Source organism: Silene latifolia, chromosome X (genome assembly GCF_048544455.1).
Source record: "Silene latifolia isolate original U9 population chromosome X, ASM4854445v1, whole genome shotgun sequence".
Lineage (NCBI taxonomy): Eukaryota > Viridiplantae > Streptophyta > Magnoliopsida > Caryophyllales > Caryophyllaceae > Silene > Silene latifolia.
In genome coordinates this window covers 64,812,298-64,884,386 of record NC_133537.1, presented here as the reverse complement: position 1 = coordinate 64,884,386, position 72,089 = coordinate 64,812,298, and the positions used below count along the sequence as shown (strand labels likewise).

Genomic DNA, 72,089 nt, shown 5'->3' with positions numbered 1-72,089 from the left:
CGTCTCGGTAAGGGTCTCGAAACGATTAGAGATGTTCGGAGTCGCCACCAAGCATTTGTGGGATGCCTGGAACCCGTTCGAATTCCACTTTATATCCCTGTCAAATCGAAGCACAAAGCAGCGTTTTAACATAGGTACTAAAGATAAGGAAATCGTCCCTCTTTAGCATCCTATCTCTAGAATGACTCTCGTACGCCCTGGATAAGGTCGTCCACTATCCAAAGTTTCTGAGTAAGAGGTGAAGGTACGTATTGGGAAGCCCTTTAATCAGACACCCAATCCCGCCCGCGTTTAGCGGCCTCTACTAATCGATCTTGGTTGGTTGAATGCAAAAGTTGATAAAACGGTTTAAATGCATGAATGCGCATCCAATAATTTAAACCTAACATGTGAGAGCTTTCTAAGTCGGTTGATTTAATCCACGTATCAAGTATAATATGTTGAGTTGGATTAATGATTGATTTGCATGCAAGACAGAAATTAAACATCCATTTACTGTATTAGGTTTAGGGTGCATAACATGATCCATTTGTCTTAGTAAGGCATTTTGCAAATGTGGTTTGAATAGTCATCTGATCCTTCCTATATCCGGCTTAACCGGAGTCGAGATCGTCCTAGACTAATGCTGGAAGGGAACAGGCCCTGTACCAGACGGCTATAAGAGGCGCGAGCCAGCCGGCGATGTAAGGAGCCTCCCTCTGTTTTGAAAATGAGAAAGAAAAGGGCTGCTTGAGGCGCGGGTTAGCCAACGGTTGTATGTCGTGTTCTGACTGTTTAGAAAACGTTATAAAACGTGTTAAAAATGGGTTTTTGAACCCGGTTTGATTTTGAGAGGGTCGTTTAGACCGCATCTGTTGATTTGAAGAACTAGACTCGAATAATCATCATTATTTGATAATATTCGGTGTCGGGTTCGATTTGACAAGCTTGACATGAGTAGTTTTGAAAATGATTATGGACTAATTGTTTTAAGTCCATTTTGAATGTAATTAGTCGGTACTCATCATCGTACCCGGGTTAAAATCCGGCATGGTATGTATAACCAAGGATGACTTTGTGTAGGTGACTAATATGTTTGTTTGAAAAATGTAAAGAAAATGAAATAAAAGGCTTTAAAATACCTCTTAAATGTCATTAACCAAATATTATCACCGAAACACGGATTTAACCGTCATGGTATGAAGAACCAAGGGTGAAAAATGCTTTATGGTTAGAACATGTGAAATGAAACAAAAAGGTTTCGAAAATAATTGAAATGGTAAAAACCGATTACAAATATGAAAAATGGGTTGAGGGAAATGACGAGAACAAACAAGGTTGATCTCTGGTCTGAGCACCCCATTTAGGCGCGAGCCTGTTGGCGACCTAAGGGGCTTCTGCCTCAGACCAAAAATCGGTTTCGACTCGTTTATTCCATGTTTTGGTTCATGTTATGCATGTTTTAGCATGTTAAAGTCATGAAACAAATGAAAACATAATAAAAGAGGATTTTTACACCCTCATACTTACATGTTTGGTTGTGGCGAGTGACCGACGTAAGTGTAACAACTCGTTTGATCGGAAAAAACTCGGTTTAAAACCGTTTTGGTAAGTAAAAGAGTGTTTTAAAAGTTTAGTGATGGTGTAATGGTCAAAGTGGTCGGACAAGTGATTTAATGCACGATGACGGTACCAAACAATGTGTAAGGCTCGTATTTACGATCGGTAGGTCGTAAATACGCGTCGGGTAAATCTCAAATGGGTGGCATTTGAGGGGTATTTATAGGAGAATGAGTGGTTGTGTGAGTTTTGAGCGATGTGGCCACCTAGGCTGCTCAAAGAGGCGCGAGCCACGTCGCGGCACTTCGAGTTGTGTTGTCACTATCACAACAAACGCAATCATGATTTGTTCTATCCTAGGTTTTGTAGTCACATGTTTGGTACTTGACCAACATGAATCCGGGAAAACTTAGCATAGAAGGCTTGAAGATATTTTGTTTTTGTGGTTGACTCAGTTTGACTCGTTGTTGGAGTCGGGATTTGAATTTTCGAGTCGGTTTTTGGTCCGGTGTCGGTTTTGACTCTAGTTAGTGTCATTGCGACCCCGTCGTCGTGCATTAAACACTCCAGGTATTTTTGAAATGTTTTGTTTTCGAAATCGTTTTAAGTTTTCCGACGTAAAGTTGTACACAAACTGTCGACCAAACGCTGCGATCCCAAAACATGTTGCAGTCCGATAATCATCGGGTGTTTGTTGGAGTCTCCGCAGATACTGGGTATCTACAGAGCCCCCACTTTGACTGAGGCTTGGACAGGGCGAAAGTCAAAGTAGAGTCCTCAGGTCAATCGAAGATTACAACCTGAAGACCTAAGCGACGTCGAGGCGGCTCGAAAGGATTCGGGCCAAGGACCTGCCGTCGGGAAGGCGACACCAAGGCGACTCGAGGGTACGAGTCCAGCACCTGTCGTCGGGAACAGTTTAGAGTCTGTCAACTATCCGTGCGGGTCGTTTTAAAGTCCATTAGACTACGTATGAAGGCTCGCCAGCCATAAGAAGGAGTCATACCTGAGGCATTTTCGGATATGTCCTTGCATGGTTGCGGATGAATGCTCGCCAGCTGCGGTGCGTACGTGAGGAGGGCTTGCCAGCCGCGATGCGTATGTGAGGAGGGCTCGCCAGCCGCGATGCGTTGTAAGGCTCGCCAGCCGAGACAAGGAAATGTACCCGAGGCATCTTCGGGATCTGTCCTTGAAAGGGTGCGGACAAAGGCTCGCTAGCTACGGTGCGTATGGGAGGAGGGCTCGCTAGCCGCGGTGCGTTGTAAGGCCCGCCAGCCGTGGTGCATTATAAGGCTCACTAGCCATGGTGCGTTGTAAGGCTCGCCAGCCATGGTGCGTTGTAAGGCTCGCCAGCCATGGTGCGTTGTAAGGCTCGCCAGCCATAATGCGTTGTAAGGCTCGCCAGCCATGGTGCGTTGTAAGGCTCGCCAGCCATGGTGCTAAGGAAATGTACTCGAGGCATCTTCGGGATGTGTCCTTGAAAAGGTAAGGAAATGTACCCGAGGCATCTTCGGAATGTGTCCTTGAAAAGGTAAGGAAATGTACCCGAGGCATCTTCGGGATGTATCCTTGAAAAGGTAAGGAAATGTACCCGAGGCATCTTCGGGATGTATCCTTGAAAAGGTTGCGGCAATGTACCCGAGGCATCTTCGGGATGTATCCTTGAAAAGGTTGCGAACAAAGGCTCGCCAGCTAATGGGGTGGTCGATTAATGGACCATGGGAGTAGCCGCGCCGATTGGGTTTGTTTCGAGAATAGCAAACTCATGATGTCGCTGTGGAAATAGTGAGTATGGGTTCTCACTATCACTGTCTTTGGAATGAGTGGGTTCCGCGAGGAAGCCCCCTGCTGGTATTTGAGGGAATAGTGAATTTGGAACTTTCACCATTCGGTTTGAATTTGCAGTGGCGGTTTTGATCGTCGTTTGTTTTAATTTTGAAGGAAAATAGCAAATTTGAGTTTGCTATAGCGTTTGAAGTGACAGTTTATGTGCCGCCGTTGACGTTTTGAACAGAAATAGTGAATTTGGAATCTTCACTATTGATTGAAGTGACGGTTTATGTGCCGCCGTTGACGTTTTGACAGAAATAGTGAATTTGGAATCTTCACTATTGATCGAAGTGACGGTTTATGTGCCGCCGTTGACATTTTGATGGAAATAGTGAATTTGGAATCGTCACTATTGATCGAAGTGACGGTTTATGTGCCGCCGTTGACATGTGTGGTGAAAATAGTGAAATTCAATTTCCAACTATTATTTTGAAATTGACGGTTTTGACCGCCGTTGCTTGAAATAGCGGTTTTTGAATTTTCGCCATTATTTTGGAAAATTTGAAGGAAAATGGTGAATTTTGATTTCGCCATTACTTTTGAAGTTGGCGGTTTTGATCGCCGTTTGCTTGAAAATAGCGAGTTTTAAATTTTCACTATTTGGGTTTGTTTGTTTTTCGAGGAAATGACGACATTCAATATCGTCAATGAAAATTCGAATTTGTCATGGGAAATTGGGCCAAAGCCCAAATTTCGCTGAAAAAGAAAGGGGGAGGCCTGGTTTAGGCGCGAGCCACCTGGCGATGCAAGTCGGCTTCCCTATTTTCTGTTAAAAAGACGCGAGGTTGAGCTGCGGATGATTATTCATCTTCAACCTCGAAAACTTGCCAAAATCGCCATTAAAGGACCTTCAAGCTTGCTTTCACTTGCGCCATTATCAACAAATGTCATCTCAAGGTAAGTATTTCCTCTTGAATCCTTTCAAATTTGTTGATTGTTAGCTTAGTTGAATTAGGGCGGAATTTTGCCCTAAAAAAAATCGAATTGGGCGTTTTTGATTGAGCCAATTTCGAGTGAAATTGATGCTTGCATTAGGTTAGAAACCTGTTTAGCAGTATGGGGGTGCTTTTAGTTTGCATTTTGGTCCCCGTTCCCGCTCCCTATGCTCGAAAAACGTGAGTGAGGCGAGAAACCGTCTCATTTCACAATGCCAAGTTTATTTTCTTGGGTAGTGGGTCCCACTAGGTTGCATTGTAGTTGGGAAAACCCGTGTTCGCCATTATGGACCTTTGTTGGGTGTTTGTGGGCAAAATTGGATTTTTACCTTTTGCGACGGTCTTACGTCTGACAAAATAAGCGCTTTTTTGGGCTTGAATTGAGTCAGTTTGCCTTGAAATGGACCTTATTGGTATTTTAGGTCGTGTTGAAGCGTGATAAAATCACGTTTGCCTTTTTGCGGTCGTTTTTGAATTTTGACCGGTTTGGGCTCAAATTAGCGTATGAATTGCCCTTTTGAACCGTAGAAAAATCCCCATTGTGTCGGGAATGTATTTTGGGTTATTGGCAGGCCTTGTATGGGTCTTGAAATGCCGTTTTTGTTATTTTGACTCGTCTTTTGTTTGAAAAGAGGGGCGAGTCGTTTTTGTGTTTTTTTTGTGAATGGTTTGGGGCGGGATTGCCCCTTGTTTTTGTGTTGCAGGTTGTGCTTTTTTGTTTTTGGATTTATCCGTTTCATGCCGTCGTAATGCCGAAATTCCGGCTGACGTTTTTTGTTTGTTGTTGCTTTTTGGTCGCAGGGTACCGTCTCGGATCGATGGGGTCCGTTGTTGAGTCTTTGGAGGAGGAAGGTGATCCTGGAGGGGATGTAGCGGCCGAGGAGGCTGCCGTATCCGAGGCGGTGGTGGAGGATGCTTCCGTAGAGGAGGATAGGCGGCTGATATGGCCGGTTTGTCCTTTTCGTTGTGGCTCATAGACAGGGTGGCCAATGAGTGGGGTTCAGTATCGGAATGGTGCATCGCATCATGGTTCTGGGTCGCCCCATCGTCCAAAATCTGCTAGACACTGTCTTCCTTTTTGTCGAGGAGCAGAAACGGGGTATTACCGTCATGGTAATCACCTCTGCTTCCGTTGTTGCTCCTTTGTTTCCCATGTTGCTCTCTTTCTTTTCCGTTTGAGAGGATAGAGAGTGCTTAGTTCGGTAGGTGGCGGATAGCCCCCAATTCGTTGCCTTAGGCCAGTGTCTGTATGATAGACGTTTGTTTTAGGCCAATGTCTGTATGATAGACGTTTGTTTTAGGCCAGTGTCTGTATGATAGACGTTTGTTGATGTATTTTGCGTAAGGCGGTTTGTATATATGTGTTTTTGGATTGTGGTTTGTTTTGTGATTTTTGGCTTTTTTTTTTGTGTTGTGTTTCGGAGGAGCGCTGTCGGCTGTTGATTCTCCTTTTGATGTTTGCACCAGTTCCTGCATCGTTAGCGTAGAAAACAGGCAACAAATTGACCCACCTGCGAGTCCGGTTCGATCTGCAGACACACAGCGGTCTTTTTGAAAGCCACGCTCGGCGACGTAAAAATGCCTTCGACCGGATCGTTTTAGATCGGTCGGTTTCGTCTCGGTAAGGGTCTCGAAACGATTAGAGATGTTCAGAGTCGCCACCAAGCATTTGTGGGATGCCTGGAACCCGTTCGAATTCCACTTTATACCTCGGTCAAATCGAAGCACAAAGCAGCGTTTGACATAGGTACTAAAGATAAGGAAATCGTCCCTCTTTAGCATCCTAGCTCTAGAATGACTCTCGTGCCCGGATAAGATCGTCCACTATCCAAAGTTTTTGAGTAAGAGGTGAAGGTACGTATTGGGAAGCCCTTTAATCGGACACCCAATCCCGCCCGTTTAGCGGCTCTCTCGATCGATCTTGGTTGGTTGAATGCAAAAGTTGATAAAACGGTTTAAATGCATGAATGCGCATCCAATAATTTAAACCTAACATGTGAGAGCTTTCTAAGTTGGTTGATTTAATCCACGTATCAAGTATAAGATGTCGAGTTGGATTAATGATTGATTTGCATGCAAGACGGAAATTTAAACATCCATTTACCGTATTAGGTTTAGGGTGCATAACATGAACCATTTGTCTTAGTAAGGCATTTTGCAAATGTGGTTTGAATAGTCATCTGATCCTTCCTATATCCGGGTTAACCGGAGTCAGAATCGTCCTAGACTAATGCTGGAAGGGAACAGGCCCTGTACCAGACGGCTATAATAGGCGCGAGCCAGCCGGCGGTGTAAGGAGCCTCCCTCTGGTTTTGAAAATGAGAAAGAAAAGGCCTGCTTGAGGCGCGGGTTAGCCAACGGTTGTATGCCGTGTTCTGACTGTTTAGAAAACGTTATAAAACGTGTTAAAAACGGGTTTTTGAACCCGATTTGATTTTGAAAGGGTCGTTTAGACCGCATTTGTTGGTTTCAACCGCAGGTGGGCCATGTCCACAGATTGACCAACTCAAGAAATACTACCCTTGAGCCCTATCAACCAACAGCCTAGCCTATTTTTGCAACTAGCATCGACCTCAATCCCTTTCAAGTCAAGTTCCTCAATATGTTCTGATTTGAAATTGCATGTTTTATCGAGTCTAAGCTGCGGCACCTTGCCCGTTTCGAATGTCCTTTGATCCGTGAAAGGCAACGTCCATTTGCACTACAAAAACAGACCCCCTGAACTACGAGCGTGGTTTGATTTCACCTCTTCAGGTGAATACGTAGGCAGTCCCTCTTATGCCTGAGGGATACAACCACAAAACCCAATTCAAATTCACAAAACATTTTGAACTACGATCATGGTTTTATTTCACCTCTTCAGGTGGATACGTAGGCAGTCCTTTCTTACACAAGAAGGATACAACCATTCCCACAATCAAAAAACAAATCCCTACATACAAACAAAACATCCCCATCAAAAAAAGAAAGGGAAAATCATTCCCTTTCCCACAAAAATACAAATATGAGCCTTTCTCCCTTTCCACAAAATACCACTTTCCCAAGTGCAATTGTTTAGGACGATTCAAATCGAATTGTCTTTACCAAATGGATGGAAGAAACAAGAGTTCACAATTTTCGACACAGACAATCCTCTTATTTAATTAATAATGGGAGGGATTACAATTTCAACAAATAAAGCTCGGCGAGTCTACAACTTGTCAAAGCTAAGGTGTCAACTAACACACCTCACATAGTAAAACTAGTACAAAACACACAACAACTAGCTAGTACAACATAATACAAACTCACAACAATAATACAACATAATAATAAAGCGGGTAATGGAGGTTTCACTCTTCCATTCTACCCTTGCCTTTTCCTTCGGGGTACATCTTCCCCTTGTTCTTCTTGTTGGCCCGCCTAGCATGGACTTCCTCCTCGGAACGGATCCTCAACGGATCTAAGACGGCGACGGCCTCCGGTCTAGCGTAAGACCCCATAGTCGACCCAAGACGAGCTAATGCACGGCCCACCATATTCTTGGGGCCGGAACTCCTCCTCTTCGGTGGTCTCATCACATCAGGAGTAGCTCCATCAACATACTCCTCAAAGAAGGCACGATTGGCCTTGCCAACCTCTCGATACTTCAAGTCGACAACCTCGTCCTTACGAAATTTGGATCTCTCTTCTAAGGACGGAGCACATGACCACTTGACATAAGCGGGAGTCACCCATGTCGTGGCAGCGGGGTTTGGCACCTCCCAAAGCGGCCGAGCGGCCCACCACCTTTCGAAGAATTCCAAAAGCTCGGAGTTCCGGAAAACATTCTCTTGGACAAGAGTATCTTGAGCAGGCACCTTTTGTTGATGCCCCATTTGCCTCACGAGCCTTTCGAGATAAATGAAGGAAATAACCTTCAAGCCCACCACCATCAAAGAACGAGGACTAGCACTCGAAGCGGGCAACCTCGGGAAGGACCTCAAGTGCCACCACGGCACCACCCAACGGATATGAGGACCACCCACCTCCACCAATCTTGCGGCCCAATAGGCCTCGGTGGAAGCAAAACTATCCGGGTACAATTTCTTCCTCATGGTAAGGTGACGGAAGGAATAAGAAGAAGGATTGACCGGAGGCTCTACATACCTTAGCCTCTCCAATAGCCACACTTGGAGGATCTCTGGCGATCCAAAAGAGGGAGCTTCTCCACAAGAGCCTTCCTTGTCCAAAGCTTGGTTAATCTCTCCAAGCACCAACCACGATGGATCTCTACCATGCTCCATTTGCTCGATCACATGGATAAGGGTCATGCTACCATGACATCTTGGCCCCTCCTTCTTCAAGACATCAACAAAGAGGTACACATGGACAAGGAAAAATGCAAGAGCCCTTCTCCTAGCCACCTCCGAGACATTAGCATCTAACCGATTCGAGAAGATGTTGATAAGAGCCAACATATCCACACCATGTGGAGCAAGAAGAAAGTTAACTTGGCTTGTTGACAAGCCCTACATGGAACGGAATTTCTCCTTGTAGCACAACCGAGTCGGAGGAAGCACCGGAGCACAACCCGGCCACCCACCAATGGCTCCAACTTCTTCGGCAAGAGGACAAATTTCACCTTTCGGGAAAACGAAAACATGATGTTTCGAATCCCAAAACCGAGTACATGCTTCAAGAAACGAAGGTTGCACCTTGACTTGACGAAGCACCAACAATTGACCAACTCCCATGCAATCGAGTTGATACTTCTCGGGAGGCGACAAATCCCGGCACCATTGTCGCAAGGCGTTCTCAAAAGCATCCATGAAATATTTTTATGGAAGAAGAAGAGGTTTTGTAGAGATGTTTTTGTGTTTCGGATGATGAAACAATGAAGCGCAAACGTCTCTATTTATACAAAATGATCAGCGCATTTTTCAGAAAAAGAGGAGTGCCGGCTTCCATCGCCAAGACGCTCGCGCCTCTTTGAGGCTCCTCCAGGATTCCCGCTGTTGACTTGTCTCTTTCAACATGTGTTTTCTCCTGACACCTCAAACCTCCCGCCAGGAACCTCGCGCCTCTTCGGGATGATCCGGGAAATTTTGTGTTTCTTCACACTCACATTTCCTTGTTTTTCGCGTTTCTGAAATCCGACACGGTTTCCATGACGCAGCTTTAAACATACGGGTTTTTCTTTCTTTTTTTAAGGGGGAAGGGCTAGTCGCCCCGATCCGCGATGGATCGTTTCCATGTCAGTCGAAATTCCGAAATTTTTTCGCTTTTTCGCAAAACAAAAATCAAAATCGGAAATTGATAACACGACATCAATTTTCCTCAAAAATTCAAGCACTCACAAATTCGAGTCTTGACCTCAAAAGCCAAATATACTCGCAAAAATCCTTTTCTAAAATTCTTTCCTGACGGTTTGAGTTTTATATTTGTTCGAGTCAATTTTCAAAATTTCGATGCAATTTAATTCACGACACGAGTTAATTGCTCAAATTTTCAACAATTCCTTTTGAATTCCAAACGTGGCAATTTTGTCACGGAATTTTCAAAATTCGTTTCAAAATTTCAATTTTAACTTCAAGTCATCTTGGTTAATTTTGATTTTCAAGCAAATGTTTTACGTGATTTTTAATCAAATGCTTTTACGTGTTTACGTTTATGCGTACGTGCTATCTATTGCCTGTTTTCTACACTAACGATGCAGGAACTGGTGCAAAGGAAAAGGAGAATCAACCGCCGACAGCGCTCCTCCGAAACACAACACAAAAAAAAAGCCAAAAATCACAAAACAAACCACGATCCAAAAACACATATATACAAACCGCCTTACGCAAAATACATCAACAAACGTCTATCATACAGACACTGGCCTAAAACAAACGTCTATCATACAGACATTGGCCTAAAACAAACGTCTATCATACAGACACTGGCCTAAAACAAACGTCTATCATACAGACATTGGCCTAAAACAAACGTCTATCATACAGACACTGGCCTAAGGCAACGAACTGCGGGCTATCCGCCACCTACCGAACTAAGCACTCTCTATCCTCTCAAACGGAAAAGAAAGAGAGCAACAGGGGAAACAAAGGAGCAACAGCGGAAGTAGAGGTGATTACCATGACGGTAATACCCCGTTCCTGCTCCATGACAAAAAAGGAAGACAGTGTCTCGCAGATCTTGGACGATGGGGCGACCCAGAACCATGATGCGATGCACCATTCCGATACTGAACCCCACTCATCAGCCACCTTGTCTATGAGCCACAACGAAAAGGACAAACTAGCCATATCAGCCGCCTATCCGGATCTCTGCAGACAACGACCAACGATCGATACCCGATCATTGGCCGGACAAAGGCCGCCAGGGAGAAACACAATCAAGCCTGTAACAAAAAACAGTCGACTCTCCCCCTCCGGGATCGACTTCCTCCTCCAAAGCCTCGACAACGGATCCCATAGGACCCAAATGATATCCTGCAATAAAAAAACAAGCAAAAACGTCAGCCGAAATTTCGGCATTACGACGGCATGAAATGTATAAATCCAAAAACAAAACACAACCTGCAACACAAAAACAAGGGGCAATCCCGCCCCAAACCATTCAAAAAAAAAACACAAAAACGACTCGCCCCTCTTTTCAAACAAAAGACGAGTCAAAACCCCAAAATGGCATTTCAAGACCCATACAAGGTCTGCCAATAACCCAAAATACATTCCCGACACAGTGGGGATTTTTCTACGGTTCAAAAGGGCAATTCATACGCTAATTTGATCCCAAACCAGTCAAAATTCAAAAACGACCGCAAAAAGGCAAACGTGATTTTATCACGCTTCAACGCGACCTAAAATACCAATAAGGTCCATTTCAAGGCAAACTGACTCAATTCAAGCCCAAACAAGCGCTTATTTTGTCAGACGTAAGACCGTCGCAAAAGGCAAAAATCCAATTTTGCCCACAAACATCCAACGAAGGTCCTTAGATGGCAAATACGGGTTTTCCCAACTACAATGCAACCTAGTGGGACCCACTACCCAAGAAAATAAACTTGGCATTGTGAAATGAGACGGTTTCTCGCCTCACTCACGTTTTTCGAGCATAGGGAGCGGGAACGGGGACCAAAATGCAAACTAAAAGCACCCCCATACTGCTAAACAGGTTTCTAACCTAATGCAAGCATCAATTTCACTCGAAATTGGCTCAATCAAAAACGCCCAATTCGATTTTTTTTAGGGCAAAATTCCGCCCTAATTCAACTAAGCTAACAATCAACAAATTTGAAAGGATTCAAGAGGAAATACTTACCTTGAGATGACATTTGTTGATAATGGCACAAGTGAAAGCAAGCTTGAAGGTCCTTTAATGGCGATTTTGGCAAGTTATCGAGGTTGAAGATGAATAATCATCCGCAGCTCAACCTCGCGTCTTTTTAAAAGAAAATAGGGAAGCCGGCTTGCATCGCCAGGTGGCTCGCGCCTAAACCAGGCCTCCCCTTTTCTTTTTCAGCGAAATTTGGGCTTTGGCCCAATTTCCCATGACAAATTCGAATTTTCATTGACGATATTGAATGTCGTCATTTCCTCGAAAAACAAACAAAGCCAAATAGTAAAAATTTAAAACTCGCTATTTTCAAGCAAACGGCGATCAAAACCGCCAACTTAAAAAGTAATGGCGAAATCAAAATTCACCATTTTCCTTCAAATTTTCCAAAATAATGGCGAAAATTCAAAAACCGCTATTTCAAGCAACGGCGGTCAAAACCGTCAATTTCAAAATAATAGTTGGAAATTGAATTCCACTATTTTCACCACACATGTCAACGGCGGCACATAAACCGTCACTTCGATCAATAGTGAAGATTCCAAATTCACTATTTCCATCAAAATGTCAACGGCGGCACATAAACCGTCACTTCGATCAATAGTGAAGATTCCAAATTCACTATTTCAGTCAAAACGTCAACGGCGGCACATAAACCGTCACTTCAATCAATAGTGAAGATTCCAAATTCACTATTTCTGTTCAAAACGTCAACGGCGGCACATAAACCGTCACTTCAAACGCTATACCAACTCAAATTTGCTATTTTCCTTCGAAATTAAAACAAACGGCGATCAAAACCGCCACTGCAAATTCAAACCGAATGGTGAAAGTTCCAAATTCACTATTCCCTCAAATACCAGCAGGGGGCTTCCTCGCGGAACCCACTCATTCCAAAGACAATGATAGTGAGAACCCATACTCACTATTTCCCCAGCGACATCATGAGTTCGCTATTCTCGAAACAAGCCCAATCGGCGCGGCTACTCCCATGGTTCATTAATCGACCACCCCATTGGCTGGCGAGCCTTTGTCCGCAACCTTTTCAAGGATATATCCCGAAGATGCCTCGGGTACATTTCCGCAACCTTTTCAAGGATACATCCCGAAGATGCCTCGGGTACATTTCCTTACCTTTTCAAGGATACGTCTCGAAGATGCCTCGGGTACATTTCCTTACCTTTTCAAGGACACATCCCGAAGATGACTCGGGTACATTTCCTTAGCACTATGGCTGGCGAGCCTTACAACGCACCATGGCTGGCGAGCCTTACACCGCACCATGGCTGGCGAGCCTTACAACGCACCATGGCTGGCGAGCCTTACAACGCACCACGGCTGGCGAGCCTTACAACGCACCGCGGCTGGCGAGCCCTGCTCCCATACGCACCGTGGCTGGCGAGCCTTTGTCCGCACCCTTCCAAGAACAGATCCCGAAGATGCCTCGGGTACATTTCTTTGTCTCGGCTGGCGAGCCTTACAACGCATCGCAGCTGGCGAACCCTCCTCACATACGCATCGCGGCTGGCGAGCCCTCCTCACGTACGCACCGCAGCTGGTGAGCATTCATCCGCAACCATGCAAGGACATATCCGAAGATGCCTCAGGTATGACTCCTTCTTATGGCTGGCGAGCCTTCATACGTAGTCTAATGGACTTTAAAACGACCCGCAGGGATAGTCGACAGACTCTAAACTGTTCCCGACGACAGGTCCTGGATTCTTACCCTCGAGTCGCCTTGGTGTCGCCCTTCCCGACGGCAGGTCCTTGGCCCGAATCCTTTCGAGCCGCCTCGACGTCGCTTGGGTCTTCAGGTTGTAATCTTCGATTGACCTGGGGACTCTACTTTGACTTTCGCCCTGTCCAAGCCTCGGTAAAAGTGGGGGCTCTGTAGATACCCAGTATCTGCGGAGACTCCAACAAACACCCGATGATTATCGGACTACAACATGTTTTGGGTCGCAGCGTTTGGTCGACAATTTGTGTACAACTTTACGTCGGAAAACTTAAAACGATTTCAAAAACAAAACGTTTCAAAACATTTCAAAAATACCTGGAGTATTTAATGCACGACAACGGGGTCGCGATGACACTAACTAGAGTCAAAACCGACACCGGACCAAAAACCGACTCGAAAATTCAAATCCCGACTCCAACAACGAGTCAAACCGAGTCAACCACAAAAACAAAATATCTTCAAGCCTTCTATGCTAAGTTTTCCCGGCTTCATCTTGGTCAAGTACCAAACATGTGACTACAAAACCTAGGATAGAATAAATCATGATTGCGTTTCTTATGATAGTGACAACACAACTCGAAGTTCGTTGCTCTCTTTCTTTTCCGTTTGAGAGGATAGATAGTGCTTAGTTCGGTAGGTGGCAGATAGCCCCTAGTTCGTTGCCTTAGGCCAGTGTATGTATGATAGACGTTTGTTTTAGGCCAATGTCTGTATGATAGACGTTTGTTTTAGGCCAGTGGCTGTATGATAGAAGTTTGTTTTAGGCCAATGTCTGTATGATAGACGTTTATTTTAGGCCAGTGTCTGTATGATAGACGTTTGTTTTAGGCCAATGTCTGTATGATAGACGTTTGTTTTAGGCCAGTGTCTGTATGATAGACGTTTGTTGATGTATTTTGCGTAAGGCGGTTTGTATATATGTGTTTTTGGATTGTGGTTTGTTTTGTGATTTTTGGCTTTTTTTTTGTGTTGTGTTTCGGAGGAGCGATGTCAGCTGTTGATTCTCCTTTTGCTTTGCACCAGTTCCTGCATCGTTAGTATAGAAAACAGGCAACAGATAGCACGTACGTATAAACGTAAACACGTAAAAGCATTTGATTAAAAATCACGTAAAACATTTGCTTGAAAATCAAAATTAACCAAGATGACTTGAAGTTAAAATTGAAATTTTGAAACGAATTTTGAAAATTCCGTGACAAAATTGCCACGTTTGGAATTCAAAAGGAGAAGGTCCAAAGAGGCGCGAGCGTCTTGGCGATGGAAGCCGGCTCTCCTCTTTTTCTGAAAAATGCGCTGATCATTTTGTATAAATAGGGACGTTTACGCTTCATTGTTTCATCATCCGAAACACAAAAACATCTCTACAAAACCACTTCTTCTTCCATAAAAATATTTCATGGATGCTTTCGAGAACGCCTTGCGACAATGGTGCCGGGATTTGTCGCCTCCGAGAAGTATCAACTCGATTGCATGGGAGTTGGTCATTTGTTGGTGCTTCGTCAAGTCAAGGTGCAACCTTCGTTTCTTGAAGCATGTTCTCGGTTTTGGGATTCGAAAGATCATGTTTTCGTTTTCCCGAAAGGTGAAATTTGTCCTCTTGCCGAATGATACGTGCCTAATTTATAGTCTTTTTAGCCTATTTCAGCACGTATTTCTATGCATTTTTATACTGTTTTTATGGTTTTTTGCCCCGAATTGGCTACTTTGGTTCGTTTTGTCCATTTTGTAGAAATGAACGCGAAAGTAGTGGAATCGTACTCTTTTTCGTCCTTTTTGCAAGCATTTAGAGGAGACGGGATTGTTCCAGAGTGAGATACTGCATTTGGAAGCGTCATGGCACGGATTACGAGGCATTTAGGTGACGGACTTGAGCTGATTTGAAGTTAAAGAACTCGATCGAGCTGTTTTACCACTCGATCGAGTGGTTTTTACGTCCTCTGGTGGTCGATCGAGTGGTTTTCCACTCGATCCTTGTCTTGCAGAAAGGCCAGTTACTCGATCGAGTAACTTTCTACTCGATCGAGTAGATTTGCTGAGGTGTTTGCTCGATCGAGTGGTTTTAATCCACTCGATCGAGTGGTTTCGCTATTTATGGGCTTTAAACAGCCCGTGTTATGTTTAATTCCGCAAAACTCATTTACTTTGCTATTTAAACCTACATTAGTTAGGTTATTAGTATCAGATTTACTTACTATTTAGTATCTATCAAACTTTTACTGTGTACTTCATTCTTCTCTACTGTAACTTTATTTCGGGATTGCTTTCGCTTGGAATTTGTGTTCTTTACGCCGGAATCGCATCGATTGTAATTCTTTCTCTTCCTTTATTAATAATTAATCTTTTGTTTGCTTTAATCTCTTGTTCCGTTACCTTTACTCCTTTGCCCTAATTTCCCTTTATGCTTTTTACTTGTTATTTCATTATGTTTACTGTTGGAAATCTATCTGCTGTTAGTTTAATTAGATATATGAGTAGCTAAACCCCTCTCATGTTGGGATTAGGGGATCTGCAGTAGGAAAGTGACGATGTAGTAAATGAATTAAATGAATTGATTACAAGACTCTGTCACCATAGCAATTTAATTGTATTTATTCGACTTAGTTGAGTGCACACTTCTAAGTTAACCTTTAATCTGGCTAAAATTTATCCTAGATCGAAAGATTGGACTAAATAGGCCTGCTATGAATAGTAGACTACCCTGACGAGAATGAACGTTAAGTTAGCGGTATTTTAGGATAGAAAGTGGACCGAAAGGACCTTTCAGCATCCGTCTTACATTAATTCGTCTGAGTCATTTACAGCCGAGTCACTGGACTACCGTAGTGAACCGAAGTCCCGACATGATCCTCTCTCTCTGATAGTTTAAACCTATTTTCCTGCCTTTATTGCTCTAGCCTTCATTTCTCTTCCTTTAAAAACTCGTAGTTTAGATAACAGTTCAAACAACCCCCCCATTTGTGACCAAATAGACGGACTTCTACAAATATCTTGCCTCCCTGTGGAGATCGACCTGACTTCCCTAGCTATATAGTTAGTTGAGTTAGTTTATTTTTGACAGGTACACGACAGACGTGTCAAATTTTGGCGCCGTTGCTGGGGAGGCAATTGCCCTATTTCTTTTCGTTCCGTTTATTTTATCCGTCTCAGGGAATTCCTATTCCTTGAGGCCGTTCTTATTGTTTACTTTCAGTGTTGTTTATGCCCAGGTCAGACAAGTGTGAATTAGTTTCAGCTGATTCAGAGGCAGAGAGATTATTCAGGCATAGACTCCGTCTGATAAGGAAATCACGAAAGGAAGACTTGAGTACTTTCGAGCCGGAGTTACATCATTCTCTTTTCAAGGAAGATAGTCCGATTTCTACAGTAAAGATGCCTAAACTTTCTAGTCATTCAGTGCCTAAAGCCTCTACTATTCCCAAAGGTTTCAATCTCCAGACTGAGGATGGGAACACCTTTGATATCCGTCCTTCTTATATCAATCTGGTGGAGAGAAACATTTATAGAGGTGTGGCTGGTGAAGATCCGAGGAAGCATATGGAGACCTTTACCGATTACTATTCTACTATCCCCGCCACTAAGGGGGCAACTCAAGACAAGATTAAGGAAGTTCTATTTCCTTTCTCTTTAGCTGATCCAGCCAGGGAGTGGCTGACCGCACAGCTGCTGGGGTTATAGATTGGGAGTCTCTTGCTCTTGCATTTTACAAGAGATATTTCCCTCCACAACGCACCAATTTGCTGAGGGCCAAGATTACTAGTTTCAGACAGGCTCCCGATGAAAGTTTCTATGAAGCATGGTCACGATTCAAGAATTTGGTGAGGTCTATCCCTCACCATGGTTTTGACCCATGGTTCTTAGCCAATCAGTTCTACAATGGGTTGTATGACGACCAGAGAGCCATACTTAATGCGGCATCTAGTGGAAGATTCCAGGAGAATACAGATGACGATAAGGGATGGTCTCTTATTGAAGAGATGGCAAATCACGTCTTTGAATATGGTAACCCGAGGGATGGGATCGGGGACGTTCATGCGATTGATAATCGAGTTTTGGCTCACCGGAGACCATGAATGCTAGATTCGACAAGCTGGAATTACAAGTTGCTGGGGAGCCTCAGACGGTCCATGTTCTTACTAGAGGAGAGACCGTTTCTTGTGAGAGAGGTGGGAGTAATGATGGCCACACTGCTGTCGGCTGTCTTGTGGAGAAGGAACAAGTCCTTGCCTTTCAGCAATATAGGCAAGGAGGAGGTTCCTATTACAATAATCAAGGGGTAGTCCATCCCAATCTGAGGTGGACTAGTCGAATGTGCTCAATCCTACTCCTCCTCCGCACTTTTGACAGACCTTATATCCCTCCACACAAGAATCAACAAGGCTTTCAAAAGCCCCCTTCTTTTACTCCTCCTAACTATGGTGCATCATCTTCCGGTGGGGTGAGTGAAATTGGTGAGCTTAAGTCTATGTTGCAAGCCTTCACGAAGCAAAAGGCAATTGAGTGATCAACCGAAAGATGCGTCCATAAAGGCACTTGAAACTCAAGTTGCCCAATTAGCCACTAATCACCCACAAGAAAGCGGGGGTCAATTACCGACTCAAAATGAGAAGAATCCACACGAGACGGTAAATTTCATCAATCTGAGAAGCGGTCGTTCGTATGAGGGACCAGAAATGCAGAAATCAGACCCAAGGAGAGGTGTAACTGATGGTGAACAGTGTTCTGGCGAAGAAAATGAGCTCACGACAAAGAAAGTACTCGATCAACTGGTTTCAGGTGGTCGATCGAGCAGATTTGGGGACGAAAGTGGTCGATCGAGTGAAATTACCACTCGATCGAGTGAACAGGAAAGGCAGAATGGTCGATCGAGTAGTTTTTCTACTCGATCGAGTGATGAGCAAAATGGAGTTGCTCGATCGAGTGAAAAAACTACTCGATCAAGTGATATTGATGAAGATTCTACTCGATCGAATGGGTATATTGGTCGATCGAGTAGTTTTGATGACGGGAAGCTTATTCGAGAGCCTGCTAGTGCTCGTTTAAGCGATAAATCACCGGAAAGACCTCGTTCGAGAGGTAAGAAGCGTCCAAAGGATACAGAACTTGCTCCGGAAGATACATTGGAAGAGAGAAACAAGGGACTCGAGATTCCTATCACAGTTCCCTTCCCGAGGCGGTTGCAGAATACTAAGGCCAATCAACAATTCGGCAAATTTGTCGAACTTCTGAAAAGCTTGGAAGTCACTGTGCCGTTCACTGAGTTGCTGACAAAGGTACCCTTTTATCTTAAGTTTATGAAAGAGATTTTATCGCGTAAGAGGAACATTAGTGATAGTGAGACCGTAGCTTTGACTGAGGTGGGGTCAGCCCTATTTCAAAATAAGTTACCTCCTAAGCAGTCAGACCGGGTAGTTTTTCAATTCCGTGTCATATCGGTAACCATTTGATTGATAATGCGCTATGCGATTTAGGCGCTAGCGTAAGTGTCTTACCGCTGTCTCTGGCCAAGAGACTTGGTTTGACAAAGTGAGTTGCACTAACATGACAATGTCAGGATGGCCGACCGTAGTATATCACGGCCACTAGGTATAGTAGAAGACGAACCTGTAAGGATCGGGAGGTTCTTTATTCCCGTTGATTTCGTTGTCTTAGACATCCCCGAAGATGCACACACCCCTATTATTTTAGGGAGACCATTTTTGTCTACTGCTCGTGCAGTTATTGACGTCGGGGGGAAGACTTTGACCTTTCAGGTAGGGGACGAAGAGTTGATTTTTAATCAGTCTAAGTCCCGGAGGGCTCCCATGCAAGCTCAGCCTTGCAATGCTCTCTCTTCTATTGACCCTATTATTGACACTCCAGTTGAAAATTTGGAGTATTGTCTTTGCAATTGTTATCCCTCCGCCTCAGACTGAGAGAAAAAAGGAGGAAAGTTCGTCTGTTTTCCTTGCTGCAGGTACAGATGAAAGCAACGAAGGAGCTGTCAAAGGGTGTTGTGCAACTGCTGTCAATCGAATTGGAAGTAAGGATGCTAAAGACGGTGATAGAGGAGCAAAGACGAGGAAAGTTCGTGCCTATGTGGATGAGAACTATTCCCCTCCTACTGTTGCGAATGACCATTCATGCTCATGGAAATTGAAGAGGACAGTCAACGTTGTTGAGATGACGTCCTCCAGTCAGGAGCCCTTCAAGGGGCTACTGAATTGCATTGGGAATTAAACGGGGAAATGTCCCGTGTAACACTTTGTAATAGATAATTTTGAATTTTCCGTTGAATTTATTTTATTGCTTTTAATTAGGACAATTAGCTTATAGACTGTTCTTTAGCGTAGATTTAAGACTATAGAGTGTTCTTATGCGTATTTGGTATTTTGGGATATTTTTGCACGTGTTCTTATGCAGGTTTGGGGAAGTTTTTTTTACGCACTCCAAGGAAGAAAAGACGAAATTCAAGAGCTTACGCGAGAAAAGAGCTCGATCGAGTACTTTTTGTACTCGATCGAGTGAAAATTTGGTCGATCGAGCACTTTTTCAAGTCGATCGAGTAAAGCAATAAGTGGGACTTCTCGATCGAGTAGAATTCTACTCGATCGAGTATATGGAGCATCAAAATGCTCGATCGAGTGGTTTAAAACCACTCGATCGAGTAACTGAAACAGGACGCAGGGAGTTTTCAATCCATAAACTCTTTACTTTTGTTTTCTTTCTCATTTTGCCCCTAATTTTCGTCTAAACACCTCCTATTTGCGATAATATTCACCCCAAATCCCCAATTTTTCTTGCCTAATTACCAAATCCACCACCTACAATCTATTGTTTGCTACTTAATCTTTCATAGCCCCTTATTTTCCCCTTAATTTGTGCCTATTTACACGGTCTTTAAAGAGGATTAGGGTTTGCGGTTTTGAGCTCGAAAAATCGCTACTTTTGCTTGTTTATTGAAGATTAATTGCATATTGTAGGTCTATTATCATCAAGTAAGTGATTCTTTCATCCTCTATGCATTTTAATTTCGTTTTCTGTAATTAATATGAGGTAAATTATTTCTAGGGTTCGAAAATCCATTGTTAGTCGAAATCTTTTGAGTTTAATTGTGTTTATTGCCCTTGTTCCTCTTGCTTGATTATCAACCCCAATTCCTCGCTGCTGTTACATGTTTAATTCGAATTCTACATGAATTTTTGCGATTTGTGTTCAGGACAGTCGAAAATTTCGACTGTCAGACGGGCTATTGCTGCTGTCGTTTGTTTATGTAGCTTCATTGTTGCGATATTGCTGCTGAGTGTAGAATGTTTAACATGATTAACATGCTTCCATTCGATTATTGCGCGAATTTTCGCGATTAAGGCTGTTTAGTCGAAATTTTTGACTGTCAGAAGGGTTTGCTTGTTTCCATGACACATTTAACTTCAGTGTTGCTTACATGCTGTTGTTGTTGACTGTTATGCCCGCCTTATCGCCATTTACATGCTGCTTTTCGATTTTGTTTGAGGAATTGTTGGGACATATATGCTGTGGGTCGAAATTTTCGACTGGTAGGGAGTATTCATGTTGTTTTTCTGCTGGTTTTCCTTCATCTAAGCCGCTTTTAGACACTATTTTTCTTATCATGCCCCTACCCTTGTTACAGGATGGAGTCTAGTTCGTTACCTTCTACCAGCTCCACCTCTAGTCCGTCTCTGTCTGAGACAGTGGCCCCTGCTGTTGCCACTGCCTCCGCCTTAGTCACCACTGCACCCCCGGTGTTTCTAGTTTCAAGTTTCAGTGCGGACGGTTTTTGCGCCCGGCTAGCTCTGCTTGCTAGCTCGATTCAGGCTGCCACTTCCTCTACGGTCACCATCACAACTAGCACTGCTGCTAGTCCCTCTTCAGTGGTGACCACAGCAGCCACTACCTCTGCACCAGCCTCTACTTTTACACCTGTGGCGGACTCGCCCGGTGGCGCCCGCCTTCGAGCACCCCCGGTTCCTCACACCGTCGCTTCACGGGCTTCGCTTTGAGTTCCGAGGCGGGTCGTGGATGGCCTCGAGCTATGCCACTCCGATCACCTCTACTTCCGCTCCTAGCACTTCTACAAAGCACTCTTCTGCTTCTACTTCGGCACGATCACGGTCCGAGGTGACACTTCCCTCGACCCTCACCCAGATTACCCGCAGGTACTTTTCGTTAACGCCTTACATCGTAAGAAATTTTATAACCTGCTTCGTTGTGTGCATGTACCTTCCCGTTTTCTAGAGAAAACGGCACTTGTTAGACTCGGCATCTACGAGTCGGTCTGTGACTTACTACGGGGCACGGGGATGGCCGGGCTCATCACTATGAGCGGCCGTACCTTTTTAGAGCTGAGCCTCGAGTTTCTCAGCTCTTTTACCTTCTCCCTCGGGGCACACGAGGCTGGCCCCGATAGTTCTTCAGTGTCCTTCCGGTTGTTTAACCGGACCTTCCCGATGACACTAGGGGAGTTTGGTAGGTTACTTGACCTTTCCTCTACGGGCTTGACTACTGCCCCGAGGAAGGTCTACCGTCAGCTTTGGCGGTGTCTGGCCCAGACCACCTTTAGGGAGCGAAAGCTCCATCAGGTCCACCTTCCCTCTGTCCGCTGTTTCCTTAGACTGATGGGGAGCACTATTTTCGGCCGAAAGGAGCCGAACAACATGACCAACACCGAGCTCTCCATCCTGGGCGGTTACCTAAACATCGATTGCGAGGGTCCTTTTACCCTCAACATAGCTTACTTGACCGCCCGGTACCTTCTGAGCCAGGGGAAGAAGGAGACGGGAACCATTGCCTGCGGTGGCATAGCCACCATTCTTGCCCGTCGCTTTTTCTCCGTTTGGCCTCGTGACCTGCAGTACCTCGAGGGAGAGAGGCTACTGAGTCTGGATGCCATGCTTTCTCAGCATTGGCTGACTCCAGACTACCAGACTTGGAAGATTGACGGCTCCTTGTCTGTAGACCTACCTTGTGACACTCTCCCCCGTCTTGAGCCCCTTCCTACTATTGTTAGGGGCGCCCGTCTGCCACCACTACCTCACCTTATCCTTCCACCCAGACCTACTCCTGCTGCACCCGCCGCCAAGAAGCGGCGTCTTGAGACCGGAGAGGGGTCTACACCTTCAGGGAGTGCCCAGCTTTCCACGGCTACTCCCGATCCGACCCCTACTCCCACTACTACTACTACCACTCCTACTCCCACTCCCACTGACAAGACACAGACTGAGCCGGTCTTACCGGCTACTTTTGTACTACCTCCTCCCTTTGTGGCGCCCGCGGTCCCGGACAAAGGGGGCGCCGTTTATGGTTTGTTGCATGCGATTGCAGAGCGTCAGGCTCGTATGGAGAGGGACATGGCTTTAGCCTTGCACCCTCTGTACGAGTACCACTTGAGGCGACACCGTCCGATTCCAGAGGGTTGGCCACACCCTTCCTTCTTCCGGTTCCCAGCTGAGGGGTACCCGGAGTCGGCTGACGAGGAGGTGGAGGAGGAGGAGGACCCAGAGGTGGCAGTGGAGAGGGCTCGTGCTGAGGAGCAGAGGAGGAGAGGGGAGGAGAGAGACCCGGAGTTCAGGGTGGAGGAGATCCGTGAGAGCAGTGACGACGACGACGGCGAGTAGCTACTAGTCTACTCACTTCCCCAGTTTTCTGGCTGGTTTGGGGAAGTTCGTATTTTTGTATGTATCTCTTACTCTTTTATTTTGTCTCCTTTATATTTATTGTTTTTTATTGATTGGCTGTATATTCCCGTTCCCCTGTATATATCTGATGGTGTTATGCTGGAGGACAACGAGGGCGTTGTCCGTTTTGGTTTGGGGAGGGTATTGCATCCTTTTGAGTCTGCATTTGCATTTGTTTTGCATTCACGTTTATTTTTCAGCTTGCATTGTTGTTTATTTTCAAAAAAAAAATCCAAAAAATTAGAAAATTTCAAAAAATATTCACGTTTATTTTTGCATATAGGTTGAGTCGGAACGGTTGATTTCCGTGATGATAATGCACTATAACTTGTCATTTTTGCTTGAGCCTTGCACCTTATTGATAGTTATTAGCTTTGTCATACGCCTAGTCTACGAGTTTCTGTTCAAATATAGCTGACTGTTTAGACTTGACCTGATAAATTGGCAAACTACTTGAAAATTCTGAGTTTTAGAGCCCATAACTGGTGACATTCATGACCAGTTCATTAGGAATTGAGAGTAGTACTCCTTGCATAGCATGTTCATCATTTTTGCACATTTATGACATTCAATTTCTCGTCAAATGCACATATTCGGGTTTGTGGTTGGTGTCACATGCAGGGAGGTGCTTGTAAATTTCCCTTTCCTTATATTTTTCACCCATTTAGCTCCACATTAGCCAAATTTGCCTTTTGACCCATCAGCTACATCCCAAACTGAGCCTGCCTAGTCAAGCTAGTTAGTATGTTCTTTTGTGGTATGATCTTCCGTTGCATTTTGGCCCGTATTTCTTGTATGGAGTTGGTGGAAATTATGGAAGGAGAAAAGAAAAAAAAGTATTGAAAAAGAAAAAAAGACGTGAAAAAGAAAGAAATAAAAAAAAATGAAAAAAAAAAGAAAGCTGGATGACGTGAATCAGAAAAAAAAGAGAAAGAAAGTTTGAAAAAAAAAAGAAGTTTGTTTTATTTGAGTTAGTTCTTTCAGACGGTATTAAAAAAGGGAAGTTTGTGACCGTCTGACTCCTCTGTTCTATCCCATATTTTTTGAGGAGATTGTGTTTGATTTTAGTGAGCTTTGTGCCAAATAAAGGGCACCTGTTCTTAGTTTTTGAGTCAGTTGAGATCCGGATGGTTTCATTATGGTCCTGTTAGGAACTAGCTTGACGCTTTTACCTCCACATTTCCATAACATGTCTTGCCTTTCTCACCTAAACCTCACTATTCCCAAATTATTTGTAAGCCCTCGGTTGTGACGGACATTATCGGTTGGAGTGTGTGCATTAGTACTTGAATTGTCTTTCATTTTTGTTGCATGCATGCTATGTTGGTCGTAGTTAGGTGAGTGACTGTCTTTTCGTACCCCTTTTACATATATCATTCACCTTTGCTTCATGAGAGAAGAATGACCACGAGAGAGTCCGATTTTGTTGGTCTTGCAAGGTCGATAGGTTGGCTATATTTCTGAACAGCTTATAATTCGTTAGTATTACCGCTTAGTCAGAATCGTTAGTTTTTTTGTTGCATTAAATCGATTCAAGTAGACAAGTTAAGCTAGCTTTGAGTTATCATTTCTGTTCCATTAGTTTAGTTTTGAGTTTACTCGAGGACGAGTAAAGGTTCGTTTTGGGGAGATTTGATACGTGCCTAATATATAGTCTTTTTAGCCTATTTCAGCACGTATTTCTATGTATTTTTATACTGTTTTTATGGTATTTTGCCCCGAATTGGCTACTTTGGTTCGTTTTGTCCATTTTGTAGAAATGAACGCGAAAGTAGTGGAATCGTACTCTTTTTCGTCCTTTTTGCATGCATTTAGAGGAGACGGGATTGTTCCAGAGTGAGATACTGCATTTGGAAGCGTCATGGCACGGATTACGAGGCATTTAGGTGACGGACTTGAGCCGATTTGAAGTTAAAGAACTCGATCGAAGTTTGTTTTACCACTCGATCGAGTGGTTTTTACGTCCTCTAGTGGTCGATCGAGTGGTTTTCCACTCGATCCTTATCTTCGAAAGGCGATTACTCGATCGAGTAACTTTCTACTCGATCGAGTAGATTTGCTTTGAGTGTTTGCTCGATCGAGTGGTTTTAATCCACTCGATCGAGTGGTTTTATATTTATGGGCTTTAAAATTTGTGTTATGTTTAATTCCGCAAAACTCATTTACTTTGCTATTTAAACCTACATTAGTTAGGTTATTAGTATCAGATTTACTTACTATTTAGTATCTAACAAACTTTTACTGCGTACTTCATTCTTCTCTACTGTAACTTTATTTCGGGATTGCTTTGGCTTGGAATTTGTGTTCTTTACACCGGATTCGCATCGATTGTAATTCTTTCTCTTCCTTTATTAATAATTAATGTTTTGTTTGCTTTAATCTCTTGTTCCGTTACCTTTACTCCTTTGCCCTGATTTCTCTTTATGCTTTTTACTTGTTATTTCATTATGTTTACTGTTGGAAATCTATCTGCTGTTAGTTTAATTAGCTATATGAGTAGCTAAACCCCTCTCATGTTGGGATTAGGGGATCTGCGGTAGGAAAGTGACGATGTAGTAAATGAATTAGACGAATTGATTACAAGACTCTGTCACCATAGCAATTTAATTGTATTTATTCGACTTAGTTGAGTGCACACTTCTAAGTTAACCTTTAATCTGGCTAAAATTTATCCTAGATCGAAAGATTGGACTAAATAGGCCTGCTATGAACAGTAGACTACCCTGACGAGAATGAACGTTAAGTTAGCGGTATTTTAGGAAAGAAAGTGGACTGAAAGGACCTTTCAGCATCCGTCTTACATTAATTCGTCTGAGTCATTTACAGCCGAGTCACTGGACTACTGTAGTGAACCGAAGTCCCGACATGACCCTCTCTCTCTGATAGTTTAAACATATTTTCCTGTCTTTATTGCTCTAGCCTTCATTTCTCTTCCTTTAAAAACTCGTAGTTTAGATAACAATTCAAACAACCCCCCATTTGTGACCAAATAGACGGACTTCTACAAATATCTTGCCTCCCTGTGGAGATCGACCTGACTTCCCTAGCTATATAGTTAGTTGAGTTAGTTTATTTTTGACAGGTACACGACAGACGTGTCACCGAAGAAGTTGGAGCCATTGGTGGGTGGCTGGGTTGTGCTCCGGTGCTTCCTCCGACTCGGTTGTGCTATAAGGAGAAATTCCGTTCCATGTTGGGCTTGTCAATAAGCCAAGTTAACTTTCTTCTTGCTCCACATGGTGTGGATATGTTGGCTCTTATCATCATCTTCTCGAATCAGTTAGATGCTAATGTCTCGGAGGTGGCTAGGAGAAGGGCTCTTGCATTTTGCCTTGTCCATGTGTACCTCTTTGTTGATGTCTTGAAGAAGGAGGGGCCAAGATGTCATGGTAGCATGACCCTTATCCATGTGATCGAGCAAATGGAGCATGGTAGAGATCCATCGTGGTTGGTGCTTGGAGAGATTAACCAAGCTTTGGACAAGGAAGGCTCTTGTGGAGAAGCTCCCTCTTTTGGATCGCCCAGGATCCTCCAAGTGTGGCTATTGGAGAGGCTAAGGTATGTAGAGCCTCCGGTTAATCCTTCTTCTTATTCCTTCCGTCACCTTACCATGAGGAAGAAATTGTACCCGGATAGTTTTGCTTCCACCGAGGCCTATTGGGCCGCAAGATTGGCAGAGGAGGGTGGTCCTCATATCCGTTGGGTGGTGCCGTGGTGGCACTTGAGGTCCTTCGCGGGGTTGCCCGCTTCGGGTGCTAGTCCTCGTTCTTTATGGTGGTGGGCTTGAAGGTTGCTTCCTTCATTTATCCCGAAAGGCTCATGAGGCAAATGGGGCGTCAACAAAAGGTGCCCGCTCAAGATACTCTTGTCCAAGAGAATGTTTTCCGGAACTCCGAGCTTGTGAAATTCTTCGAAAGGTGGTGGGCCGCTCGGCCGCTTTGGGAGGTGCCAAACCTCGTTGCCACGACATGGGTGACTCCCGCTTATGTCAAGTGGTCACGTGCTCCGTCCTTGGAAGAGAGATCCAAATTTCGTAAGGACGAGGTTGTTGACTTGAAGTACCGAGAGGTTGGCAAGGCCAACCGTGCCTTCTTTGAGGAGTATGTCGATGGAGCTACTCCCGATGTGATGAGACCACCGAAGAGGAGGAGTTCCGGCCCCAAGAATATGGTGGGCCGTGCCTTGGCTCGTCTTGGGTCGAATATGGGGTCTTGCGCTAGACCGGAGGCCGTCGCCGTATTGGATCCATTGAGGATCCGTTCTGAGGAGGAAGTCCATGCTAGGCGGGCCAATAAGAAGAACAAGGGGAAGATGTAGCCCGAAGGAAAAGGCAAGGGTAGAATGGAAGAGTGAAACCTCCATTACCCACTTTATTATTATGTTGTATTATTGTTGTGAGTTTGTATTATGTTGTACTAGCTAGTTGTTGTGTGTTTTGTGCTAGTTTTACTATGTGAGGTGTGTTAGTTGACACCTTAGCTTTGACAAGTTGTAGACTCGCCGAGCTTTATTTGTTGAAATTGTAATCCCTCCCATTATTAATTAAATAAGAGGATTGCCTGTGTCGAAAATTGTGAACGCTTGTTTCTTCCATCCATTTGGTAAAGACAATTCGATTTGAATCGTCCTAAACAATTGCACTTGGGAAAGTGGTATTTTGTGGAAAGGGAGAAAGGCTTATTTTTGTATTTTTGTGGGAAAGAGAATGGTTTTCCCTTTTCTCCTTTTTTGATGGGGATGTTTTGTTTGTATGTAGGGATTTGTTTTTTTATTGTGGGAATGGTTGTATCCTTCTTGTGTAAGAAAGGACTGCCTACGTATTCACCTGAAGAGGTGAAATAAAACCATGATCGTAGTTCGAAATGTTTTGTGAATTTGAATTGGGTTTTGTGGTTGTATCCCTCAAGCATAAGAGGGACTGCCTACGTATTCACCTGAAGAGGTGAAATCAAACCACGCTCGTAGTTCAGGGGGTTTGTTTTTGTAGTGCAAATGGACATTGCCTTTGACGGATCAAAGGACATTCGAAACGGGCAAGGTGCCGCAGCTTAGACTCGATAAAACATGCAATTTCAAATCAGAACATATTGAGGAACTTGACTTGAAAAGGATTGAGGTCGATGCTAGTTGCAAAACTAGGCTACGCTGTTGGTTGATAGGGCTCAAGGGTAGTATTTCTTGAGTTGGTCTAGGTTGGTCGGGTTTGTAAAGTCCTCCCCATCTAGGTCACTTAGTCTCACTACGCCCCCCGAAAGTATTTTCTTGACCAGGTATGGCCCGGCCCAGTTGGGTTTGAATTTTCCCCTCGGATCGACGGGTAATGGTGCTCGAACTGACTTGAGGACCAAGTCGCCCTCCTGGATGTTTAGGTTTAACCTTTTTGTTGAATGTCCGTTGTATACGTCGTTGGTATAGCTGGACGTTGTGCAAGGCGTTGAGTCGCCGTTAAATAGAAGAGTGAGTCATCCGTACCTTCGACGGGTCCATTCCGCCTCAGGGACTTGACTCTCTAGTAGGATGCCTAGAGATGGGACCTCTAACTCCACCGGTTGAACCACCTCCATACCGTATGCTAGGTAGAAATGTGTGGCGCCTGTCGGTGTTCGAATGGAGGTTCGGTATCCCCAGAGTGCGAATGGGAGTTTGCTCGGCCAATCGCGGTAGTTGTCTTGCATTTTCTTGATAATGGTAACAAGAGTTTTGTTCGCTGCCTCCACCGCTCCGTTAGTTTGGGGACGGTAGGGGGATGATCGATGTCGTTTGATCTTGTATTTGTCAGCAAGGCTTGAGTTTTCGGAAGTGAGAGCCTTGATCGCTGATGATTTCATGGGGTACCCCATATCGGCAGATGATGTTGTTTTGAATGAACTTGGCCACTTGTTTGGCGGTCAAGACTGCATATGACTGTGCTTCCACCCATTTGGTGAAGTAGTCGATGGAGACGAGGACAAAGCAATGTCCCTTGGTGCCTATCGGGTTGACTTTCCCGATGATGTCGATGCCCCAGGTTGAGAATGGCCAGGGTGATGTCATGGTGTATAAAAGGGATGGTGGTATGTGTTGTATGTTGGCGAAGATTTGGCAATTGTGGCAATGTTTGACGTAGTTACGGCAATCGGCTTCCATGGTTGTCCAGTAGTAACCTAGCCGCATGATTTTCCGTGTAAGCATCATTGCACTCATGTGAGGGCCACATTCTCCGTCGTGGACCTCTCCCATGACTATTTTGGCTTTGTGATGGTCAATGCAAAGGAGGAGAATTCCTTGGGGTGTTCTTTTGTAGAGTTGATTTTGGTTTATCACGAATTGTGATGCAAGTAAACGGATGGCTCTTTGTCCTCTTTGATCAGAGTTGGGAGGAAATTCATTTTTGGTTTTGTAATGGAGGATGGCTTGGTACCAAGGTTCATCATGGCTTCCCTCGTCGTCGATAATGGCACAAATGTGGGCTGGCTCGCTCCTTCTCTCGACACATAGGGGCATCGATGTCATGTCGTCAGGTATGTTGACGAGCGCGACAAGTTTTGCCAGGGCATCAGCAAATTGATTTTCCTCTCGTGGCAAGTGGAAGTAGTCGACTTGGTCGAAGAACTCGACCTCTTGATTGATCTTTGCTCGGTAGGGAACTAAGCTGTCAGATCGGATTTTCCATGATCCGGATACCTGATTGATGATGAGTGAGGAATCGCCATGGACCCTCAATCTCTTGATGCCAAGTGTGATGGCTGCTTGTAGGCCGATGAGGCATGCTTCATATTCAGCGGCATTGTTGGTGACGGCGAAGTCTAGCTTGACCGAGATCGGAACATGTTCTCCCTCTGGTGAAATTAGAAGGATTCCTACCCCGAAGCCTCTCAGATTAGATGCACCATCAAAATATAGGTCCCATGCATCGGAGTCGGCACAAAGGATGTCTTCGTCAGGAAGTGACCATGTGTCGGTCGTTGGATCCTCGTTGACGGCATTTTATGCTAGGAAGTCGGCGACTGCTCTTCCCTTGATAACCTTGAGAGGTACAAACTTGAGATCAAATTCGGACAGCATGAGTGTCCACCTAGACAGACTTCCGTTTAGTACGGGTTTTTCGAAGATGTATTTGACCGGGTCCATCTTGGAGTAGATGTGGACCGAGTAGCTGAGCATGTAATGCCGCAGCTTCTTTGTTGACCATACTAGGGCAAGGCATGTCTTTTCCAGTTGGGTATACCTCGTCTCGTACTTAATGAACTTTTTGCTGATGTAGTAGATGGCTCGCTCTTCGTTGCCAACTGTTTGTGCTAGCATTGCGCCCATGGCTGCATTGGTAACAGTCAGGTACAGGGATAGAGGAATCCCCGGTTGAGGTGGCATGAGGACATGAGGTTTGGATAGGATTTCCTTTATCCTGTCAAAAGCTTTCTGGCAGTCGTCGTCCCAATCGGTGTGATCGGAGGCGCGAAGCTTCTTGAATATTGGTTCACAGATCATAGTGAGCTTGGCAATGAACTGGCTGATGTATTGAACCTGACCGAGAAATCCCCGAATCTCTTTCTCGTTCTTAGGCTGAGGCATTTGTTGAAGGGCTTTGATTTTGGTTGGATCAATCTCAATGCCTCTTTTGCTGACGACATGTCCCAAGAGTTTTCCGGAGGTGACCCCGAATGCACACTTCTGAGGATTTAGTCTCATGTTATATTTCCGCAGACGAGCGAAGAATTTCCGGAGGGCATTGATGTGGGCGTCTCGTTCTTTTGATTTCACAATCATGTCATCGACATATACCTCTACCTCCTTGTGCATCATATCATGTAGGAGAGTGGTAGCGGTTCTCTGATAGGTTGCTCCGGCGTTGATGAGGCCGAAAGGCATGACTGTGTAACAATATGTACCCCACTGCGTAGTGAACGCAGTCTTGTGCATGTCTTCCTCAGCCATTTTAATCTGGTTGTACCCGGCATACCCGTCCATGAATGATAGGAGAGCATGTTCGGCAGTGTTGTCCACCAGAATGTCAACATGTGGCAAAGGGAAGTCGTCCTTTGGAGTTGCCTTGTTCAGATCCCTGAAGTCGACGCAAACCCGAATTCGTCCGTCTTTCTTTGGTACCGGCACAATGTTGGCCACCCAATCTGAGTATTCAGATACTTTGATGAACCCGGCTTTGAACTGTTTGTCCACCTCTTCTTTGATTTTTAAGGCCCACTCGGACGCATCCTGCGTAGCTTCATTTCACGTTTTAGCCCCGGGTTTGATGGGTATCCGTGCTCTCTGCAATTTCTCTGTCAATCCCGGGCATGTCTCTGTAAGACCAGGCGAACACGTCCTTGTATTCGTGGAGGAGGTCAATGAACTGTTGTCTTTCCGAGGGGTCCAGGGTTGTCCCTATCCTAAGTTCTTGAGGTGTATTGTCGGTTCCTACGTTAATAGGCTCGGTTTCCTCGATGATGGGGGTTCTGGTTTCCCGTTTGTCAAGTTCTTTGGCTAAGTGAGGTGGGTAGTCACTCAAGTCAAATTCCTCATAATCATTTAGAATCGCATTGCAGTTAAATTGAGACGAGTCATAAGCAAACTTAGTGTTCATTAAGTTGACACGAGCGAAAAGCTCGGAGAGGACAGACATCTCGTGGTCGATCGGAGGCGACACGACGAAGAAGTGGCCCCCTGGAAGGCTCCGGTTATCACCTTTCATGGGAGTGGGGTGACCTTAGCGGACTCGGCCTACGAATCGGCCCACGACTTTGTGATAAAATAGTGGGAAGGGGACCTTGACCGGGACTTCCTGGAGCGTTAGGAGCTATATAGACTCGACTCAGACTCGGACTCGGACTCGATCCTTCTTCACTTTCCTCCTTGAACATAGGGCCTTCTCCAATTGTGATCTTGAGAATGCGGCCTTGGCGGTCGGTCCACTTGATGGTTTTCCTCCACCTTGGGTGGCTTTCTCCGGGTCGATGCTCGAGATCAAAGCGGTTGGATCAAACTGATTGTCTTTCAGGGCGATGTTGATGATGTCCTCATAATCAAGGTGTTTGATGTTATCCTCCCCAAAGAGTAGTGTGACAGCTTGTCCGTCGAGGCATGGTGACGGTTTGGACTCAGTTGATGCGGCTTCGATGTTGTCGGGGATAAAGTAGCAGTCCTGGAAGACTTCCACTCCCGGGTATCTAGCCCTGGCCATAGAGTCGTAGATTGGCTCCGGAAAGCCGTGGTAAAGCTCAGACTCTCCCTCGGGGATAAAGTATCCGTTGAGAGTCAGGTGGTAAGGACGGAGGATAACTCCGTGCTTCTTGCGTTTTCGGACTAGGAGGTTCATCTCCTGGATATCTTCGTGAGTAGGTTCGTACCCCAGTCCAAAGGGAATAGTGGGGACCTTAGCCTGTTTCAAGGGAGGCAAAGGGTCCTTTAGTGGATTGAGCGGCAAACCCGGGAAATAATCCTGATGTATCATGATACGGTTGATCGTGAGGTTGGCGAACGAGTCACGATCAAAGGGTGTTGACTCATCAGTTATGGCGTTTACAGCCCGGAAACCCCACATTTCATTGTCGTCCTCCTCAATGGCTTGGGAGTCTACCCCTCTTCTCATAACTGCTTTGATCGGGGAAGCGGGGATCGTGATCGTTTTCCCGTTGAAGGGGACCCTGATCTTTTGGTGGAGAGTTGATGTGACCGTTTGACGGCGTGAATCCAGAGACGTCCCAGGAGCATGTTGAAGGACGCGTCGATGTCAACCACCTGAAACCTGGTTTGTCTTTCCAGTGGCCCGGTTGCGACGGCTAGAGTGATAAGCCCAGCGACCTTGCGACGAGTGCCGTCGTAGGCGCGTACTCCTTGATTCATTGGGATTAAATCAGATTCCTTAATACCCAGCCTGTGGGCAGTTTTGAGAGGAATGACATTCACGGCGGAACCGTCATCCACGAGGACCATCGGTATATTCTTCTGTAGGCATTGTACGGTGATGTACAGGGCCAGGTTATGATTGGCTCCGAATAGGGGGATATCCTCGTCGGAGAAGACGACCGGGTTACTCAGATCAGGGGCGTCTCTCGTCATGTGTGCCACTATTTCTTCTGGAGAAGAGGTGGAGGGCACGGTTAATTTCCCAGGGCTGCGGCAAAGAAGGCCTGTCGATGCTCAAAAGACGTTGCGATCAATTGCCAGATAGAGATCTCGGCTTTTGCTTTCTGGAGCTGTTTCAGGATTGAGTTCTCGAGAGCCTTCGGTTGAGTGTCCGCTTCCGGGACGACTTGGTCATTCGTTGTTGGAACGACCGCTGGGTTGCTTGGATTTTGATAGGGGCGTCCGGACCGGGTGAGATGTCCGATTTCCTTCGCCCGCTTTTCCTTCCCTGGGATGACATAGACATCCTCAACATCATCCCGCCATATGCCGTTAATTTCAGGGTCTCGAGGATACCTTGGAGGGGTATTCCTCGGTGGGTAATTCTTGTGGGGAATATTTTTGTGAGGGCGATTTTTGTGAGGGTAGTTATTTTGAGGGTAATTCTCGTGAAGGTGGTTATTTTGAAGGTGATTTTCGTGGGGTCTATGCGAGAATGGTCGCGGGAGCAATCCATCCAGGGGTGGGTAGTTTTGAATGCTTGGGGAATTCTCCCTCGAACGTGGTCTTTGGGGATTGAAGATGAGTCGACGGTAGGCGTCGTCGAGTCCGGTGATTCTCTCGGAAAGGCCGGAATGGCCTCCTCAACTTCTTTGAAACATAGTGAGCATAGTGGCGATCAACACGAACACTCCGTCTGAAGGGTCCTTTTCCAGAACATTCACCTCGTTGTCAATTGGCAAGATGAGATAAGAGCAGTCTAGGGTCGGCTCATCGTTAGAGCTGGCGTGAATTCCCAGAGGATTCGTCTTGTTGTTTGGCTTAGTTGGTGGGGGTATAGGCAAATCTCCCTTCTCAATCATGTCTTGAATGAGGTGCTTGAGTTTGAAGCAATTTTCGGTATCATGCCCTTTCCTCGATGATCTTGGCGGTGGCGTTGAGGTTCCAAAATCGGGATTTCTTGGCGTCGGCCGGGTCCGGGTGGGCCCGATCGATTGTAGCTTCCCTTGGTCCATGAGCCTTTTCAGGGCACTTGCGTAAGTTGACCCTATGTTGGTGAACACTCTCTGGGGGCGTTCAATTTTATTGGCGGATGGTTCGACGAGGTTAACCTCATCAATCTTGTTTGTCCGACCGTAAGGGCGAGATCCGGTTGAGGTGGATCCTTAATAACCCTGCCGTGGTCTTTGCTTTAAGACACCCTTTCGGAGGTCGTCCTCAATCGTGTCCCCGAGAATCTGCGGATCTTGAAAAGTTTTGATATTTTGATACCTCGGCGTTTGGCATAAACCGGGCGGAGGTTGTTGACAAATTTTTCCACTAGAGTTGATTCACTCGGCTTACTAACCAATCGAGTACTCACCCTCCTCCGGTAGTTAGGAACTCGGTGAATCCTTCCTTGTCGTTTTGGGTTAACACCTCGAGAGTACGGGTGTTGGCCGGATCTCGACATTGTCGGCATCTTGTTTGGCAAACTCAAATGCGATCTCATCCCAAGTGGTAAGGTTTTTCGGGTCCAAGGAGTAGTACCATTAGCGAGGAATCGGCTCCAAAGAGGATGGGAAGATCCTGGTAAAAGTTCTGTTTGACCCCTTAATGGCCATGTAGTCTTTGAAAACACGGATGTGGTTGAGTGGGTCCTCCACTCCCTTGAACTTAGGCATATCGATCGGGGTGAAGTTGTCGTGAATCGGTCCCAACAAGTTCGTACCTTCGGTTATTTTTGAGGTGGATGTTGTTACCCCGGGCTAGGAGTTGTTCTTCCAAGAGTTTCAGCCTCTTTTCAGTCTCAGTCAGAGGTGGGGTATTATGTTCCCCAATTTCCTTGTTCTCGAGGGCGTCGATACGGGTCTCGACGCGATCCAGGTGACCTTAAGAGCGGTAAGCGGTCAAGCTAGCCGATCGGTTGTGACATCTCTCGTTGTTATCATTGTTGTTATTGGACGAAGTCAAGACGGGGCCATGGCTCCGAGGCAGAAAAACGGCTCACATTACAACTCAATCCGACACGGTTCCAAGACTGAACGCAGACAACATAGAGGATGAGACCAAGATCGACTCAACAAGACAGGGTGACCGTGTGTGGTACCTCGGTGCCGACTCGATTTATGACGTGACGGTGTTTGACCGAACCTTTGACACGAGTCCAATCATGACGGAGTGACGCCATTGGACGGGTCTCGTGGTGAGACGACTCATAAGTAAAGACCCATAAGTACGTTTGCTTTGACTCGATAGACACGAGGCGGAATTGGAATAGTGGACTGAAATCTTCGAAAATAGAAATTTTCAAAAGATTCATTTGTCGCTTTAATGGGCGGCTTCCGAAGATAGAGATCTCCGCAAGTCGATCATTGGAAAAGGGTTGTCTTAAGTTTATTTGCAAAAGACGGTTTGAGTTTGAGTCGGCTCGGAAAATAGTGTATTGTTTCCCAAGTCGGTTTTGAAATTCAAAATTGTATGTTTTGAAAATCGAGTTTGAAATGTTTGAAAAGGTCTCGGGGACGGTGCATGGTCCTCGGGATCCCGAAAGTGTATCGAGAAAAGGGTGTGTGCTTTTCTCAGGTTTTGAAAGAAAGCCATTGTCGGCGCGAAACGGGTTAAAATCCGTGTCTGGACCCGGCGATTATAATGGCGTAAAAAGGTGATTTTGAAATGGTTATACAAAAACGAGTTTGAAAATCGTCATTACGACGGCCTAGAAAGGCGTGTTGAAATGGTTATACAAAACCGAGTTTGAAAATCGTCATTACGACGGCCTAGAAAGGCGTGTTGAAATGGTTATACAAAACCGAGTTTGAAAATCTCATTACGACGGCCTAGAAAGGCGTGTTGAAATGGTTATACAAAACCGAGTTTGAAAATCGTCATTACGACGGCCTAGAAAGGCGTGCAACGGTCGGCGAAATACCGAGGTTTGAAATGTCCATTATAACGGCGCAAAATGGTGTTTTGAAAGTTTGAAATGACACGGAAGGACTTATGATCAAGTAGCACATAAGCACTCACAGTTTCATTATATTATGCATCATGCTGACACGCGTTTTGGCTTAAAAGGGTGGGTTACACACCAAGCAATCAAACCCCGATTTGCGAGAGGGATACCAATCCAAACAAAATGTGTAAGGAGGGTGCCCTAGCCTCGTGCTCGAAAGTGATGAAAGCTCTTTGACGAAACAGAAATGTGTAACGTCAATGGTATGCTTGACTCAATCGGGATTCGAAACGCGGGGATGAGAAAACTCACGCCGACGGGACGAGCCAATTGGTCGAAAAGGGTTAGGTTGAGGGCCCGGACAAGGAACCCGACCGTGACCGTAATATCAATTAATGCATTCCAACCAAGACCTCGTTCGAGTCTCACCATCTAGGGATCACAAAGACGTAAGTGTCCTAGTTTTCCCCAGCGGAGTCGCCAATCTGTGGACATGGCCCACCTGCGGGTCCGGTTCGATCTGCGGACACACATCGGTCTTTTTGAAAGCCACGCTCGGCGGCGTAAAAATGCCTTCGACCGGATCGTTTTAGATCGGTCGGTTTCGTCTCGGTAAGGGTCTCGAAACGACTAGAGATGTTCGGAGTCGCCACCAAGCATTTGTGGGATGCCTGGAACCCGTTTGAATTCCACTTTATACCTCGGTCAAATCGAAGCACAAAGCAGCGTTTGACATAGGTACTAAAGATAAGGAAATCGTCCCTCTTTAGCATCCTATCTCTAGAATGACTCTTGTACGCCCTGGATAAGGTCGTCCACTATCCAAAGTTTCTGAGTAAGAGGTGAAGGTACGTATTGGGAAGCCCTTTAATCAGACACCCAATCCCGCCCGCGTTTAGCGGCCTCTACTGATCGATCTTGGTTGGTTGAATGCAAAAGTTGATAAAACGGTTTAAATGCATGAATGCGCATCCAATAATTTAAACCTAACATGTGAGAGCTTGCTAAGTCGGTTGATTTAATCCACGTATCAAGTATAAGATGTCGAGTTGGATTAATGATTGATTTGCATGCAAGACGGAAATTAAACATCCATTTACCGTATTAGGTTTAGGGTGCATAACATGATCCATTTGTCTTAGTAAGGCATTTTGCAAATGTGGTTTGAATAGTCATCTGATCCTTCCTATATCCAGGTTAACCGGAGTCGGGATCGTCCTAGACTAATGCTGGAAGGGAACAGGCCCTGTACCAGACGACTATAAGAAGCGCGAGCCAGCCGGCGGTGTAAGGAGCCTCCCTCTGGTTTTGAAAATGAGAAAGAAAAGGTCTGCTTGAGGCGCGGGTTAGCCAACGGTTGTATGCCGTGTTCTGACTGTTTAGAAAACGTTATAAAACGTGTTAAAAATGGGTTTTTGAACCCGATTTGATTTTGAAAGGGTCGTTTAGACCGCATTTGTTGGTTTGAAGAACTAGACTCGAATAATCATCATTATTTGATAATATTCGGTGTCGGGTTCGGTTTGACAAGCTTGACATGAATAGTTTTAAAAATGATTATGGACTAATTGTTTTAAGTCCATTTTGAATGTAATTAGTCGGTACTCATCAAAGTACCCGGGTTAAAATCCGGCATGGTATGTATAACCAAGGATGACTTTGTGTTGGTGACTAATATGTTTGTTTGAAAAATGTAAAGAAAATGAAATAAAAGGCTTTAAAATACCTCTTAAATGTCATTAACCAAATATTATCACCGAAACACGGATTTAACCGTCATGGTATGAAGAACCAAGGGTGAAAAATGCTTTATGGTTAAAACATGTGAAATGAAACAAAAAGGTTTCGAAAATACTTGAAATGGTAAAAACCGATTACAAATATGAAAAATGGGTTGAGGGAAATGACGAGAACAAACACGGTTGATCTCTGGTCTGAGCACCCCATTTAGGCGCGAGCCTGTTGGCGACCTAAGGGGCTTCTGCCTCAGACCAAAAATCAGTTTTGGCTCGTTTATTCCATGTTTTGGTTCATGTTATGCATGTTTTAGCATGTTAAAGTCATGAAACAAATGAAAACATAATAAAGGAGGATTTTTACACCCTCATACTTACATGTTTGGTTGTGGCGAGTGACCGACGTAAGTGTAACAACTCGTTTGATCGGAAAAAACTCGGTTTAAAACCGTTTTGGTAAGTAAAAGAGTGTTTTAAAAGTTTAGTGATGGTGTAATGGTCAAAGTGGTCGGACAAGTGATTTAATGCACGATGACGGTACCAAACAATGTGTAAGGCTCGTATTTACGATCGGTAGGTCGTAAATACGCGTCGGGTTGTGACTTTAGAAGTCGAGTCGAGAATTTTAAGGGAGAAAAGAGGGGGCAGACACTCGCGTAAGTCTCAAATGGGTGGCATTTGAGGGGTATTTATAGGAGAATGAGTGGTTGTGTGAGTTTTGAGCGACGTGGCCACACTGGGTCGCTCAAAGAGGCGCGAGCCACGTCGCGGCACTTCGAGTTGTGTTGTCACTATCACAACAAACGCAATCATGATTTGTTCTATCCTAGGTTTTGTAGTCACATGTTTGGTACTTGACCAACATGAATCCGGGAAAACTTAGCATAGAAGGCTTGAAGATATTTTGTTTTTGTGGTTGACTCGTTTTGACTTGTTGTTGGAGTCGGGATTTGAATTTTCGAGTCGGTTTTTGGTCCGGTGTCGGTTTTGACTCTAGTTAGTGTCATCGCGACCCCGTCGTCGTGCATTAAACACTCCAGGTATTTTTGAAATATTTTGAAATGTTTTATTTTCGAAATCGTTTTAAGTTTTCCGACGTAAAGTTGTACACAAAATGTCGACCAAAAGCTGCGATCCCAAAACATGTTGTAGTCCGATAATCATCGGGTGTTTGTTGGAGTCTCCGCAGATACTGGGTATCTACATCCGCCAACTAATATTGGTTTCTTTTTGTTCGGGTTTTCCAATTTCTTCCCAAAATGCCCCTATGCTTCCCGAAACTCCTTTGCATGATCAAGACTTGCTCTCATTAGCCTCGTGAACTTGGGTAAATGCTAATTTGACGGGAGAAAGCTACCGAGTGCTTCATTTCCTACAAAATGCAATGAATACGAGCAAAATCATCTAGAACACGGATTTAGCTCACAAATACACTAATATAGTGCAAATGACATGTAAAATAGCTAAAATAGGGGGTTAAAATGTATATAAAATGAACCTATCACAGTTTAACATGCAATCGCTATAATTAAACACAACCTATCTAATTATCGCAACCTATATTAATTCTAACCCAGTCGGTGAAAGTATTAATTCGCTACACTAATTATCAATTCAGGCCTTAAATCAAATAACTAGAATAAGAATAATAATCAAACGATAGTTATACGATATTACTAACAATCAATTCATAATCTCCCTTCTAATCAACCTAGATCCCCTTTACCCTAGATGAAAGGTTTAGCTACTCATATTAATAAGATTAACAATAACAATGATTGATGAAAACATAATTAAAGACATAAAACAAGAACAAAGGAATAATAACATGAACTAGATTAACAATTAATGAAGAAAGATTAAAGTACCTTAATAAAATTAATGAGGAATGATTGTAGATCTCAATGTATGCTAGCCGACTAAAACTTAGAGTATTTTCGAGTTCTAAAGTAATAAAAGCGTACCCTAAAAATTCTCACGAGTTTAAAATAAATAAAACAAATATGACGTGTTTTAGGAAAATTCGAAAAAGTGCTCAGTAAAAAGGATCATCGATCGAGCCTTAACATACTCGATCGAGGACACTTCACTCGATCGAGCCTTCATGCAATCGATCGAGGATTTTGCCTTCTCAACTTATCTTCGTCTAATCTTCACTTCTTATCTTCAATTCCTCTAGTTTCATGTGCCATGCCTTGTGTATCCTACTATGCCATATTCGCAGTGCTCAACTTCACTTGTTTCACCTTGTAAATGCGTCATTTCTGCATTTAAACACAAAGTAGCGGCAGTATCGACATTCTAATGTAAAAGGCATATAAATGACATAATAAGCACGGAAACCGTATCAAAACCAACATGAAAGGAGTCATAAAAGTGTATATAAAAGTGATACATCATATATTATATATATTTAAGCGATGTTTATAATTTTTATATAAATACTTATACATTTCATTTAACAAAAAAATATCGTAAAAATAAAAAATTATGGAAATTATATAATTAGATTCGTGGTAAAAAAAATGTTACCATTAGAGTATATATTTTTATTATTTGCACATATTTTAATTATGATAAAAAATAGAAAACAAAAACGTACGAACATAGTATAGTACTAAGTACGAAAAAGATGATGTATTTCTTGGTATGTTATTTGTCCCACATTGAAAAATAATATAGATATGGTTAATATATAAAGTATAAAGAGTCGAATTTGGGTGATCCTATATTCCTATGAATATAAATATGAGTCATTTTTGAACTTACGTGTCAGCAACCTAAAATCTTTTGAGTCTCATAAGTATTGTCTTAGAGGTCTCTTATTAGAGTTTCTGTTATTATCTCTACAATAACAAAATTTATTTATTATTTATTTTCTCGCATAAATAATAACGGTAAGTGTGTATGTATTTATCTTCTATTTTCATTGAAGGAAATAATGTAATCATATGTAAACAAATAATTATATGTAAAAATTAAAGCCTTATAATATTTTTTTCATTATAACTAAGTTAATTACCCCGTGCAACGCACATGATTTCAACCTAGTATTTATATAAAAGTTAAAATTCGGCCACGGTTGCCAATCTACCCTAGCTTCGTCCCTGAACACAAATATGCTAGCTAGGAAGAGTGTCTGTGCTCCCTAAATGGCCATACGCGTCCTATGGAGAGTACACCTGTCAAAATTCTGACCCGACCCAAAATCCCGACCTGTCCGACCTGTTTTTTCCAGTGTCAAGACTCTAAAAATCTCAACCCGAACCCAAATTATCCGTAACTTTAGGATCGAAACCTAGTCCGAATGGGTCGACTCGTTTGACACTATTTTTTTACCCTTATTTTGACCCTAACACAATCCGTAACCCCTTTTGAACCGACCCCAGGCCGACCCGCCCGACCCTTTTCACAGGTCTAAAGCCCTGTTCTTTTGGACATAATTTCAGTTCTAATAAGTCCATTCGATTCGATTCACTCCATTCGATTCAGATTCGATTCGATTCGATTCAGCTCAATTGATTCGATTCGATTGATTCGATTCAATTGATTCGATTCGATTCGATTCGATTCGATTGATTCGGTTCATATTAGTTTATTTCAACATTACTATTATTATTCTTATTGATATCACTATTATTTTTATATTAATGTATTTATTATTGTTATTGTTAATTATTATTATATTATTATTATATTTATTATATTACTATTATATTTATTAATAATTAATTCGTATTATTTATATTATTATATTTATATTTAATACATTTATTATTATTATTATTATTATTATTATTATTATTATTATTATTATCATCATCATCATCATCATCATTATTATTATATTATATTTATTATTTTATTAATATATTTATTATTATTAATATTATTCATAACATATTTATTATTATTATTATATTTAATATTATTATATTAATAAGTTATTATTTATTATTTTATTAATATACTCATTATTACTAATATTATTAATCACATATTTATTAATATTATTATTATATTTTTTATATATCTTATTAGATTATATTAATATATTATTATTATTAATGAATAATATTATAATAATATTTATTATTATTATTTTTATTATAATATTTATTATAATATTTATTATTATTAATATAATCTTTTTATTATTATTTCAGTTCAGCTCCATTAAGTTCAGTTCAGCTCCATTAAGTTCAGTTCAGACAATTTCAGTCCAAAAGAAGAGGGCCTAATTCTAATTGGAGAGCGTTAGATTCCGAATCTTGTGCCACGGCCCACGGGTAATAATGCATATGTAAGTCTTTGATTTCTCCGTTAATTTGGCAAATCTGAGGATGTCACCATTGATGTTCTCATCCAACATTGATCATACATACCAAAACACAGCAGACTATCATCACTAACTCACTAAGTAAAGATGGCAAACCTTCGACTGTCATCTAATCATAGAAACTCAAGCTCTTCAACCTTTAAATTAATCCCAAAAAAGTTGTCTCCTTTATCTCTCACTCTCTATACAATCCTTCTTTTTTGTCTCTCAATTACCCTTTTCATCTTATACTCTAAAGATGTTTTAGATGATGACCAAACCCCACTTTTTTCTAAGGATTTTCGATCCGGGTCTCATCATATTCGCCAGTTTCAGCAGGTATATTGCTCATTTCTTTATTTTTTTACTGGGTTTTTCTGGGTTTTTATACTCCCTCAATTCAATTTCTATTGTCCCCTTCCCATTTTGGGAATGATTTAAGGGTAAGTGATGAAATATCGACTCTACCCTTTGAATCAATGAGGGTGGGATTGTGGGAACAATGTTATTGTGACGGAGATGGTGGTAGTTAATTATCCAGGGGCAATATTGGATGTTCGAACTTTTTGCTTTCTAAATTTAGAAACGGGACAATACCTTTTGGAGTAAATTTAGAGGGGAGAGGGGACAATAAAAAATGGGATGGAGGGAGAATGGATTTGGTGTGGTATGATAATGTCCAATAGTGGGGAATTCGGTTTCTAGATTTTATCATCAGTTGAGAGGTCAGAGGTGATGGGTCTAGGGCATCCAGGTGTAATTGCATAGTAGCTTATAGTCCTGGCAAGGTTCGACTGCAATTGAGTTGTTCATTAATGTGCCTGGCTTCAGTTGATGGTTTAGTCTTGCTAATTTAGTTCTGGATCCATGTTAGTTGAAGATATACGGTTGGGGTCGTTTGAAAGGCAAACTAAACCGAACATTAACTCACCCTGAGTTTGTCAATTGTTTGGCTGTATTTTAGGTGGCATATTCGCCGCTGTTCCTATGTTTTATCTGTCATATTTACAAATGCTGTCGGGATTTAAATGGCGAGATACCCAAGGCATTGGCAATTCGAGGAGAGAAGAGAGTTCATTTCTGTATTAAGGACCAACTGCACTTTGTAATTGAAACTAGCCCAAGTTTTCGGTAATAGAAAGTATGATCTCAAGAAAATGTAGCTTTCCATCTTGAAGGAGTTAATAACTTAATACTCATAAGGTGGCATATAATAATGTTCATGAAGTTTCTTTTACGATGGGCACTATGTAGTATATAGCATATGAATTGTCTAGGTTCTCTTAGCTGATGTCGCCGTTTGATGTGCTCTGAGATTTCTTTTTAGTAAAAAATTGCTCCTCCGTCTCATCATGTTCCATTTTTCAAAATTCCCCACATTTAAAGTAGGAAGGACGCGGTGAAAACGAGGTTACTTCTGCCCCCTGCCCAAGTTTATTGTCCCTGTTTGACTTTGGTAATTTACATCAACCAATGTGACTTAGACCGTCATTTTCTCCAACAATATGTAGAGTTACTTAGTAAAATTTGTCATGTTTAATTTTGTAAGTTCATAGTATACCGGGGGAGTGGGGAAGTAAAAGTTGTATCTATTGCATACTGTGAGAAATAGTTGCTCATATTCGACATCATTGGAACTCCAGAGTCAGATGAAGATGATATAAATGGGTTAGGAGGAGTATTGCCTTATTACTTTTTTCAAGAAAATTGATTTGATGGAGAGGAAGATTGTCTAAGCAAAGTAGTTTTGGGATTCTTTTTTTTTTTTTTTTTTTTTTTTTTTTTTTTTTGTATAATGTTCATTTGAATCTACGTTTCTACGGAATGATCGGAATCATGTGAATGTTTCTTGGCTCTCACTGGTTGTAATTTAAGTATATTGTTATTATTTTTGTTTGCTAACTTCTTTTGCAGGTTGCTGATGCACATTTATGGGTTTCAACCTTCAGCCGTAATCTGCGTCCTTGTGTTAAGCCCACTTCCAATTATAAAGGTTATTATGGAAATAGCAATGAGTTCTTTTTATTTGGTAAATATCTTTGCTTTATTAGTACTCCCTCCCATCCACTCCAAAGGTGACATGGACCCACTTTTTGTGAGAGGAAAAATGGGTCCATGTTACCTTTGGAGTGGATGGGAGTGAGTAGTAGATAGGTTGCTGATGGTGCTTCTGAGAAACCTTAGCTTAGGTGTCTCATAGGATGATTCTGTCACTGACTTGAGTTTCATATTTCCAAAATGCTTTTGCAGCTGCCTACCAGGATTCAAATAGATTCATTACCGTGAAATGTAATGGAGGGCTTAATCAAATGCGGACTGGTGTAAGTTAATTTTATGTTCTTAGTTTGTATAGTTGTACAAATGGCCTGAGGGGATTTCATTGCTTGAAGTACTTGATCATTATTCATCTTACGTGGAGTACAGTATGTACATTCACTTACCCCTTGTTTGGATGAAGAGATTTGAGGGAAAGGGCGGGGGACAGTTTTTCTTGTTTGGTTGGTATATTAGGCTGGAGGTAGGAAAGGGAGGCGACAATTTCCCTTGTTTGGTTAGCTTGATATGCTTTGCAGTAATAATAGTGGTGACTTATTCTGCTTTTGGTCATCCCTATTCCCTCATCTTACCTTACCTGAATACCTGGAATACAATATGCACATTATTTGGAGAGAAAGAATTCATATTGAAGATGTAGTTTGAGTTTTGGATCTTTTATTACCTTTTACAACTTTTCTTAGAACAACTTTTCTCTGACTTACTTCTTTATTTCTTTCTTTTCTTACAAACTTATTTCGGTGCTTTAATTTTTGGTTTTCACGATTTTCTTACCTTAAGAATTCATGTTGAAGATGTAGTTTGAGTTTTGGATCTTTTCTTATTTTTTACCATTTACTTAGAACAACTTTTCTTGGACTTATACTTCTTTATTTCTTTCTTTTCTTACAAGCTTATTTGGTGCTTTAATTTTTGGGTTCACAATTTTCTTACCTTGCTTTATTTTTAGTGTACTTGTTTCATTCGTCTTTATTTAATTTTACTTTTTTTTTTTTTTTTTTTTTTTTAAAAAAAAAAACTATCTTATATTTAGGGGTTTTGTAAAAAAAAAAAAACTACCTTACATTTTTTTTTTGTTTCGACTACCTTTGTTTTCTTTATTTTTGGTCAATACCTACGTTGAGAGTCTAGACAAATTCGGTTAGTTTTCCGGCTTAACTTATCTCACATGACTCTTTTATGTTTTAATCTTGCTTAGGCTCGATTTTGGGAAGTTATGATTACACTTAACTTTAGTATATGTTCATAGTTTATATTATTAAAATGTGAAAACATAAATTTTTCTTATGTGAAGTTAAATTGTAGTTTGGACAAAGTTGTTTATTGTTGTTTGACGTTAACAACGTCATGTGAGCTAGGTTAATGTCGCTAAATCGACCAAAAACGTTGGATTTTCAGCATATGTAGCTTTTGACTCCAAAACAGGAGAAAACAAAGGTAGTTTAAAACAAGAAAAATAATACCAAGGTAGTCTTTTTACAAATACCCTCCAAAAAAGGAGAAAACAAAGGTAGTTTAAAACAAGAAAAATAATACTAAGGTAGTCTTTTTACAAATACCCATAAATATAAGGTAGCTTACGAAACAAAAACCTTTTACCTTTGTTTACTTAGCTTTCACTATAGCCTAAACGAATTCGAATGATGATTCATGTTACCCAACCACACATGTTGGGATTTAAGTCTTGTTGCTCCTCCTTTAGACGGAGATATTTGGAGGAAATGGGAAGGGGACCATTCCTCGTTTTCGATCAGTAAATTAGATTAGGTTAGGTTAGGTTAGGTTAGGTTAGGTTAGGTTAGGTTGATTGAGATGAAGCCTCCATCAAGGCAGGGTTTCGAAACATCGTCGACGTTTTATAACGAACCGTCGTCACTTTTCATAAAAAAAATGATACATACTCTTGGCTTTCTTGTTCCCCCTACCTCTTACTCTCTCTCACACTCTCTCTCTCTCTCTTACTCTCTCTCTCTCTCTCTCGGAAGAAGGGTACACGTGGTTGTTGCACATTCTAGAGTTTACTGGTGCATCTCCTTCGTTACTCACGGGGAGTTGGGTTTCATTGTTGCTCTTCGGTAGGTATTTCCTGACACTCCTTGTTTATTGTCGTTAGGCACGTGCTATGATACCTGGTTCGTAGTTCGATTGAGTTCGAGTTCGTAGTTCGCTCTATATAGTGAACTGGGTTCGAGGTGCATATAATTTATGATTTAGTTATAAAATTAAAACCTTTGAATACAAATTGAGACTTTTTCTTTAATTCTTTTATGAATATATTTAATGATGGAATATAGAAAGACAAATGAGTACGAAGTATTATGCATTGGGGAGCTGTGTACTCTACAGTATTATTCTATTGATAGAAAAGTCAAATAAATGTGTCATAATTAATGCAAGTTGCAAGGAGTGAAGGACCAAATTACCCTATCAAAAGCAAACCAATAGTCCATTACTCCGTACTTACTTTATTAAAAAAAGAAATATATCCTTTTAATAAACCCTACCAGCCTACCTACCATCTCTTATTTACGGCCACCCAAAATACACACCCCTTACCCTCTTTCGTCTTCCTCTTCATCACCTTCAGCCGCTCACCGTACTATTTCACATGGGTCGCAAACGACCACTGTTCTGGTTCGGTGAACCGAGTTCGGAGTTCGTTCCAAACCAGGTATCATAGGGCACGTGAACCGTGCCATGGAGAACCGAGCTCTTGTTGATCCACAAAAAAAGTGTGGTACAAAGATCATGTCCTTAAAAATCCTCAAAACGGTTGGTGGAAAGTACACATCTAGTGAGGAAGAGTTTAAGGAGGCTTGGTATGTTTTTAGTCACAAGTGGCTTTATATGCCGAGTACATCGGGTGTGCATAGTTTGTATTATGCAATACAAACGAGTACTTCCATCTCGGGAACACGGTGAGTAGTGTGCGCTTACTCTCTCCTGAAAGCTTGGTCGAAAACGAGCATTTATAAGATGACCCTCGTTGCGGTCGTTGTCATACCCGTGGGTTTGTCTTACCTAATTGCTTTTGTATTGATTCCCTCTAAGTCGGAATAAGGGTACACGTGGTTGTTGCACGCATCTCCTTGTCACCTTCGTTATTCACGGGGAGTTGGGTTTCCTTAAAAGCGCTCATCTTACACTTCATACCATGTGGTCCCGTATTCATTCAATGCTAGAAGGTCAACACTCCAAAATCTAGGAATGAGCTCGAAGATTCAAGAAGTAAGACTGCGAATCACACGAATCAAAGAACGTATGTTTTCATTGTTGATAGGAAAGGTGTCTATCAAGATTATGGAGGATGAAATTAGGAGAGATGTTAGTAGGGAATCGGGTTGGAACATATGTGGATGTGCATTACAAACAACTCATGGCTTACCTTGTGCTTGTAAATTGATTCATCTAAGAACAAGGGTAGGAGGGTTCATCTTTTTATGAGGCAATGCCCAAAAACGATAATGTTATATTAGAGGAGCTTGTTGAGAAAGCATATAAGAAGGTATTTAGAGAGAATTTGCTCGATATTCTTCATCCCGAAGACGAGGATATATTGCCACTTGCCGACCGAGAAATTATTCTACTGCCAGGAGCTATGTTACTCAGACACGGTCACACGGGAGAGGTGTATCGTATCCGATACGTATCGGAGTATCGGATACGCGATTGTGAAAATTCAATAATACGGGAATACGGTCAAACATGTATCTTAGACCAATTTTACAGTACGGATAGGACACCGCATCTCTAAATATTGAAGGAGATTCATTGCCACAAGGTTTTTTTTACAAGAAACCTTGTTATTATATGTTTAATTATTAATATATTAATATTATATGTTAATAGCGACAAGTGTATGGCAAATAGGCGTACAACTAGCACCCACTTGGAAGTTTAAATCAGAGAGTCAAAGAAAGAGAGAGTAGAACTATAAAATATCATTGGTAAAAGACCAAAACGTCCCCTTTAAATGGAAACCCTAATTATTTGAGTGACAACCGCAATAGTTCACAAGTCACAACTTTACAACTCTCCTTCCATGCGCCTCATCTCTTTCTCTTCGCCGGCGACTGTCCTCCATTTGAGGCGAACTCCGGCGATGTTATCAAGGTTTGGATGATTATTTATGAGCAAAGCAACAACCCAGGTAAGAGTGTCACATATCTTCAATACCATACCGGTGTTGTGTCCTTTTCCGGCGTGTGTCGTATCGACACGTGATACGCCGGTGAGGTGCCGTGTCGGAGTATCCCTGGCCAAGAGCAAATCTGGTTTTGGTTTTGGTTTTGGTTTTGAGTATTACGAATGATAACATAGAATAGGTTTTGGTTTTGAGTATTACGAATGATAACGTAGAATAAGTGATTTCCCTCCACCGTTGGAGAGGAACTACACTGTTGGTCTTTTATCAACGTGGAGTCGTAAAAGATTTGGTGTCCCGTAGGATCTATGGGGTCATTTTGATGGTTGGGTAGACGTGGGGAATAATGGTCATTTGTGGTTATCCAAGTAATATCACATGCTCAACGGGAGAAGGTGACTACATCCAAATGAGAGAATAGTGTCTTAAGGAGATTTCGGAATTTGAATCTACAAGGGCCTTTTTTAGGCAGATTTCAAGACGAGCAATGGTTTCACCAGTATGAAAACCCTTCATACGCGTCGGATTTTTCCACCAAAACAAGTTGTAGGGAGGACCATTGGATGGATTCAGATGATTTGTGTGTGTGTGTTTGCATTGTTCTTTAATTGGACCATTTGTGTCATTGGTCAAAATCGTTATGCAAAAGGACCGAATGAAAGATAATGTAGTACAATATTATCCCTAAGGAGCTTAAATCAAAGTGTGGCGCCATATAGTGTTTTGTGGATTTTAAATCCCGATTGCATCGTGTTTGCATTGGCCTTTAATTGGACCATTTGTGTCATTGGTCAAAAGCGTTATGCAAAAGGACCGAATGAAAGATAATGTACTACAACATTATCCCTAAGGAGCTTAAATCAAAGTCTGGCGCCATATGGTGTTTTGTGGATTTTAAATCCCAAATTGCATCGGATGCGCTTACATTTTAGAGGACACAACTTATCAAGTCATTGTACAAGACAAACATCATTGATAATTGACATGCATCTATGGGAACGATGCTCATAGCGCCTCACAGAACGGATGACGCAGAAGTTCAAGCGGCGAGGACCTTAGTGTTTGATGATTCGATCGACGTATCTCGATGATGTATTTCCGCGTGTCTCTTCGCTTGACATTTTTTAGGTTGACATTTTTTTAATGTTCTTTTTGCTTGACATTTAAAGAAAGAAAATATAAGAGATTAAAAGAAATTTATTAAATTGATGACAGAATTCAAATTCATTGAATTCATAATAGAGTGTCTCAAAATTATTCCCATGAGTGCGAGTATCACACTAAGAAGCGGGGTGAAATCATAGTAAGAAGCGATTTCACCTGTCTTAACTCAAATGAGGCATGTTGGGTACGTCCTAAAATACAAAATTAATTAATACCCAAATTAAAAAAAATTTACTAGTATGTATGTATATAAATATTTCGGAAGTAACACCTAAAATACTAACATGTAGTCTCATATTCGGTAAAGAGACCATCCAAACATTAGATAAGAATTTTTTTTACTTCATTGTAACAGAGGGCTAACGGGTGTACGCTAAAAGATTTTCACGTTTTGTAAAATGCTATAAATAGCGTTCTTAAACGAGGTTGTGACATATAAGAGTTTTTCTTTCCATGCTCACACTTAAAATAACAAAGACTATGTAACTCATCCAACAATTGTCTCAACGAGCATTTTGTTGGCATCACGGTTACCTAAGTTCCATTAAACATGTGAGGGCATTGGACCTCTAACATACAATTGTAATAAAGATGAAACAAATTCCGAAACGTATCATGAAGCGTGAATATGTTCCCATTAAATTTGATCCCTATATATGCCATAAAGCCGTCCTATTTATCAAAAATTTTGATGACTCCATTTTCTTCTAAAGAAAAATATAACTCATCAAAGTCCTATAATGGGTAGTTCGCCATCAAGTTTTATTTACCAACTTTATATATACACCGAGTAGAGTGACGCTTTATTCGCCGCATATTTCTTTTCATCTCTACTATCTTGTGAGGGTCTCCATTTTCCGTTGCCAAGGGCGGTGGCAAATTCTTGTAAAGTCAATTCATTTTTTCGTCCTAGCAATTTGAATGACACGGTCGGTCGAAGACCGTCTTAAGTGTCGTTCCAAACTTGCAAGGAACTCGAAAGTGAGGCTTTTGTAGGTGAAATCGAGTGCGTCCCCTATCCTAAACCCTCTCCTCGTACATAGGGCGAGAACATCGGTCTCAATACCATCTCTTCTCATCTCATCGTGAACGTGTCAAAAAATTGGGTTAGTTCATTTTTTCGTTTTAACAATTCAAGATATCGTTTTTACACTTTATTATCATCAAAGCCGACATTTGTGACACGATGTTTAAATTCAAAACCAGATAAGGGTACTCTCACTCACCAACTCCAGTGTTCTCCTCCTTGTTCCACCCTTGCCCTCTTTGGTGCCATTTAACTAATTCCATTCTTACCTACCTTCCTTAAAATCTTCCCCCTTCCTTAAGATATAAGTTCTTAGGAGATTATTTCTCAAGAATGGAAAAGTAACTCCTAGCGGTGGTGTGTTTGCTATGGAGGAATTTCGAACATATTTTATAGGAGCCATGATGGTGCACACTGATCATGCGGCATTGAAACACTTGCTTATTAAGAAGGAATCAAAGCCCGGATTGATCCGTTGGATATTATTGTTGCAAGAGTTTGACATCGAGATAAGAGATAAGAAAGCGGCTGCTAAATGAGATGCCATATGGCATTGGGGGATCATTCCTTATGAGTATGACTCTCACCAAAAGAAGAAGTTCTTTCATGACATAAGACATTTCTATTGGGATGATCCTTGCTTGTACAAGTCATGTGCAGATTGCATGATTAGGAGATTAGGAAATGTGTGCCGGAAGATGAATACAAGTCTATCATTTCTCATTGTCATGATCTCCCTTGTGGTGCTCTTGCAAGTAAGACTTAGGGATAAGATATTTGCAATGTGGCTTCTATTGGCCATCCTTGTTCAAGGACATGGCTTCATATGTGAAAGCTTGTGACCGGTGTCAAAGAACCGGGAATATTTCCAAGTGGAATGAGATGCGACAAATCTTTATCTTAGAGATTGAAATCTTTGATGTGTGGGGAATTGATTTCTAAGGGTCTTACCACTCCTCTTATGGCAACAAGTACATCCTATTGCTGTGGATTATGTTTCATAATGGGTGGAAGCATTTACCACTCCAATGGATGATTGATGATTGTTGGAGTGGTGCTAGGTCCACATTTTCTTGAAACCAAGCCGTGGGATTGGCTATCAGCCACAAACACGTTCAGATATCAAATAAGGAAATCAAGGTAATATTGGAGAAGACGATGAGTAGCTCGAGAAAGGATTGGGCGATGAAACTTGATGATGCATTATGGGCCTATAGAACGGCCTTCAAAACCTCATTCGACGCTTCACCCTTTCGCTTGGTGTATGGGAAACCATGCCACCACCCGGTGGAAGTGGAATTAGAATTACAGCACTGACTTAGACTTGAAAAGCTCACAAGAGAAGCGATTATTGTTGGATCTAGGCTAGAAGCTTATGAAAATGCAAAGATCTATAAGGAGAAAACAAAGAAGTATCGTGACAAGAAAATTCAAAGGAGAGTGTTTAAAGCTGGCTACTCGCTTATTCAACCCACGTTTGAAACTCTTCTAAGGGAAGGTTAAATCGAGATGGTCCGGACCTTTCACCGTGACACCGTGACACGTGCCTTTCCCTTATAGCACGGTGGAAGTTACTAATGGTGATGCATTTTCAAGATTAATGGGCAAAGGTTAAAGCATTATATAACCAGGTCGCCAATAGTAAGGGAGGTATGTACTCTTCACACTTGTTAAGTTTCGATTTAATTGAGCGTCATGGGAGGCAACCCATGCGGTCTGAGATTTTGTAGGAAGTGTTTCTTGTGAACAAGGAGGGTCGATCTTGACCATGTAGAACACCAAGGACAAGTTTTGGTTTAATAGAGGTGTTGGAGTGACGAGATTTGAAGTATAGGAGGTGAAGAAGTTGAGCAAAAATCGAAAAATGGAGCAAAAAAGGGGCCCACCTTGCGAGTTGAGTCCCAACATGCAAGTTGCAGCGCCGGAAGACGTAAGACAGACGTGTTGAAGTGTTGATCTTGATCGTAAGAGTTTGAGCTAACTTGTAAAAATATATATATATAATAATAACTCCAGAATTTACGAGTCACACACCCACATATTCCCTCCTCCACTCATTTCCCTTCACATCTCCATCCCCTTTATCACTCCAAAACAAAAAACACCATTAACAACATCATCCAACAAAACATCTACACACACCCAAACCAACACCAAATCAACACAAAAACAACACAATAATGCTCATCTTCTCCTTCTAATCATTATTTCACCTTTAAAAATCGATTTTGAGAGGAACATTTTTACCCTAAAAATTTTCTAGATCCGATTTTTACCCCACCTAGAGGTCTTCAAATCTCACAATCTTTTGAGGGGAGACTAAGGAAGACTAGAGGAAGCTAGTGGTGTACTTTTTTCCGGATTCCAAGCAATCACTTTCCGGCGACATATACCTTCATTCCAAGGAGCAATTAGTCAAATGGCTCCAAAGAGGGCAAGGGTGGAGCAAGGAGGAGCACACCAGAGTTGGTGAGAACACCCTTATCTTGTTTTGAATTTGAATATTTCTTCCCACAAATGTCGGCTTTGATGATAATAAAGTGTACAAACGATATCTTGAATTGTTAAAACGAAAAATTGAACTAACCCGATTTTTTGACACTTTCACGATGAGATGAGAAGAGATGGTATTGAGACCGATGTTCTCGACCTATGTACTAGGAGAGGGTTTAGGATAGGGGACGCACTCGATTTCACCTACAAAAGGCTCACTTTCGAGTTCTTTGCAAGTTTGGAACGACACTCACAGTATCGCAATCGTGAAATCTCACCAATTTTCATCTTATATTTTCACCTTTTCTCTCGTCCACCTCAACTTTCCACTCACCATCAAAATTTATCAAAAAACTTCAAATAAATCACCCACATCAACAAATACTCAACTTTCCTTCTCTCTCATACATAATATTAATATTATACTATAAAATAATTGCATAAAGGTCCTACTCACCAGAAAACTAATGCAAAGTAAGAAGCAAACCGGGCCCATGTACCCTCCTTTTCTCTCTTCACCAATTTTCTGTCCCCCGAAAAATCTCACCCTTTCTCTCTCCCCATTATAATAGTTTATTCCATTATGTGGTCCTTTTTCTATTCACCCATTCTCACGAGAATTGGCAAAAGCCCCGTTCTGGGTGCTCTTAGACGGTCTTCGACCGACCGTGTCATTCCATTTGCTAGGACGAAAAAATGAATTGACTTTACAAGAATTTGCCACCGCCCTTGGCAACGGAAAATGGAGACCCTCACAAGATAGTAGAGATGAAAAGAAATATGCGGCGAATAAAGCGTCACTCTACTCGGTGTATATATAAAGTTGGTAAATAAAACTTGATGGCGAACTACCCATTATAGGACTTTGATGAGTTATATTATCCTTTAGAAGAAAATAGAGTCATCAAAATTTTTGATAAATAGGACGGCTTTATGACATAATAGGGATCAAATTTAATGGGAACATATTCACGCTTCATGATACGTTTCGGAATTTGTTTCATGTTCATTACAATTGTATGTCAGAGGTCCAATACCCTCACATGTTTAATGGAACTTAGGTAACCGTGATGCCAACAAACTGCTCGTTGAGACAATCGTTGGATGAGTTACATAGTCGTTATTTTAAGTGCGAGCATGGAAAGAAAAACTCTTATATGTCAGAACCTCGTTTAAAAACGCTATTTATAGCATTTTACAAAACGTGAAAATCTTTTAGCGTACACCCGTTAGCCCCGTGTTACAATTAAGTAAAAAAATTCTTATCTAATGTTTAGATGGTCTCTTTACCGAGTATGAGACTACATGTTAGTATTTTAGGTGTTACTTTTTAAATATTTATATACATACATACTAGTAATTTTTTTTTTTTTAATTTGGGTATTAATTAATTTTGTATTTTAGGACGTACCCAACATGCCTCGTTTGAGTTAAGACACTCGTTTGAGTTAAGACAGGTGAAATCGCTTCTTATTGTGATACTCACACTCATGGGAATAATTTTGAGACACTCTATTATGAATTCAATGAATTTGAATTCTGTCATCAATTTAATAAGTTTCTTTTAATCTCTTATATTTTCTTTCTTTAAATGTCAACCGAAAAGAACATTAAAAAAATGTCAACCTAAAAAATGTCAAGCGAAGAGACACGCGGAAATACATCATCGAGATACGTCGATCGAATCATCAAACACTAAGGTCCTCGCCGCTTGAACTTGTGCGTCATCCGTTATGTGAGGCGCTATGAGCATCGTTCCCATAGATGCATGCCAATTATCAATGATGTTTGTTTTGTACAATGACTCAAAGGTCTCTGAACACTATCCACGCGGGATCTATTCGAGGCATAAGAACTTGATGAGTTGTGTCCTCTAAAATGCAAGCGCATCCGATGCAATTTGGGATTTAAAATCCACAAAACACCATATGGCGCCAGACTTTGATTTAAGCTCCTTAGGGATAATGTTGTACTACATTATCTTTCATTCGGTCCTTTTGCATAACGCTTTTGACCAATGACACAAATGGTCCAATTAAAGACCAATGCAAACACGATGCAATCGGGATTTAAAATCCACAAAACACCATATGGCGCCACACTTTGATTTAAGCTCCTTAGGGATAATATTGTACTACATTATCTTTCATTCAGTTCTTTTGCATAACGATTTTGACCAATGACACAAATGGTCCAATTAAAGACCAATGCAAACACAGACACAAATCATCTGAAATGGTCCTCCCTACAACTTGTTTTGGTGGAAAAATCCGACGCGTCTGAAGGGTTTTCATACTGGTGAAACCATTGCTCGTCTTGAAATCTGCTTAAAAAAGGCCCTTGTAGATTCAAATTTCGAAATCTCCTTAAGACACTATTCTCTCATTTGGATGTAGTCCCTTCTCCCGTTGAGCATGTGATATTACTTGGATAACCACAAATGACCATTATTCCCCACGTCTACCCAACCATCAAAATGACCCCATAGATCCTCCGGGACACCAAATCTTTTACGACTCCACGTTGATAAAAGACCAACAGTGTAGTTCCTCTCCAACGGTGGAGGGAAATCACTTATTCTCCGTTATCATTCGTAATACTCAAAACCAAAACCAGATTTGCTCGTGGCAGTAGAATAATTTCTCGGTCGGCAAGTGGCAATATGTCTTAGGCTTCCGGATGAAGAATATCGAGCAAATTCTCTATGAATACCTTCTTATATGATTTCTCAACAAGCTCCTCTAATATAACTTTATCGTTTTTGGGCATCGCCTCATAAAAAGATGAACCCCCTACCCTTGTTTTTAGATGAATCAATTTACAAGCACAAGGTAAGCCATGAGTTGTTTCTAATGCACATCCACATATGTTCCAACCCGATTCCCTACTAACACCTCTCCTAATTTCATCCTCCATAATCTTGATAGACACCTTTCCTATCAACAATGAAAACATACGTTCTTTGATTCGTGTGATTCGCGGTCGTCTTGAATTTTCGAGCTCATTCCTAGATTTTGGAGTGTTGACCTTCTAGCATTGAATGAATACGGGACCACATGGTATCAAGTGTAAGATGAGCGCTTTTAAGAAAACCTAACTCCCCGTGAGTAACGAAGGTGATAAGGAGATGCACCGGTAAACTCTAAAATGTGCAACAACCACGTGTACCCTTCTTTCGACTTAGAGGGAATCAATACAAAAACAATTAGGTAAGACAAACCCACGGGTATGACTACCCAACGACCGCAACGAGGGTGTATGTCGAATCAATGAGGACAACTATGATAAGCACAAAATAATAATTTAATTTTAATTTAATTTCACGGCTGCTGGATGAGACATGATGAACACGTGAGTGAGCTCCTGTGTGGGATTTGTCTCATGCCAATGTATGCATCTATAGCTAGAACCAACATTTGATTGGTTGTGTGGGGTTCCTTTCCCCTCTCATTTCTCCTAATCTTGTTTCGCTTTAGATTTGGGTGCTTGAGGGTTAGAGGTTTATCGGATTTTTTGTGGTGAAGATCGATGTACGATATTTTTGTTACTGATCGACTTTCTCTTCTTTAACCAAACCCGCGTACAACCAAACCCGCATAGTGCCAATGCCCTTGTTTGTACTTTGTTAGTTCATTGTGGTGATATCCTAAACCCCCGGCGGTCACAATATTCCAAAGTATCAAATAATGGTAACTCTCCACACATCTAATACGGAATTGAGAATCACATTTTTGCATTTTCGGCTTCTTTTTAGGCTTGTCGGGATCATATACACTCCTCTTTTTAGAATACCAAAAGTACGAAAGCTTCAATTTTTTTTCCCCATTAGTTGCTTTCACCAAAGCAAAACCATAATCTAGAGCAATCTTTTTAGCCAATCAAAAGATTTATCTCGATCCGCATAGCTTACATTCGTAACAAATATAGGGTTATAATCAACGTCGTCACCACCTAACTCCTCAAGCGAATCCCATTAACGTGAAAATACCATTACGTGCAAATTAAATAATGATTAGGTTCTCATACTAGGCAAGTAGCTTTACAAATACGTAAAACGTCTTAAAATGTCCAACCACGGAGCAACACACAATGAAACATAAAGTCCAACCTTGGGCTAGACAATGAGTTTTAAAGTCCACTCCATGGGTAGACAAAACCCAACGTCCAGCCATGGTAGGACAATGAAATCCAACGACCAAGGTCAAGGGTCATGGGTCATGGTGGGATGTTGAACTTCAACGTCTAACCACGGTTGGACTTTGGACTTTGAAATTCATTGTGTCCTCCCATGTTCGACGTTGAACTCAACGTCTAACATCTCCACCATGTTGGATGTTGGTCCATGGTTAGATTCAAAATTTCAGCAATGTCATGCGTAAGACCTATTAGATTTAACGTAAAACTATATTTTTGGGATAATTCCCATGGTACCCTTCGGCGCTTGCACTTTTTCCCCGTATACCTCTACTTTTGTAAAAAAAAAAACGTTTGACCGGTCATATCTCTTAGATACGAGATCAAATAGCCGCGATTTTTTTCCTAAGTGGAACGTCTTTACGAGATCTTCAACTTGAAAAACAAATCGTGTTTTTTGATAGCTTATAACGTATAACGGAGCTACGATTTGTTAAAGTTTATTTGTTCAAGAAACTTTGACCGGCTTTTATTTCCGATCACATATGCAGAATATGTTTTTTTTTTTTTTCAAAATGATTTTTTCAAAATCTACAGTTTTAGAAAAAAAGAATCGTGGCTTTACGAAATTGTGACTATTTGGGGAAAAAAATCCAAACTTCCGGGATACCATGGGAATTATCCCTAGATTTTCAAATTTCAGCAATGTTATGCGAGTTCTAATGTAAAACCTATTATAGATTTAACGTAAAAGGAAAAGATTCAATGTAATAAGTTATTAGTTAGTTAACTTACCACTCATGCGGCGTCCGACATTGATTTTGATCTTAAATTTGTTTTAGATTTGTTGGTTTAGGACTTAGGTTGAATTTGGGAGATTTTGAGAGGGGAGAGAAGTGGGAGAGAGGAGATGGAATGAAACTAAAAGTATGAAGGACAATTTGATCATTTCATCATAAAGCGTCGTTCGTTATAAAACGTCGACGATATTTTGCAACCCCCCATAATAAATCCATTCAATATAGGAAATTTTTCCCCTTCCCTCTTTCCCTCCTCTTCCCCTTACTGTTATATCCAAACAAACTCTAAAGCGACAGTTTGCCAGCTAATTTTGTCCATTAACTCTCACCTCTTAATCAGAGCAAGGTGATGCATGCTTTTGCATGTACACTCTTGCGTACAAATTTTTATTTGAGCAAAAATGTTTTACTTTGGATGCGTTCATATAGAATTATGAACATATAATGGAGACATGTAAATGTTATTGCTGAAATATTTCATGGCATGTTAATGAAAGATATATAGTGATCTTATCCACTCGTCTAAATTGAAGTAAATTCTTCCCTGCATCAAGTGTGCTTTATGTCAAATTCATCACTTTTTTTCCCTCTGATCTAATAACTCCTCTTGACTTAGATTGCTGATATGGTGGCTGTGGCACGAATAATGAATGCAACACTAGTGATTCCCATGTTGGATAAACGCTCATTTTGGCAGGATTCGAGGTCTTGTTGACAATCCTTTCATTAGCATCTCTTTGTTTCTGCTTTGGCTTACCATGCCATGTTCTTGATTCTTTAACAGTGGGTTTGCAGACATATTTGATGTGCCTCATTTCATCATGAGCCTGCAGCAGGATGTTGATATAGTGAAGGAGCTTCCTAAACACTTGGAATCTGTTCCACGAGCCCGTAAACATTTCAGTTTGTGGTCAGGAATGAGCTATTATGAGAATATGACTCATTTATGGAAGGATTACCAGGTGCAGTTATTTTCTTAAATCTACGTTTAGATTAAATTCCACACGACATAAGAGAATGTTCACTTACCAAAATTTGAGCATATGTCCTTGCAAATGCTTCACAATAGCGGGAATAGTTGTACTTTTACAGTTTTTCTTTAGGCAATCTATTCCATTATTTCCATAAGTTGACACAATAGAGAAGACTTTTTTATTTCCAATACTTAAACAAGGATGTAAAATAAATATGTGCTCTTTGTTTTTGTCGTATGCTTAATTATCTAAAAAGTTTGTTCTTAAATTCATCATCTCTTTCCTGAACTAATTTTGGTCAAAAGTGTGCGTGTCCGTGAAGATCTATTGTTAATTTTCCGCCACAAAGAAACAAACCCTTGAGGGATAAAAGGAAAGATGTCTAGTCAGTTGTGGAACTTCCACTAAAGGATATGTTTCCCACATGACAATTTAGTTTTGACTTGGGAAAAACTAGGAAGGCTGCCTGTGTAATGTGATTCAAGTTCCTATCTCCCATTGTAAACAGTTTACTGTAACCTTGACCCCACTATGAATATATCTGGGAAACACCATAACCAAACCCAGTACTCCCTCTGTGTCCCTCTGTTCTCACCTGTTGAGAAGTAACCCCAACATTATTGATGTGTTAGTAACATTAGAGTCTTTATGTCAAAGTTATGTTATATGTCTAATATTTATGTAACAGTTAAATGTTAGATGTTATAAGTGTAAATATTAGGAGTTAGCTTGAAGGATGTAATGGCTCTTTATGTTACTAGATGAGTTAGGACTTATGACCTTATAAATAGAGGTCATTAGTCATTGTTGGAAAGTAAGAGGAGTGTGTGCTTAATATCCCAAGCTAAGCATAGTTGGAAATCTTAGCTAGTAGCTAAGTGTTAGAGGATTGAAATTGTATTATTGTTAGTGTTTGAATAATAATACAAGGTTGGGTTGTGGTTAAGTCTATAACAAAATATTCTATGTCTTTGCACTTTTATATTATTTGTATTAAAAACCCCAACAAGTGGTATCAGAGCTACGGCTCGATGGAGAAATGTTTTGGTACAAAGTTTGAGATGAAGTTGTTCAATGGCAAGAACAATTTCTCGTTATGGCAAAGCATGATAAAAGATGTTCTCATACAACAGGGGTGGTATGTGACTCTTGAAGACAAAAGGGCCAATGATGTTGAAGTTCTCAAATGGGAGGACATGAAATTGCGCGCAGTTAGTACAATCCGTTTAGCCCTTGCACTAGAAATCAAGTATAGTGTGTTAGAGGAGACAAATCCTAAGGAGTTGTGGACCAAGTTATGTAGCATTTATAATGCGAAGTCCTTGGCTAACAAACTATTCTTCAAGAAGGATCTATTCGAGCTCGAGATGGTAGATGACGGCAATTTGAGGGACCATCTAAACAAGTTCAATGGCTTGATCACCCAATTGGCGAGTTTGGATGAGACATTCAAAGAAGAAGACAAGGTAATAATGTTGTTGGCTTCTCTTCCCAAAAAGTATAACACGGTCATTACTAGTTTACTTGTCGGGAAGACAATATTGGCCTTAGATGAGACCGTTTTAGTTTTACTAGAGTCTGAAAAGTTGATGAAACAAGGAGGTGGTGACTCTTCAAGTGAGGGAGGAGCTTTTGTGGGTGAATATCGTGGCAAGAAGAAGGGCAGTTCGAAAAAGCACAATCCCAATATCAAGTGCTTCTATTGCGGTGAGTTAGGTCATATACAAACTGTGTGTCCTAAGGCTAAAGAAGATTTGAAGGAGTTGAAAAAGACTCGTGCGGGTGGGGTTGCAGCTATGGCAGAAGTTGATGATGGTGAGCTCTTAATGGTTCATGGTGAAAAGGAACCTAGTGAGAGCTGGGTGTTAGATTCGAGAACTTCCTATCACATATGTGGAAGAAGAGAGTGGTTCTCTTCTTATGAAGAATGTGAAGGAAAGATGGTTAGTTTGCCAAATGGTGAAAAGACAAAGATTGAAGGGATTTGTGAGGTGAAGGTAAGACTTCATGATGGCCAAGTTAGAAGGTTTGGTGATGTTAGATACATACCAAACATTAGTAGAAATTTAATCTCATTGGGTAGATTAGATGGATTGGGTTGTTCCATTCATGTTAAGAATGGTGTTTTGGAGGTCACTAAAAATGGTAAAGTGATTCTCAAGGGTAGAAAAAGTAAAACTAACTTATTTACATTTGATGGAAGATGTGGTGAAGATGGGTTAGTTCAAGGGGAGGTACTCTCAAGTAAAAGATAGGGTCGTTGCGCCTGATTATTGACAAGCTCAAAGTAATGTTGGGTTTAAGGGGAGGTTTGTTAAAGTAACCCCAACATTATTGATGTGTTAGTAACATTAGAGTCTTTATGTCAAAGTTATGTTATATGTCTAATATTTATGTAATAGTTAAATGTTAGATGTTATAAGTGTAAATATTAGGAGTTAGCATTGAAGGATGTAATGGCTCTTTATGTTACTAGATGAGTTAGGACTTATGACCTTATAAATAGAGGTCTTTAGTCATTGTTGGAAAGTAAGAGAGTGTCTGCTTAATATCCCAAGCTAAGCATAGTTGGAAATCTTAGCTAGTAGCTAAGTGTTGGAGGATTGAAATTGTATTATTGTTAGTGTTTGAATAATAAAAGGTTGGGTTGTGGTTAAGTCCATAACAAAATATTGTGTGTCTTTCCACTTTTATATTATTTGTACCAAAAACCCTAATATCACCTTTTACCAACTCTGACCACAGCAAGTTACTCGCAAGTTGCTGTGGGAATGCGCTTTTCTTGGAAGTGTTTTTCTTTGTGTGGGTGGAGAGGAATCTTTGACTTTTTCTCGGGTTCACCATTGACAGATTACACTGGGAGACATACAGTGTCTTTAGTCTTCCTTATGGGCTAAGGCAGAGGTTGCTTTGTTAATACCCCAATTAGCCTTCTTCAAGGGATTGGAATAATTTGTAGTTCTATGCTGAGGAGCGCTTCTTGTCCCCTAATGCTTTTATTTTCTTTTAGTAATTTTATTATTATAGTTCCATAAAAAGAAGGGATCTATAAGAGTCTAATGTCTTGTGAGCAGCGATAATGAAGTGGGTTTTATACAAAGAAGGTTTAGAGAGACATAACTGTCTCGTGTAAGTAGTCTCTTAAAGAGAAATCCAGCTTATTAGAACCTTCTGTACAATTTAGGTTCAGGAAGCTTCTGGGATTATTTGGGTTAATAATGAACTGAAGAAGAAAGCCTATGAGACTTTGATTTGCTTGAAAGTTCATTGCTAGGTGATTGTGTCTGAAAGTAAGTCAACAAGCGAATTATATACTTCCAAATTTTTGTCACACATTTACTCTAGGTATAGTGTATCCAAAATATGTGGTGATAACAAAAATATGATTCTTTCAGCATCGAGCTGCATAAAAATTTATATAGATAATTCTTCTACATGCCAGGAGTTTCAATTTCTTTTTTTGATATTTTTGTATTCTAAAAATTCGAATCATGTTATTTTGGTTCATTCTGATAAGCCCTTGACTCTTTTATTTTTGCAGAACAAATTAGTTGCAATAGATAATTCTTCTAGATAATTATATGCAGCATCAAGCTATTATGTCGTACTGCTTGTCCAGATTTGCTTTTTGTAGATAACCTCTGTTATGCTCGTCGTAAATACCAGAAAAGTTGTAAAATAAAAATAAAAATAAAAATGTAGCACTACATTTGCAATAAAGCTATTATGTAGATGTGCTAACTTCTTAAGTAATATTGTCAGGTAATTCAGGTCGCAAAATCAGATTCCCGGCTTGCAAACAATGATCTGCCTCTGGACATCCAGAGGCTGCGATGCCGTACCCTATACCGTGCTCTACGTTTCTCCCCCTCTATTGAACTTCTGGGAAAGGTGAACCTCTTATGCCATTAAAATCAAATTCTGAACAGCAGATTCTTGTCAATGAAGTCAGTATAGTAACATAGGTTTGTCACCACTCACAACTAACAGGGTCACAATGTTTCACAAATGTTAGTTGTGAGTGTTTTTGAACCCTGTTAATGTGTGATTTATATAAAACGTTCTGCCTTCTTGACAATAACACCACAGAGGCTAGTGGAGCGACTAAGATCACGAGGGGGCAAGTACATAGCTCTTCATCTTAGATATGAGAAGGACATGCTTTCTTTCACTGGCTGTACTTATGGACTCTCTAATACCGAATCTGAGGAGTTGAGGATTATGAGGTATTGGCGGCATATGTATCCACTATTTAAAAAATATCTGTATAAGTGTGCTTGTATTATTCTGGTCGCAATGTACTTTGTGTTACCTAAATGCATTTCTACTTCTAGACCTCTCGTCAAAGGTGATCGGCTAAATCGCACACCTAATCAAAAATAACCAACTCTCCTAAACTAATGCAGTAGAGGAAGTCGGGATCGTATCCACAGGGAGACAATTTGTTCTATTTGCTAAATCTAATCTGTCTAAGTAAAAAATCTGGGGGTTTGATTTGTTTGATAACTAAACTAAAGAAGCGAAAAGTAAAGAAATAAAGTGTAGAAAACGAGTCTAAAAATATAAGGGGAGATAGCTAGGATTGTCGGTTCACCATGGTCAAATTACGGTCTGAAGGGCAGTGATAAGGTCCTCTCGGTCCACTAATCACCCTAGAAACTTTCTAATATGCTCTCGCTCTATTTAAAGTATTCTATTGTTCGTAGCAGATCTCACTCTTTCCAATCTCTCGAGATCTAGGTCGGAGTTTACCAGATTAAAATAACTAGTCGCATGCATTCAACTAATTAAATAGGAATTAAATGCTACGATTAACAATTCAGACAAATAATTATTCTAGATCTAATATTCTAATTAAAAACCATCATACAACCATGGATCCCCTAAATCCTAGCATGAAGAAATTAGCTACTCATGATTGAACTAATGAAACTAACAATAATAATGATAACTAAATTAAACATGGTGATAGTATGAGAATAGTACTTAAGCATACAAATAAAAACATGGTGATAGTATGACAATAATAATGATAACTAGGTTATCTCTTTATAAGCAAAGTAACCTATTTTAATTAGTATGAAAGATAACCTAAAATTGTTCTCCTCTCTCCTTATAAAGAGATAGTCGAGATTTATTTTCTAAACAACTAATGGGCCGAACTAACTAATTAAATTAACGCGGCCTGATACGTAAAATAGTCGATCGACCAAAACTTCGAGCAAACCAGTCATCGACCAAAGCAAGCTGTCGATCGACTATTCCTTCAAATGCAGCCAGTCGATCGACTAAAAGCAGTGTCGATCGACTTTTCCAGTTAGAAGCAACATTCAGCATCTCCCTCATGTACTTCCATGCAGCCTCACGTATTCCAAGACGATCGTTTCCGAGCTCAAGCTTCACTAGTATCCAAAATGCAACTCCGGGGACGGGTTTTGGCTCATTCTTCACCTCTTGGGTCAACAACCTACATGAAACATAATACGACCCAAAGTAACCGAAACAAGAGAGAATAGTAGCTTACGCTACTCAAAATGGCATAGAAATGCGTGCAAAATGTCAAGATAGAATATATAAATGAAGCACGCATCAAAAGGTTCTAAGGTTTGTCAGAGATTTGGTCGTAAGGGGTTTAATGAGTAACTAGAGCCTGCCCAATTGCAATTAACTACTCCATTCTCTAAGCTAAGAGCCTAAGATTACATGTTTAATAAAGTTTTATAGTTCCTACTTTTATACCGTAATTTCTTTGTTCGGGCACCTCACCATTTTTTTCATTTTTTTTTTATGAATTACTTAGAGACGTTTGGTATGGGGGTGTTAGGAAAGGGAAAGGGAATGAAAAGCGCCTTCATTTGATGCCCACCACTACCACCGTCGCTTTCACACCCCCGCCCATACTGCCTCCTATTACAGTCCAACATAGCCGCCCTCCTGCCACCATGGTCGCCGACGACCCCACAATCAGTGGTGACGACTCCTCCCAACCCACCTTCACCTTATAAACACCACCACCCCCACCCAAGACAACTCACCACCTAGCAAACTCGTCCCCCATCACCCTCAGAATGCTGGTGCACCACCATCCATTCCACCACTAAAGTCCTCCCCACTGCCTCATACCGCTGGCACACCACCCATAACACCACTCCCCAAATTCAACCCTAACCCCACACTCAAAACACCACTCCCAACCCTAGAAAACTCCTCCCAGCCCACCCCAAAAAAACATTGGGTCTGGTGGAGAGGGTTTTAAGGGCAGGGCAGCGGATTTTGACGGGTAGGGAGGGGCAATGAGGGTACGGCAGGGAGGGGGGTGCCGGCAATGGCGAGGAAGAAGAGCCGCTGGTTGTGGTGGTTGTAGGTGTTGGTAGATTTTGTGCTGGGCTTAGCCCTTAGGTGTTTGTTGAGAATGGATGGACTATGGAATGTCATTTTGTTTTAGGTTTCAGATCAAACAAGGTTTTTAGTTAAAGGAATTTGATACCTTTCCCCTTGTACCCCCTTGTTGATTTCATTCCCTTTCCCGAACCAAACCACTCCGTAGAGAAAATCCTGCCATTCTCTTTATAATGTTCTACACTGCAGCAGAATCACACCTATTTATTTAACTTATGTGCTTCTTTACTATGTATCCAATGAAAAAATTCAATTCGAGAGCGCAAGGCCATCTGCCTTCGAATTTTTCAAGTTAAAGGAGCTTAACTGGATGGCTTTATGTCATTGACCCATGCTCTGTGTTGCAGCTTGCAAGTTTTCTGTCATCTTGGTGAAGATGTTAATTCTCACTCATATGCATGCATGAATGCCTCAAATGCCATTATATACTATCTCTATCCCAAATTTATCGTCTTCATTTGACTTTGGTGCTTAACCAAAATCAACTTCACAGTGATATCTCCAGATATAAGTGGAGACCCACTTTTATATCTCTCATGTGTCATTCATCGAAATGACTATTTATTTTATTCAACAACATTTACATGTTATCATTCAAAATAATTTGTAACTAGCTTATAGTGTGAGAAAATATTAGTCAAATTCGACATTATTTGACCACCAAAATCATATAGGGATAATATTAATGGGGGAGGGAGTAGTATCTGGGATACAAACAGTTGACCAGTCTCATATAGCATTGTGGAAAATGTAGGGAAAACAGGCTTTGTGCTGATGTGGAAGTAGTCCGATTTAATGTGATTTGAACTTGGCCGCTTGGTGCAGGTGGTAGCCCTCCAAACCCACATTGAGAATCATTTTTCTGTAAAAAATTATTACTCTTTCATGTACTTATTAATATACTTCTCTGCTAATATTTATCAGGGAGAATACAAATCATTGGAAGATAAAGAAAATAAATGCCACAGAGCAAAGGAATGCAGGCTATTGTCCTCTAACGCCGAAGGAGGTTGGAATTTTTATTCAGGCACTTGGTTATCCTTCATCAACATTAATATATATTGCTGCTGGGGAAATTTATGGTGGTACACGGCGACTCTCAGACCTGACTGTTAGGTTTCCTAATGTGGTTTTCAAGGTAGGCGCTAAATTGCTGTCCTTAAGGTCAGTAACAGGGCTGGACATTTTTAGAAAGCCGAGTTCAAGTTTGTCATCAACTAGTTTTTTAATGGCAGGAAACATTGGCAACCCAATATGAACTAGAAGCATTTTCTGGCCATGCTTCTCAATCTGCTGCAATTGATTATATAATCTCTGTAGAGAGCAATGTGTTCATTCCTTCTCATTCCGGTAATATGGCAAGAGCAGTTGAGGGGCACAGGCGGTTTCTGGGCCACAGGAAAACCATCACACCAGACAGGTAATCAGCATCTGACTTGTAAATTAGGAATGTGTATGGCAGCAACTCACGGATAGTTGATAGACATTAGTCTTAAACAAAACTACCCCAATATCTGGTACATAGCCTTAGCCCAGTGTTTTAACACAAAGAGGCTGTTTTTAGATGATCGACGATGTGCATTACATCGAGATTTGCATCAAAGACTACTACTTCACAATAAAAAGAAGCATAATAAATTTAGCGAGTTATTTTGCTTTATTCTTATTGTAATCTAGAACCATAGATACAAAGTCTTTGGCGCTGTTGCAATAGAAACTTGTATAGACGCTACTCATTTTGAGAAGAGAGAAAATATGCAAGGATGAATTTTGTAAGAAAGTAATTTATTCATCATCGCACGTATAGTTTCTATAGGCACGATTTCATAAACTCATATTAGTGTCTCGTCTGAATATATGGGTATGTACATTTTAGATAAAATGTCCGTAACTTTTTTTAATATTGAGGGCAAGAACTTTGAAACTTTAGACATTAGAGTGCTCATTCTGCTGTCAATGTGATGCATTTGTTTAATTTTCTTCGTAAAGCCAACTCCGAGGAACTTGTTTTCTGCAGGAAGGGTCTCATTGAAGTATTTGATAAGTTGGAATCTGGACAACTAGAAAAGGCTTCATCTTTGTCTGAGATTGTCAAGGAAATGCACAGGAAGAGGTTAGCTCCTCATCTTTTTTCTCTGTCTCTTTTCATTGCGACATCATTTTCGCACCTTTATAAGTGTCTCACTTGTATTTGGTATCAAAACAGGCAAGGGGCTCCTAGGAAAAGAGGTGGCCCACCATCCGGGGTTAAAGGGCGAGCACGACTCCGGTATGAAGAATCCTTCTACCAGAATCCATTCCCAGAGTGTATATGTAATTCACTAGAGAATCGAGACAAGCCTTGATCACATAATTGTTGCTCCCAGTTGTAGTCCTTGGTCCACGAAGTACTTTGTGGCATTTATGGCAGTCTAAATCATCCATCAATTTTGGTAAAAAATTAAAAACAGTCAAGCTGTTACAGTTCTCACTTTGTATATTTTCATCATTCGTTAGCTCCCCCCCCCCCCCCCCCCCCCCCACACACACACAATTTAGGGCACAATTGTGGATTGTTTAGTTTTTTTCTAGTACTTGTTGTAAAGCAGTAGACCCTTTGTATATCGAACAAATGTTCTTTTCATTAAATTAATTCATTTGTCAACAAGTTTTTTAGGCTAAAAGCTAAGAGGTTATCAAAATGTCAAAAGGTCACAAGACTACAGGAGTAACAAACCAACACCAAAGAAATACAAAAAGAAATAACAAAAAAATTTCCTAATTGCTCTTTTTTGTACAAATTTTACTTTTTTTTTCTCTGTTTTTTTTTTTGGTAGAATGTATTAATTCCAAAAATAAAGTAAGTCATATGAGTGAAATGGACCGATCTCATTATGCTGGCTTCGAAAGTTCTTGTTAATCGGATCAAACCTTTTCTTGATGGGCTGATAGACGGGGAACAAAGCGCTTTTGTTCCGGGACGGCTTATATCAGATAACGCCATTATAGCTTTTGAAGCTTTCCTTTACATTAAATCTCACCATCAGGGGAAGGAGGGATGGGTTGAAATGATAATAAGATGAGCAAAGCTTATGATCGGGTTGAGTGAAACTTTCTCGAAAGGTTTATGGTTAAAATGGGATTCGCGGCGGGATGGGTTGAAATGATAATAAGATGTGTTCGAACGTGTGTTAATTAATGGTGTTCCGACGCAGTATATGAGACCGAGACGGGGATTAAGGCAAGGTGACCCACTCTCGCCTTATTTATTCCTTTTTTGTGCTAACATTTTCTCACGACTCTTACGAAAAGAAACGGAAAGAAGAAGCTTAGATGGGGTCCGTATCTATAGATAAGCTCCTACTTTGACGCATTTGTTCTTTGTGGATAATGCCCTTATAATGTGTTGTGTTGTGCCAACAGGAAAAATGCGGAGACGGTTCGCAGGGTAATTGATGTGTACCAGAAAGCTTCGAGTCAGCGGCTAAATATGCAAAAATCAGAAATTTTCTTTAGCCTTAATACCAAGCATGATGCTAAAAATGAGGTCAGCGAGGATGTAATCCCCTATAAAATCTAGTGCAAAACAGTGGCGGAAACACTGTCGAATGGGATTAAATACACAAAGATAAAAGTTCTAACTGTTATAAATTGAGAATGTATAAAATTCTCAAGGATAAAATTAAATGGTTAAGTCTAAACAAATGTCACTTTTATAAAAAGGGCGAAAATAAAATTCCTCAAAAGTGTTAAAACTAAAAACCATAAAAGAAAGCGAGAAAAGCAGTAGGATCTCGCAAACTACTCGCTAGCTCACACAAATCCCAAAGAAAGCTAATACCTGTCATGTTATAAACATAACAGCCACAATCAGTGGAAGTAACTCGACGTTCTCCCAGCCATATCACATGATATAAATGTTACAGATGCAAATAATATATCAAAGTAAATTGAAATGTTATAAAACATAAGTAACAAAATATGATTACCAAATCACGTTAAAACCAACGTGCTGCATGCTTAAAAGCAAAATATTCAAAAGATAGAATGGAAATAATTTAGTTCAGGCTAGATATCTACTTTAGCTATACTTTTGACACCGCAACATCTTTACTAGTTTCGGGAACCCAGTGTCACGCTAAGATGACCAACTCCAAGTTCACTAATTAGACAAAAAACTATAATAGGACACGACTTACCACGCAGTGCGAAGTCCTAGTCTAAGTACATGTACATGACTCTACGACGATCTATACCGCCCGCAGGATACCCAACCATATAGCTGTTTTAGTAAAACCGTATGCCTTAGTTTATTATTCTTTGCCTTTACATTCATTATTCCAAACTTAAAAGTATCCCAAGTGATATAGTATATTATTCAAATGGTTCGTAAGTGAACTACACTTTTATTTTCTTCGAATTAGAAAACTTAAACTTAAAACCAAAAGTATAAAATTTATTTAAGGACTTTAAATAAATTAAGTTACTGTAATTAAATTTTAAAGACCATCCTTTGACTTAAGGTACTTTAGTAAAGACTTATTACTTAGGCTTTAATGAGACGGAGCTCTACACTAGTTTGTAAAACTGAACAACAGTATTGTAAAATTCATAATTAATTAACGAAAACTCGAAATGATGCAAGGCCAATTTTCTTGGTTTCCTGTAGCTTTTAGCTACAACTTTCATTTTTTGACCAACTTTAAATTACGAAAGTATCAGGGGTCTAAAAATTCATTTCTAAAAACTGTCAGAAAACGTCACCCATAATGTTTCAGTTCATAAATCCACTTTTAGAAAATATTTTAAGGCAAGGCATAATTTTAAACATAATTAAACATGATAAATCTTCATTGAGAAAAAGATTAGCTACTGTATCAAAGCAAAATATCTTTTAAAAATGAATCTTTGAGAGAAGTCAGAAACGCATTTTACAGGCTAGCTGTTCACAAATAATTTATTCCGACCAAACCGTAAGTCTAAATATTATGAAAGTTTTTATGCAGACTCCAAACTTTAAAATAACAGGAGTTTATTCTTTACACTTTTGCAAATTCGAAATAGAAACAGGTGATATGATTTTCACAAATGACGAACATATTTGATTTTAACAACGGTTTCATCAAACTTGTAAAATACACCATAAATCGAAAATAATGATTGAAGACCTACAAATTTATACACAACCTAATACTCCATGTCTCTGCCATATACTAAAATATTGTAAATTTACAATTTTATTTAATATTTTTAACATAATTAAAACCGAACAGAATCGCTATAATCGCAGAAACTGCGTCAATACTTTAAATTATGAAATAAATACTAAAACTCTAAAATAATTACCACGAAAATTCATGGTATTTTAAAATCTATCATTTAACCCAGAAAAATAATTTAAACCTCCTGGAAATCATAAAAACGAATTTATACCATCTTTATATCATATTAAACGGTTTAATCATAAAACTTGCAAATCAACCAAATAAATTCCATATTGACAAAATAAAATTTATACATAGTCAAAATAATTTATAAACATTAAGAAATCAGAAATCATATGGTTCGAAAATCATGTTAATGAATAAATCTTTATAAAACCAGAAAAATGCAATAATACATACAACTACAACAATTAAATCGATGTAATATCGAGTAACGTCGTAGCTACCTTGTTACGAATCCGAATCCACATATGCTAGCCTTTAATATCTCCTCTACAAACCCTTAGAATAGGATGAACGGATGATGAGGGAAGGTCGATCGAAATAAAGAAGCAAGAAGGTAAGCACGTACGTAGATTAATGTGTAAAACGAAAATAAAGAAGCAAGAAGGTAACCACGTACGTAAATTTTATTTTTGCAAGAGAACGGCGGAAGCAGGTTACGTTCCACTGTTTTTTTTGCAAGAGGGATAGAAATGTGAATGATAAGATATTATGTGAGTAAATAAAATAAAAAGATGTTAAACACCTTTTAAAATATCTCGAAAAAGGCTTGGATTTTGATCTTAAGATGATCATTTGAATAAAACTCGGTCCATTTGAAAAATTGGACTGCAAAACAACTAAGAACAGATTTAATTAAATAAATAAATTAAAACCGTGAATTAAAAGATAAAAATTCAAATCTCATAAATAAGAATTAAAATATATGAGATTAGAAATGAGTAAGAATAAAAATGGGGTTCAATAGAAATAATTTCCGAAGTCCAACGAATTAACTCGGAGTAGAATCAGAATACGATTAAATGAATAAATAAGACGAAGCTGAAATAGTTAGAAATAACAATAGTTCTCGAAAACAAGGAAATATTCGAGACATAAGAGAACTTAAGAATTCAAAGAAAGAAAAGAAATAGCTCACAGATAATTCCGAGTCATACAAATATAATCGTAATCGTAAATAAAATACGGTTATGAAAATAGATTACAAAAATGGCGGGTGTTACAACCTCCCACACTAAGAAAAAGTTTCGTCCTCGAAACTTATAAATAGAAAACAAACTTTAAAGAACAAGATTTTTTTTTGTTTTTTTTTTCTAAATCATTTGAGTTTACACTTAAATTCAGAAAAATCATTGTTGAGGTCATACAATTTTTAAACCAGTTTTCAAAATTGAACTATTAAAAATGACTTGTCTCATCTCATGGAACGAGGGAATACTGTCGCGAACCAGGGTTCTGTCGTCCAAGATAAGGGTAAGTCAACATTGGAAAAATCAAATCTTACAACCATGCATCAGCAAGCACTGAACTAGTCATTAGACGTCTTTAATGACAAGTCCTAGCATCCACCAATGTCGAAATTCAAAAGTAAATGTGCCAATTTAACTTAAAACCTTTGAGCAAATCAAATTTTGAAAATACAACACCACTTTT

General features: G+C 41.0%; 1 protein-coding gene and 1 non-coding gene across 2 annotated transcripts; one reads left to right on the top strand and one right to left on the bottom strand.

Annotated features, from left to right (window-relative positions):
* Nucleotides 1-17,072: 17,072 nt before the first annotated feature.
* LOC141625014 (small nucleolar RNA R71) lies at nt 17,073-17,179 on the bottom strand. Its single transcript, XR_012534813.1, has one exon. It is a non-coding gene; the product is annotated as a small nucleolar RNA R71 (small nucleolar RNA).
* Nucleotides 17,180-42,054: 24,875 nt separating this feature from the next.
* Nucleotides 42,055-67,697, top strand: LOC141623354 (O-fucosyltransferase 38-like). Its single transcript, XM_074439466.1, has 11 exons — nt 42,055-42,378; nt 43,954-44,032; nt 44,290-44,360; nt 58,473-58,561; nt 58,641-58,818; nt 62,593-62,721; nt 62,920-63,056; nt 66,154-66,367; nt 66,465-66,649; nt 67,247-67,342; nt 67,436-67,697. Exons 1-11 carry the CDS (start codon nt 42,148-42,150, stop codon nt 67,572-67,574), a joined length of 1,548 nt encoding a protein of 515 aa, XP_074295567.1. The 5' UTR covers nt 42,055-42,147; the 3' UTR covers nt 67,575-67,697.
* The last annotated feature ends 4,392 nt before the right edge of the window (nt 67,698-72,089 follow it).

Excerpts from the sequence above, each read along its gene's own strand:
- LOC141623354 (XM_074439466.1), top strand. The coding sequence starts at position 42,148 with ATGGCAAACCTTCGACTGTCATCTAATCATAGAAACTCAAGCTCTTCA. Across the intron at positions 42,379-43,953 it reads ATATTCGCCAGTTTCAGCAG|GTTGCTGATGCACATTTATG; the intron begins GTATATTGCTCA and ends CTTCTTTTGCAG. Across the intron at positions 58,562-58,640 it reads TCATTTTGGCAGGATTCGAG|TGGGTTTGCAGACATATTTG; the intron begins GTCTTGTTGACA and ends ATTCTTTAACAG.